Consider the following 72089-nt stretch of genomic DNA (forward strand, 5'->3'; position numbering starts at 1 on the left):
TCCTCTTCTGAGATCTACAGCTAAAAAGTGGTGGTGACTGTGTTTTGCTCTTAGTATAATTCTCATTTATATGACGTATTCATCTGGTGAACATTCTTATAATCCAGTGGTATATTCTAACCCAAAGCTTAGTTTTCAGACAAGGATACTTATTAAAGAATTTAGAATTTAACCCCTCTACACTGACACTAGGAGTGATATATTTCTAACCCAACCTACCCTGAATTACTTATGGTGAGAACACTTTCCAGGTTGTAAGGTATTACTGGCATCTTTCCCCTCCTATTTTGTTTTCTCTCTGAATGGACAAAGATGGGAAAAAGCTGTTTTAGATGTATTTTAAGTAAGATAACCAGAAATAATATCCCAGTTAAAAACGTCTAAAAATCATCGAGTACAGGGGTGTTAAATGAAGGAAGATATATTTTTCTTATTTTTTTTTTATGCTTGACTGGATTTTCAGGAAATTAACAGAAATATCCAGAGGAGAGATATATATATATTATGAGGTAGAGGAAATTCATACAGTTCAGTGAGCAGGAAGGTCTGCTTTTACCCTTGGGTCAGGTAGTTTTGGTTACACGGGAGATAGGAAATGCTATTGGGAGCTCTGTAGGCAAGAAAAGAGATTATAGATTTCTCAGAAAAATTCAGCTTCCTGGGCAGGTGAATTAGAAAAAAAATTCAAAAACAAAACATCATTTAGAGACTGGGTGGTAGTGGGGATCCCTGCCTACCTCAGCCTTAGCTGGAAGGGAGACGTAAAAGAAAAAGCTATTGGGAAGAACTCTAATTTCACACCCTTAATTCATACCACCCCCTTGGCTCGAAAAACCTGCTGAAAATGTGTTGTGAGGTAGTCACATATTGGCACTGCGTAATACCTCTAAGAGAGGAGAAAGAACATCCTTTCTGGAGAAATGCATGTTACAATTGGGACTCAAAGAGTTAACTACGGTACAGGGCAAAGCATCATGCAGTTAAAATCACCAAACACAAAGATGATTATTTACAGCCTTGGAAACACTCAAAGGCACAGGATATAGTTGTCATTATGGAATATATATTGTAAGAATATATGAGATGGGGAACTAGAATAAATGATACATTTAGGTTTCATAATTCTATAAATACACAGTTTTTAGGGCAAATTGTGTGCAAACATAATATTCAATCATTTTCATTCATTTTTTCCTCACTTAACATTTAGCTCACTGCCAAAAATATATCTGGAGAGCTCCCACCAACAGTCTAACTTGAGCTGTGCTAAATTTGGATGATATCCATCCCTTTATGATACATGATTTTTTTTATTAATATCTACCAAATGTTGTACATCTGCCAGTAAAAACAGAAGGCCTTGAGAAACAGGAGATACATGATCTCTAGCACCTGTTGCAGCCTTAGACTATAAAATAAATTATGGAAACATGTTTGAAACCATAAAAATATCAGTATAATTTTGTGGTAAGCTTTAATCCTCCATACTTGTACAAAATGAATTGCTCATGGACATCATTTTTAAGGAGAGATTGGGGGTAGATATATTACTCTAGAAATTTTGTCAGTTGAAACACAATAGACAAAATATTAACAAATGCTAATTATCCATCAGGACTTCAGAAGAAAGAGGCAACGATACCAAATTTAACTTTCATGATAAAACTCACTGGAAATTTTTTTAAAATGCATGTTATATGTTGGCTTTCTCAAACATACGTTATCACCCACATCTAAAAATAACCTAAATTGGGAGAAGCTAAGATGGTGGAGTGGGAGGACCCTAGGCTTGCCTGGTCCCTCAAACTCAGCTAGATAAATATCAAATCTTTCTGAATACCCAGGAAATCCATCCGAAAACTGAAAGAAAAACTGCACAAGTAGAGAGAGAGAGAATAGGCTACATCATAAAATGTAGACGGTACAGAGCTGTGATTTGGGGGAGAAACAGATCATAGGTAATATGGAGCCCTGGTCACAGACAGAGGTGAGAGAGGAGTTCACAGGGGATCATACAAGGAAAACATTTCCCCAAAGCTACTGACTGGGACAGCGAGGGAGGCTGATTTTCATGAGTTTTTACAACGAGAAGGGGCAAAGACTAGAGTTTGAGAGGTCTGCAGTGTGGTCCAGTGGAGGCCTAAGGGACTGCAAGTGCTCCTGCAGAGAAGGAGGGCAGAAGGCCAGGGGCAAACAGCTTCTGAGGATCCCCTGGGACACTCGGGGAGAGACAGTTCTCCCTTTATGGGGCACATCCAGGGGGTGGCTTTGCCTTTCCTGCAACACAAGAGCTGGAAGGCCTCCTGACTCTCCTTTGCCCCTTAGCCTCGGCACAGAGACACCTGCTGAGGATGCCTAACCTGAGCTCTGTTCTCATTCTAATATGGGAACATCATCTAATATAGATGCTTCCTGCATCTGGCTTGGGCTCTGTTCTCCTTCTAATAGGGGCTTCCTGCCCTTGGCTTGGGCTCTGTTTTTATTCTAATATGGGGCTTTCTAGGGTGTTAAGCTGTAAGCTGTTTTTTTCCTGTAACTGAAGTAAGGTAAAGTTCAGCTCTTATTCCCAGGGGCCTGGGATGGCTGGACTTGTGCTAATGCTGAACCTAAAGTGGAATGGCCTTGATTTTCTCGGCCTCCACACTGGACACCAACTTTTTGCTGCTCTTTATTCCACACTCCACGCCCCTGTGTTTGGGCATGAACCGCCCTTCTGGGACAAACCTGCATCAGTCTCAGCAGGGCAAGACCCTCCCCCAGAAGACCAGCACAGGTCCACGCCAAGCTACGTCCCCAATGATTAGAGTTTTAAAACTCAGCCAGCCTGCCTGGGATAGAACAAATAAATGTGCACTGTGCGGCCCCGGTGGGCAGATGGCTTGGACACAGACTGGGTGAAGGCAGGAATTGGAGGGACACCTGGGACACATAAGGGGAGATCATTCACTCTTCTGGGACAGCTTCCTGGACATGATGGGCACAAACTCCTCTCTCTGGGGATGAGGGGGTGGTTAGCACCATGTCTCTTACCCTCCTCTCAGCATAAACAAACTTCAGGAAGCAGCATGGTGCCAACAGTGGCTTCTAACCAGCTTACACCAAGCCCCAGCCCCCTGAGCTGTGCAGGTGCTGCTTTTCTAGGGCAAGTGTTTTCTAGGGCTCTGAGAACCAGAGCAACAGCACCCTCCCACCCCCTCAGAAGATCAGCACAATCCCCAACCCCGAACACCACATCTACTGACCACAGAGTCCTGCAAAGCTTCAGCTCTGTTGGAAATAGCATAAAGTCTCTTTTAACAAGAAGACCAGAGCACACCTAGTTAAAACTCACCACACTCTGACCAAGGTCCAAAAACTCTCCACTCCACTGCAGGCAAGGAAAAACTCTGCAGAGGACAGGGCTGAGGGAAAGAGCAGCCAAAACACAGCTGTAGAGTGAACACACCATACACCAGAGACTCTTCCTGAAGTGCCAGGCCCTGGACAGCATATGACTTCTCTATAAAGCCATTACTGTCAGGAGCAGGAAATGCAACAGGCCTTCTTAACACAGAGAAGAAGACGGAGACCTAGACAAAATGCCAAAATGGAGGAATTCATCCAAAAGAAAGAATAAGAAAAGGTCAACAACCAGGGATCTAATAGAAACAGATATAAATAATAAGCTTGATCCAGAATGTAAAGCAGCAATCATGAGGATACTAGCTAGGCTTGAGAAAAACATAGAAGACTCCAGGGAGTCCCTGAAAATGAGTCAGGCCAAAAAAAAAAAAAGCTATAATCCAGATGTGAAACCAACTGGATGTCATGAACACATTACAGAGGAATGAATAAGTGATAGAGAAGATAAAATTATAGAAAATAATGAAACTGAAAAAAAAAGGAGGAAAGAAAAAATATTAGGTCATAAATGTGGACTTAGAGAACTCAGTGACTCCATAAAGTGTAATAACATTTATGTTTCACAGAAGTCCCAGAGGAAGAAAAGAGGGAAAAGGGGGCAGGTTTATTTGAGGAAATTATAGCTGAAAAGTTCCCTAATCTGAAGGAGGAAATATATCCAAATCCAGGAGGCGCAGAGGACTCTCATCAAAATCAACAAAAGCAGGCAAACACTAAGACATATAGTTAAATTTGCAAAATATAAAGAAAAAAATCCTAAAAGCAGCAAGAGAAAAGAAGTCCCTAACTTACAAGGGAAAACAAATAAGGTTAGAATTAGATCTTTCTGCAGAAACTTGACAGGTTAGAAAAAAAGTGACAGGATGTATTCAAAGTCCTGAATGGGAAAAATCTGCAGCCAAGAATACTCTATCCAGCAAGGCTGTCCTTCAGAATAGAAGGAGAAATAAAGTTTTTGATTGGGTACCTGGGTGACTCAATCTGTTAAACATCTGACTTCAGCTCAGGTCCCGTGGGGTCCTGGATTGGGCCCTGTGCTCAGCGGGGAGTCTGATTGTCCCTCTGCCCCTCCTCCGGCTCATGTACGCTCTCTCTCTCAAATAAATAAATAAAATCTTTTTAAAAAAGAGTCTCCCAAACAAACAGAAGCTAAAGGAGTTCGTGCCCACTACACAAGACCTATAAGGAATATTAAAGGAGAATCTCTGAGCAGGAGAGAAACCAAAACTGACAAAGACTAGAAAGGAACAGAAAAAGAATCTCCAGAAACAATGACAAAAACAGGTAATAAAATGGCACTAAATTCACATCTATCAATAATTACTCAAAATGTAAATGGACTAAATGCTCCAAGCCAAAGACGTAGGGTATCAGAATGGATAAAAAAAAAAAAACAAGGCCCATCTATATGATGCCTATAAGAGACTTATTTTAGACCTAAAGATACCTCCAGATTGGAAGTGAGGGACTGGAGAACCATTCATTGTGCTAACAGACATCAAAAGAAAGCCGAACTAATCACACTTGTAAGGACCAAACTAGAGTTTAAACTAAAGGCTATAAAAAAAAAAAATGAAGCAGAGCCCTGTATCATAATAAAAGGGACTATCTGACAAGAAGATCTAACAATTGTGAATATTTATGCCCCCAATTTGGGAGCATCTAAATATATAAATCAATTAACAGCAAACATGAAGGAACTCAGTGATAATAATAATACAATAATTGTAGTTGCATTTAATATCCCACTTACAGCGATGGAGAGATCATCTAAGAAAATCAACCAGGATATAATGACTTTGGATGACACACTGGACCAGATGGACTTCACAGATCTATTCAGAACATTTCATCCTAAACAGCAGAACACACATTCTTTTCAAGTGCACGTGGGACTTTCTCCAGAACAGATCACATACTGGGTCACAAATCAGGCCTCAAGAAGGACAAAAAACTGAGATCATACCATGCATATTTTCTGATCACAACACTAGAAAACTTAAAGTCAACTGCAAGAAAACATTTAGAAAGACCACAAATACATGGGGGCTAAACAACATGCTACTAAACAATGAATGGGTCAACCAGGAAACTAAAGAAAAAAATTAAAAAAAAATACATGGAAGCAAATGATAATGAAAACATGATGGTCCAAAACTTTGGGATGCAGCAAAAGTAGTGATAAGAGGGAAATATATAGCAACACAGTCCTACCAAGAAGCAAGAAAAATCTCAAATATGCAACTGAGCCTCACACTGAAAGGAGCTAGAAAAAGAACAACAAATGAAGCTTAAAGCCAGCAGAAGAGATGAATAATAAAGATTAGAACAGAAATAAATGATATAGAAACAAAAAAAACAGTAGAATAGATCAATAACACTGGGAGCTAGTTCTTTGAAAGAATAATTTGATAAACCAACAGCCAGATCTATCAAAAAGGAAAGAGAAAGGATCCAAATAAACACAATCACAAATGAGAGAGGAGAGATCACAACCAACACCACAGAAATACAGTCACAAGAGAATACTATGAAAAATTACATGCCAGCAAATTGGGCAATTCGGAAAAAATGGACAAATTCCTAGAAACATATAAACTAACAAAACTGAAACAGGAAGAAATAGAAACACACCGATAACCAGCAAGGAAACTGAATCAGTAATAAAAAAAAAAAAATCTCCCAATAAATAAAAGTCCAGGGCCAGATGGCTTCCCAGGGGAATTCTATCAAACACTGAAAGAAGAGTTAATACCTATTTTTCTCAAACTGTTCCAAGAAATAGAAATGGAAAGAAAATGTCCAAATACATTCTATGAGGCCAGCATTACCTTGATCCCAAAACCAAAGACCCCAGTATAAAAAGAGAACTACAGACCAATATCCCTGATGAACATGGACGCAAAAAGTCTCACCAAAATTCTAGCAAACCAAATCCAAAGGGACATTAAAATAATCATTCACCGTGATCAGGTGTGATTTATTTCTGGGCTGTAGGGCAATTCAATATCTGCAAATCAGTGAACATGATACATCATATTAATAAAAGAAAGGATAAGAGCCACATGATCCTCTCAATAGATGCAGAAAAAGCATTTGACAAAGTACAGCAACCATGCTTGATAAAGACTCTCAACAAAATAGGGATAGAGGCACTGTATCTCAATAGCATAAAGGCCACATAGGAAAGACCCACAGGTAATGAAATCCTCAATAAGGAAAAACTGAGAGCTTTTCCTCTCGGGTGAGGAACAAGGCAGGATGTCCACTCTCACCACCGTTCCTTAACATAGAACTGGAAGTCCTCGCCTCAGCAATCAGACAACCAAAAGTTTTCCAATTCAACAAGGAGGAAGTCACTCTCCCTCTTTGCAGACAGCATGATACTCTATACAGAAAACCCAAAAGACCACCAAAAAGTTGCTGGAATTGATACACAAATTCTGTAAAGTCGCAGGATACAAAATCAATGAACAGAAATCTGTTATATTTCTATACACCAATATCAAAACAGGAGAAAGAGAAATCAAGGGATCCATCCTATTTACAATTACACCAAAATCATAAGCTACCTAGGAATAAACCTAACCAAAGACATTAATATCTTTACTCTGCAAACTATCATTATATGGAACACTGATGAAAGAGATTGGAAGGAAGGAAATGGAAAAACATCCCATATGCTCATGGGTTGGGAGAACAAATATTAGTAAAATATGTATACGACTACCCAAAGCAATCTACACACTTAATGCAATCCCTATCAAAATATCACCAACATTTTTCACAGAATTAGAACAAATAATCATAATGTTTGTCTGGAACAACAAAAGACACCAAATAGCTGAAGCAACCATGGAAAAAGAAAAGCAAAGATGGTGACATCACAATTCCTGACTTCAAGCTCTATTACAAAGCTGTGGTCATCAAGACAGTGTGGTCCTGGCACAAAAACAGACACATAGATCAATGGAACAGAATAGACAACCCAGAAGTGGACCCTCAACTCTATGGTCAACTAATATTCGACAAAGTAGGAAAGACTATCCCCTGGAAAAAAGACAGTCTCTTCAATAAATGGTGCTGGGAAAATTGGACAGCCACGTGCAGAAGAATGAAACTAGACCACTCTCATACACCAGACACAAAGATAAACTCAAAATGGATGAAAGATCTAAATGTTAGAGAAGAATCCAACAAAACTCTAGAGAAGAACACAGGCAACACCCTTTTTGAACTTGGCCACAGCAACTTCTTGCAAGAGACATCTATGAAGGCAAAGGAAATGAAAGCAAAAATGAATTATTGGGTCTTCATCAAGATAAGAAGCTTCTGCACAGCAAAAGAAACAGTCCTACAGAATAGGAGAAGATAATTGAAAATGATGTATCAGATCAAGGGCTAGTTTCCAAAATCTATAAAGAACTTATCAAACTCTGAGTGCTTGGGTGGCTCATTTGGGTAAGCGACCTGGGATCGAGCCCCAAGTGGGGCTCCCAGCTCAGCAGAGAGTCTACTTCTCCCTCTCTGTCTGCTGCTCCCCCTGCTTGTGCTCTCTCTCTCCCTATCAAATAATTAATAATAATAATAATTAATAATAATAATAATAAATTTACCAAACTCAACACCCATAAAGCAAATAATCCAGAAGACATGGGCAGAAGACATGAATAAACATTTTTCCAAAGAAGACCTCCAGGAGGCTAACAGACACATGAAAAGATGCTCAACATCACTGATCCTCAGGGAAATACAAATCAAAACTACAATGAACTATCAGTTCACACCTGTCAGAATGCCTAAAATCAACAACACAGGAAATTATAGGTGTCGGCAAGGATGCAGAGAGAGGGAACTCATGTACTGTCGATGGGAATGCACAGGGGTGCAACCACTCTGGAAAACAGTGTGGAGGGTCCTCAGAGAGTGGAGAATAGAGCTGCCCTCCTATGACCCAGGAATTGCAACAGCAATACTAGCTATTTACGCAAAGGATACAAAACTACTGACTTGAAGGGACATGTGCACCCGATGTTTGTAGGACCATCATCAGCAATGGCCAAACTATAGAAAGACCCCAAGACGCATTCACTGATAAACAGATAAAGAGACGTGGTCTATACACACAATGGAGTATTACCCAGCCATACAAAAGGATGAAATCTTGCCATTTGCCATGACATGGACAGAGCTTGAGAGTACTGTGCTAAGCAAAATACGTCAACCAGAGAAAGACAGATACCATATGATTTCACTCAAATGTGGAATTTAAGTAATGAAACAGATGAACATGGGGGAGTAAAAAGACTGAGGCAGACCATGAAGACACTCTTAACAATAGAAAAAGACTGAAGGTTGCTGGAGGGGAGGTGGGGGGCGGGAGGATGGGTTAAATGGTGATGGGTCTTAAGGAAGGCACGTGTGATGAGCACTGGGCGTTGTATGCAAGTGGTGAATCACAAAATACTACAGCTGAAACCAACATTGCTCTATGTTCTAACCAACTGGAATTTAAACAAAATCTTGAATAAAAAATGAATAGAAAATAAATTAAAAATAAAATAACACATTTCGCCACTTAAAATAAAATTGAGATAAAAATAACCTAAAATTTTGGGCATTTACAAAGGGAAATGCATTATGAAACATTTTATTGTCCATCTCAGTTTCCTCATAGAAATAAATTTAAGAAACATTTGTATTTCTCTCTCACACACCCTGGACTACATTTAACATTTCTCTGTGCATGTCTATTAGAATTTACATACATGCATTTTTTCCCAAATCTGTACTAAAAATTCATTGATTAAGATGAACTTTTATCAAAGAATAAAGACCTATGTTGATGTGACTTTCTCTAATGTTAGATATTTACACTTCTCTGTTCTTTTCCATTCTGCTTAATTCTTAGCAGAAGACATTCATTATATTCACATAGTTTTCATAGTTTTCCTCCTTACTACACAAGCCAAAAATTGATCATTTGGATTCGGAGGTTAAATGAAGCTCATTGGATGTCTTTTGAGCAGAAACATTTTTGGTTTGAGAAGTTAGCTACCCCATGAGTTACTCGTTCAGTGAGATAATTGCTAAATTTAGCTAGAAATATTGAAATCATTTTTTATTTAATTGTAATGTTTCACTTAGAATTTGAAAAAAAAATTCAAAAAGTTTGGAGATGGCTCTTATCACAAAGTCAACCACCAGTTTTTTTTTAAAAAAAGGTTATACAGCGGTTAGTTTTGTGTCAATGTGACTTGATCAAGGGGAGCCCAGGTAGTTGGTTAAAGATTTATTAATATACCTGTGAGTGTGTTTCTGGAAGAAATGAACATTTGAATCAGCCGGCTGAGTAAAACCGATGGCCCCCTCCAACCGTGGTGGGCACCATCCAGTCTGTTGAGCGGATGAACAGAAATGATGGCAAAGGGAGCATTACCTCTCTCTCCCTGTTTGACTCTTGAGCCCAACATCTATCTTCTCTTGTCCTTGGACTAGAACCTACACCACCAGAGTTCCTAGTTCTCAGTCTTTTGGACTAGAACCTACACCACCAGCTGCCCCAGGTTTCAAGCCTTTGGACTTAGGCTAGGACACATAGCCAGCTTTCCTAGGTCTCGTAGGTTTGTAAGAAAGCAGATGGGACTTCCCATCCTCCGGAATCCCGTGAGCCAATTCTTACAATGAATTTTAAAATAACTCATACTTATATGTAGATGGAGAGCTAGAAATAGAGATAGAGATATAGAAATATCTATATAAATACATATCCTTTTGATTGATCCTCTGGAGGCCTCCAATACAGAATTCAATGGACTTAACATTATTCATAGCTGAAGGTGAAATGTTGTTCGAAATTATTTAAAATAATGGTCTGACTGTGTTGAAATAATTTTTGGCTTGCTATGCTAGCAATATTTTTGAAGTTTCTATCACCGTCCTTGCTGATATAACAAATATTATTTGAATGAATGGATATGAGAAATACTGTATTTTTTTCTGAAATTCTGGAAACTAGCATTTGTATTAAAAATTAATGAAGGCAAAAATTGAAGATTCCCTCTTTGTCTTTATAGAATGGTCTTCTCACATGTTCTTGGATTACAGGGTCTTTAAGGCCCAGATCGTTTCTTTAATATGGAAACCTCGAATCCTTTTTCGCCAATTAATAGTTCCTTTTCTTTGTTCTCGTTAACATTTAAAACAAACTTCATTATAGGATTCATCATGATTTCATTGTAATTGTTTCTGCTTGACTGTTTTTTATGCTACGTTGTGAGGTACCAGACATCAAAGATGGTGTTATTCAGCTTTATATACTAATTATATAATTATGGGATGATGACTAATTGGCAGAATGAATGAATGATTAGACAGTGAATACATAAATTAAGTAAAAATCGTCGTGGAGTCCCCTTTCCACCTCGTTTTTCTGCTTCTCGCTCTACGCCGGGCATAAGCCAGATATCCTCTGCAAGTCGTGCCAGACACAGAAGTGACAGAGAAAGGGTCTCATGGCTTAGCACCCTTTAAGGGCCTTTTCCCCCCAGTCTTCTTCACTGAATTTTTATTCACGAGAACACATGGTATGATCAGCAGGAAATCAAGAAATGGGAAATGAGTGGACAAACAGAAATGAGTGGACAACCTTCATGCATTTAAAAGACCTCACTATGTTTTGAAGAGGAGGAAATTTGATAATGATGTCATGTGAATTCCTGAATCAGATCAAATCTGCTTCTTAGTTGAATTCACGTATAAACTTCATGTTTTAAAGAAGACACTGGCCTCCGGGCACCTGGTGGCTCAGTGGTTGAGCATCTGCCTTGGGCCCAGAGCGTGACCCCGGGGTCCCGGAATCGAGTCTCACATTATCTCCCTGCATGGAGCCTGCTTCTCCCTCTGCCTGTGTCTCTGCCTCTCTTGCTGTGTGTCTCTCATGAATAAATAAATAAAATAAATAAGTAAGTAAATAAATAAATAAATAATCTTAGAGAAAAAAGAAAAAGAAAAGAAGACGACATTGGCTTCATATTGATATCTATTTTGTGTTGTTTTTTTTTTTTTTTTATATTTTCTGGGCAGCTCTTTCTGTTCATGGGTCCTGTCCTGTGCTTTAATTAAACCATCTTTTTTGCACTAAATAAATAAAATAAAAATATATTCTGCACTATACTTAATGCATTGCAGGGAAATCAATATGTAAACTATTAATTGGTTAATTGTACTCTCAATTATAAATCAGTTAATTAAAACAAACTACACTTCTAACATTTGATGACATCATTGAGAAATTGGTGAGAAATGAGTGAGTAGTGAGGGTGTCTTCTAAATCACTTATGTAACTATCTTATAAACTCTTAAAAACTCTTTGTATATAATTTAGTAGATCCTTGTTTATAAGTTATAAGTTTTGAAAAATTAATTTACAAAATTTAAATAGAGATGCACATTTAAAAAAAAATGAGCTATTTGCACTTAGATCAGTTAAAAATGCTTTGGCAGTATGGCCTTCATTAATTTGAAAATAGGAGCTGAAGCCTCGCAGACAAAGTAAAACAGCTATTTAGAAGTATAATTATGATTGAATAACTTACAAGTTTTGTTCATGCTTCTGGATAATCTGTAAGACAGAAATGCATTTGACCTTATGCTTTCACACATAAATGCACTTTTAATTAAGATAATATCATCCTTTTAAAACAGATTCTCTCCAGAACCATTCAGTTGAATAAAATTATTATTTAAAAAATTTTAATAGTACTAACTGAAGGTCAATGATTTCTCATAGATATAAATGTTAAGGCAAGGTTTGTGATTGTGTTTTTTCTTTGGTAATGGCACCAGTGCAAATAAGTCCCAAATTTGTAAATAAGCAATTTGTATTTTGAAATAATTCAATGATACTGTTTCCATTATAAAGTTTATCATTATTAAAGTTTATGAATTTCCTTCCAATTCTGCTTAGATCTATTAAGAGTAAAATAAAATAAAAAGAGAATACGCAAGCTATGTCATACAGAAAATAGAAAATAAAAATCAGATATTTGTCCTCCTTATAACAGTTAAATAACAATTAAAAGAATAACTATAGTTAAATATGTTACTGAAGCAATTCTCACTGGAGTTTCCTTTTGTTGCAATACCACAAATTACCTAGGTATTTATTTGGGGGAATAGTATTAACAAATGAAGAAATTTCTTATTTTTAAAAGACATTAGTGAGAAAGATGACACCGTAGGTAATAGTGTAAAGTTGAGTAAGTGATAGAATTGAAGAGTCTTAGAGCAATCAGTAGAGTCATTAAAAGAGAAATAATGTGCGTATTTTTGGTCTATTTCATTCCATTTTTTCCCTTATTTTTTACTTTTTTTCCTCTAACTTTATTTTAAATACATTTGTTTCTCAAGATGCTCCTAGAGAAAAATACTTCTATTAAAGATAGCTATTAAAGTGTCAATTATATCTCTTCTAGAGACACACAATTGAGATTAATATGACACTGAGAAATTACAAATTAAAAAGGTATTAAATATTTTTCATGTTAGCACATAGAACCAATTTAACATCTTTAAGAAGAGCTCATCGCAATTCAATTAAATACACTGAGAAAAAAAAATTTAACTAAAACTCATTTTTAAAAGATTTTATTTATTTATTTGAGAGGGGCACGAGGTTGGTGGGTAGGGGCAGAGAGAAGCAGACTCCCCACCGTGCAGGGAGCCTGACCCAAACTTGATCACAGAACCTCGAGGTCATGACCTGAGCTGAAGCAGACAATTAGCCAACTGAGCCACCCAGGTGCCCCTTTACCGAAACTTCTTAAATTAACTCTACAAGATTTGTGAAAGTTATCATTTCACATTCAGGTTTGGTGTTTAACAAAATATCGGTATTCTTTTCAATGTGACAATTACCTATATGTTTAATCTTTAAGGAGTAGTTTTCTACAGGGTGGCTAGGCCCTCACGTAAGGTGTATTCTTTTTATTAACGAATATATTACTTTGAAGTTTTAATTACATATAACATATTGATAGAGCTGTCAATAATTAAGCGTTTTCTTACCACTTGGAGTTACTTCATAGGAAATTCAAAGCTGGGGCACCTGGGGGCTCAGTCGGTTAAGCACCTGCCTCTGGCTCAGGTCATGACTCCAGGGTCCTGGGATCCATCCCCGTGTTGGGCTCTCTGCTCAGCAAGAAGGCTGCTTCTCCCTCCCCCTGCTCTTGCTCTTGCTTTCTCTCTCTCCCAAGTAAATAAATAAAATCTTTAAAAAAAAAAAAAAAGGGGGGGATATCCAAAGCTGATTTAGTGAAAATATATGAATTTTGACATTAAATATACTAATTTTTCAAGTGCTTTCCAAAATAATGCATTTATTTATTCTGTCGCAAAGAATAAGAATGCTTATCCTGCAATATTCTTAGTCATAAAAAACTTTGTTATTTCATTTTAATAATAATTTTTTCAAACAAAAAAGTATATACATGTGTATGTAATCAACTCATTTTTACATATTCTAAATATTTACCTTTAATATTTGTTCCAAGTTGATGAATATTAAAGAATCTATTTATACCACAGCATTGAGGATTCTTTGCAAAATCATTTAGGTCTCCCACTGCCTATTCACATCCTTTACCAATTTTACTAAATATTATTTTCTTTCTTGGGTATTTTATTTTTTTATTTTTTTTCCTTGGGTCTTTTAATATGCTGTATGCTAATGCCAAGCCTATATTGTTATGTTTTAACACATATTTTCAAGTCTTAGGTTCACATTCTCACTTTTTTATCTGCATAGAACATGTAATCATATCACAATCACTATATTAAACTTTCATTATTTATACATTGTGCTTTCCACATCTTATTTTGGATATCTCATATTTCCTTCATAAAAGTTTAAATTTTGTAAGCTTTACTTACCTAATCGGATGTTAATTTATGTTTATACATATTTTTTTTTTTCAGATGGATATTTTCTGGGAAAGGGAGTCACGTGAACACAGACTCTGTACCCCTGCCTAGTGACATGGGATGAATGCATTTTGGAATGTAAATGTTTCCTTTCAAAGAGATAAAAACACCTCCCAGCCTGTGAGAGCACATCTCCTTGGGAATGTCTTTATCTCCTCTAGTCTTGACATCTTCTTCGTTCTCCTTAAGTGTGCGCACCATGTGGCACCTGCGACCCCAGTGCTCTAGGCGTCCCCATCAGGGAAGGGCGCATGAGGACATCGCATGGCTGTGGGAGGCGCCCCATGGCCTCGGTGGACTGAGCTGCCCTTGGAGCTGATTCTCCTCTGGCTCTTCTTTATGTGAATAAAGTGTTGTTCCATCCAGTAGCCATTTGAGGTCCAACTTCCTTGGAGACTTGACACCTGCAAACCACAGAGTCGGTTGACATCGGTGGAGGGGGCTACTGCTCCTTTATTAGTAATTATTATGCTATTTGCTATGCTTGGGGCCCTGAAACTCCTCCCCTGGAGCTAATAACAGGGGCCCCTTGCTAAACCGTATTCACGGATTCAAATTCTGTTTAGTGACTCTTCCTTTGTACTCTTTCCAATACCGTCTGCTAAGTCTCTTTAGAGTTCTTAGTCTATATGAGAGCTTTCCACTCTGTTCCACTGCCAAATAAATATTTATTTTTATAATAATAATAGCCTTAATTGCTATAATTTTTAACAGTAATGCTATGTCACGAGAAGGGTTCTTCATCTTAATGAGACTCACATCTATACTAAGGTGGATTAGACGTAGAGACGTGGGAAAAGAGAGGATGTTGATTAACATTTCTAATATTAAAAAGCTTAATTTAATAGTGAATTTACTATTTCTGCCTCTTGCTGGGGCTGGGGCTATCATAAATGGAGGTTATATACAAATTACAGAAAGATGCCTTCCATGATTATATTAATTACAAAAATGCACACACACACCCATTCCCCTTTCTGAGAGACAAATTCCAAAGATATGCTCCTTTCCTCTGACATGAGGCAGCTCTGCCCATATTGCAAAGGCCGGTGCACCATTGTACTTGGAGGTTTTATATTTAGCTCTTGCATATCAGCTCTCCCAACTCAGCATGCAACCTCTGGCTATGTAGGGTTTGGTGCAGAGGCGACAGGAAAGGAAGGGACGTCTGGGACTGGAAAATTCTTTCTTGACCCGTGCCCATGTAATCCAGAACCCGCTTCCTTTAGATAAGACCGCATGGTCAGACACTAAACCCTTCTCTTGTTGGAGTTCTTTTGGCTGGTTTTTCAAGCTCGTGGTGCAGGGACATTGGACTCCCGACAGTTTCCGCATCTTTCTAAAAGTCACATTCATGTAGCTGGGAAATCTTAGATAAAATACTTTGCAGATATCTATGTACAGTTATTGTCCATGGGTTCAACTGACCATCGGACTGAACTGAGACTTGTTTTCCACGAGGTGTTTGAGAGCGATGTGCTTCCAGAACCCTGAAATATCCTTCTGAGTGGCTGACACCAGAAGTATGAGGGTAGTCTTTTCTCCTGAAAACCATCTGTCAGTGTTTTATTGTAAGGACTCACTTCTTGGCTTGTGATGATGACAAAAAGCACCAACATCCCAAGTTATATAAATATGGGAGAGTGGGAGAAGGGTTGCCCATCACTCCAGCACATCTCTTCAAAGAAATTCTCTTTATCGAGTATGTCTGCTTCTCTTCACACTCTAGAGTAATGTTTTTTATTAGAGCTTTCTGATAGAGTGGAAATGTTCTTTGTGCTGTCCAGTGTGCCTGCCACTAGCGACAGGTCATACCAGGCACTTGAAATTGAAGTGCACCTGGTAGGACTGAAACACAGAACTTCACATTTTATTTTGATTTGATTTGATTTGATTTGATTTGATTTATTATTTATTTATTTATTATTTATTTATTTATTTATTATTTAATTTTGTTTTTAAATGGCTAAAATTTAAGTTAAATTTGCCATGCTTATGACAGCTACCGTAAGAGAAAGGAAAGCCCTGGGACTCTCATTTGGGCTAGGAGGACTCAGCTCCACGTGTATGACGTGACTAAATCATCTCACATCTTGTCTTGCTCTAAACGGTGAGACTGCTTAGAGAATATTGTCCCCAGCTTTGGGGCTGCGGACAAAAGTTTAAATAGTAAGAGTTCCTACTAATATCATTTCCCAAATATTATTAAATAACTTTCCGGATCTTTTAAGGGAATCATATAAGTTTCTCTCTGTTTTTACTTTAATGTGTTGGTATACATGGATAGATTTCCTGAAGTGAATCAACCTTGGATTCTAGGGACATTGTATTAACGATTCAATGTTTTAATACGCTCTAAATGTGATTTGTTTGGTGATTTTTGCACATGTTCATGAGCAAGAATAATTTATCATTTTATTTTCCTGTTCTCTCTTTGAATTTAGAATTAAGATTATACCAACCTCATTAAATTTGTTAGGAAAAACTGTACATTTTCTCTTCTTTGAAGATATGCTAAACATCATGTGGTCCTGATTATTTATCAGGAGGAGGTTTAAATAGTATTCTATGAATTTATTTAGTGATTACTATTTATTTAGATTTTTGTATTTCTTAACCAATTCTATTAAATTCTAATTTTTAAGAAAACCATTCATTAAGTCATGCCTTTTTTTTTTTTTTTTTTGTTCTTCCACTTGTATTTACAGGTCATGCTGTTTAAATCACATCGTTGTTGATGATGATAATGATTAGTAATCATTGTAACTGATTCCAGAACTTCTGGGATGTCTAAGGTTTATTCAGTAAAAAAAAAAAAAAAAAAAAAGTCATTCTTACTTTTTATATTCCTCTCCTTTTGATAATGATTGAACCACATTTATATTAAATCTTAGACTGAACAATAAATAAGTGAACATAGGAGGCCCCTTGAATGACAGTCTAGGAGATCTTGCAAAACCCTAACCTATAAGTTTTAGTTTGAAGAACGGACACTAACAAACAGGCCAGAAAGCAGAACCTGTGAAGTTTAAGTACAAGTTATAGACAGTCGCATATCTTTCTTGATCCCAATTCTACTATGTCATCTTTTACATTTAGATCACATCGGTTTTCTCTAAAACTGTATTTGAATCCACGAGGATTCAAACCTCATAATGTATCCTGCTCGAAATTGTATGTCCTTATGGGTGGATGTAGCTTAGTTTTCTAATATTATTGTTTCCGCCAATTTTTTTTTCTTTTTGCTGATGTTTAACAAAGCTAGAGTTTATCTCTGAGACTAGCATTTAAAATGTTAAGTTTTACACTCAGTCCTGAAAAGAAAAGTAACCTATGGATTCTTTCCTCATTAATCTGACAGCCACTGTTTTAATAGTACTTTCTACCAGGTGAAACTGTTTTAATCAATATTCTCACACTGTCCAGAAATTTTTCATTTTGAATTTTGGAGATACATTACTTAGTACAATTTCCTCAGTTGTCATGTTCAAAGTCTATATTTTCATGTTTAGATAGCCATATGTGTATATTTGTACACACATATACATTTACATATCTTTGCAAGTTCTTTGTGATTTAGTGATGCTTGTTAGTGTTAATGAGATTAAAACTTGGTTATCTGCAATTAGTAAATAGTTGATATGTTAAGATCTTTTTTGAAATTTTTTATGCTGTGAATGTAAGGTAGCCAGTGCACACTAGCGAAAAAATGGTTTAAAGGATGGTAAATAATGACCTTGTATTAAATTTTAAGATCCTTATGTTCATGGAAACTGTGCATCAGAGAAAGCCTTTCAACCCGAAGCAGCATGAAGACATGTGCAGAAGAAAATGAAGATTGTATTCCCAATTTCCTGTTCATAGTTTCAGTAATTCCTGAGATTAGTACGTTTCCATGTAAGATCTGTGAGATGTCTCTATAGTCTCATTATAACGGCCCTTTTGATGGAACTAATTACAATTGGTTTCTTTCCCTTGCACCCCCAATTTTCCCAACTAAAACAGTTCACCACGAAAAGACGAAAGTAGAATCAAGATTAATAGTTCCGCTGGTTTAAAATATTGGTTATAGAAATTGAATGACAGTGCTGCTGCATTTCTAATTTCCCATTTCTGTATGACGACATATGGGAGGATAGCTTATGAGGCAAGATCCTAAACTATGAAACGTATACTATCACTGATATATCATCTAGTTAAAGTAATTTTAGCAGCTTTTAAGTAATACATGTGGGAGGATAATGTGAAACATACATCTAAAAGGCACCATTCCACAAATGGGGCTCTTTTTCTTATGAATTTGATGCGGGACAGGGATTTCCAGAAAGTAGTTTCTCATGATTCACACTGAATAAGATCTAGCCCCAGAAAATGCCATGTCTGTGAATAAGGTTTTGTGGTTTCTCAGCAAAAGGCCTTTGAAGAATTAGAAATACACATATTTCAACATTGGGGACTCATAAAACACTTTCACTGCAGACTCACTGCCATAAAAAAATGCTCTCCTCAGGAATCTATAACTTCCCCACCACACGGGGTGGATGATGAAACAGCGCTCAGGATGATGAAACATCCTGGTAGCCAAGGCTCTGAACATCAAGGGAGAAATTTTTGATTGACAGTAGTTCAGATAATCATGGCTAATATTTATCGAATGCTTGCTTTGTATGTACAGTTAGAAGGTTATTTATATATAATCATTTTTTTTCAATCATGTAGCAACTATATAGCCTTAGGAATTGTTATCACCTCTGAAAAACAGGTTGTAATAAGTGACCAGCCCCAGATCCCTAATCTGACTGTGGAAGAGCCAGGATTTGAATCCGGGATGTCTGATTCCACAGAGTGGTCACTAGATGTCCATCTGCTCTCTGTCTGCTAGGCCAAGAATATATGGGTGAGTAACACAGATATGCATTAAAAATAATCTCCAGAGAATGTAGACGTTTGCTTGCAGCCATGCAGCTTTGTCCCTTACCTTCATGAGACGTGCTGCAACCACAGACAAGGCAGTCAAACCTGCAGTTACATATGCACTGTAATTTGATATATTCCTTTCATAAATATTTGTTGAGCACCTCATCAGAAGTTAATCACTATGCAGGGCAAAATACCATTCCTGAAGCTTCAAATGAAAGTAGGATAAGACAGTAAATAGTGAGCTGTAAAATCAAACACTCATGAAAAGCAAGCACAATAGTTATTAGCCCCACGTGGATGAGGGGACAATCATTGAACTAGACGGGTCAGGCGGGGCTTCTGAAAGGAGCGGGGATTTTCCCTGACATGTGAAATACCCAAACGTATGAATCAGCAAATGTTAAAGTTCTAGATTTAAGTATTTAGCTCTGTTTAGTGGACCGTCCGATCTGTTCTCTTCTACTAGATGTTACCCACTTCGTTAGGTCATAGGTGAACTTAATAGAATTTACAAAGCATCTCCCTAGTTAGGCACTGCTGACTTCTCTGATTATTTGTCCTTTTTATCTTATCAATTGATATCTTTTTAAAAAAAGATTTCTTTATTTTAAAGAGAGAGAGAAAGAGAGTGCAAGTGGAGGAAGGGGCCAAAGTAGAGACTTTTTAAGCAGACTCCCTGCTGAGCATGGAGCCTCAAGCGGACCTTGATCTCAAGACCCCTGAGGTCACTGAGCCAAAACCAAGAGTGAGATACTGAACAGAAGGAGCCACCCAGGTGCCCCTTAGCAATCATTATCTTAAATACTTTTCCTAAACTTGTTTTAAACTCACACAATCAACAGAAGAAGAAACCAAGTTACTATCCAGCTAATGTGTGGCTCATTATCTATTCCTTCCCATAACAATTTGTGGTTGTGTTTTTTTGTTTGTTTTTTCCATTGATCCTAAGGTGCTGGGCCATCTCACATTTACATCTATAATACTTGAGTACTATTTTTATTTTGAAAAATTTCTGCTCTGTGTACCTGCTTTCCACTGCTAACAACTTATTCCAAAAGGATGTGTAACTCTACATCATTTAAGCTTTCTAATTCAGTTTGACTGGATAATCTCCTCTTTGGCATTTTAGGTGTTATTTTCCAATGTAAGAGCAGTGTTAAAGTTAGCTTCCATTAAAGTTTCAGTTGTGATCTTTTTCAGGAATATAACTTCATAGATTATTGGCAAAGAAAGATCAATTATCGAAGTGACTAGAAAAGTTGGGTATGAACTCCTGAAATCATTGGAATGTTCACAGAAATTTCCAGCCCAGGACCTGAAATTGACTGGCAACATTTATATTCCATTGGGTAATCAAAGAGGATATAATCTAAGAGGTATGCCTTTAGGCTTTCGTAATTTTTTTTTTTCTTTGAGATGGTATAGCCATTTTACACACTGTTGATGAGACTCCAGAATAAATCAAAATGCAATCAGACAAATGATGACTAGTCTCCTAAATCATGGAGAATTTAAACATTTACAATATATGGGGAGATTACTTGCACGGCAAAAGTCATCGCCGGGCACCGATCCCCGAGTCAGTGACCTAGTCTCTCTTCCACCTGTGCCTGCGTTAGAGCAGAACGATGTTGAATGCCCCCAAATGGTGATGTTCACCTAGGTGATTACTTGAGTTCCCTAGATGAGAAAATGTTGGCAGCTCTACACTTGACATTTTGACTCGGTCATCTTTGCTTATCTGAAATCCTCATTTCTGTGTCTGACTAGTAATAACGCAATCCATGTCACCTGGTGGCCCCTGACTCTTGAAAATTTAGATGAAATGAACAAAAGCTTCTCATTCCAAGACCTAAGCCATCTCTAGTATACTTGCCTTCCGAATCCTTCTTTGTTCTCTCATTATCTAGATTGCCCTGTATAGCTCCAGATCCTTTATCCTCTATTCGATGGAAAAAGAGAGAGAGATCCTGCTCAGCTCCTATCTCCAAAATAACATTTGAAACCTAGAAAGAATCAGTTGAACAGAACAAATATATGCCTGTAATAACATAGCATTTTTTCCTTGTTTTATCAATTTAGATGTCTACTTTTGTTTATAATATATTAGTACAGTTGTATGAACATAATATTGAGAAGTAAAGAGTATGCATGTATTAGGAAAATGCGCTTAATTTTGTCATTATCATTATTATTAGTATTAAGTAGGAGATGAGAGAAAAAAATAGTTACTGGTTGAAAGGCATTATGTGGTGCTAAGCATTAATGGAGTCCTTAACCACCTTTAAGAGTCCTACATTGTTCCTAATGTGTCTGTCAACCTGACATGCACAATAGATTATCTATTTTATAAGAGGAAAAGCAAGAAGCCTGAGTGACTGGCTATTCCCAACGAAAGTCCAAATGTATTTCTACAGATGCTTCCATTTAACATGCCCTGTGTTTTAAAATATGATTCTTGCTTACTTCCGGCAAAATTGGTGTTAATATGTGCGCGCGCGCACACACACACGAGACTGTTCACCAAAAGCAATGGCTGTGGTACAAATACTCAATAAGTGTCTATATTGGAAACGAGCAAGTCCATTTTTACGTAGAGTACATTTTATGAGCTAAACTTTTATGGAAAATTAGAGAAAATTCCGCTGTATACTATAGTGAAAATTGTACTGTAGCATCATATTTAATATAGTTTGCTTTTGAAAACATCCTTTGACTTTTCTGAGGCACTTAATTAATAATTCTTTAGAATTTTATAAGACAAATATCATGCTACATTTGTTTGTGATTCTACATTTACACTTTTCAATAGCATCCTACGTTGCCTGTCACTGTTTTGAAGATTTTAACTGCAGCCAAAAAAGTCACATTCCTTGAATTCTTAATATTTTACAATGAAACTTCCAAAATGCTATTTTTGAGCAATTCATGGTTATAGGCATTATATACAAATTATCTTCAGATCTCAGGAGAATCTAGGTGAATATATTTGGGTAATTATGTTTTGTTTACTATGTATTTAAATAAGCTCTGTTTTTTTAAACTTCTGTAATAAAATTGAAAATTTCCCAATATTATAATATTTTCTAGATTCAATTATATTTTCACACAGTACAAAAAGGTGAACTATGATAAATAACTTAGCTAATATTCAAATTTAAGAATCATAGACTTAATATCAAAATCATGCAACTGTGTTTACCCAATGTCCTTAAAAATATATTGCAGATGCAGATTTCCTTACCAGTTTTACTAACTGCAGTGTGTTGCTAATCAAGATTCTCCTTTTTAAAAAACTATTCTCTAGGAATATTTTAGGGTTTTTAGAAAATTAAACTTCACTTCCATGTTATTAAGGTACAGATGTAGCCTCACTTTTAAGAATTAAAAATATATAAAAATCTTCTGAATAAATTCAGAGTATTTAATACTATTAGATATAACATATGAGTGTCAATTATCCTTAAAAGAATTATTCAGCTAGTAACATCTTCCTAGTCTTTATTTTTTAACAAAAAAATTAATTCTTAGAAACTTTTCAAAAACAGAACCACTGAGAAACAGGAAGTACACCTGAATCGATAATAAATTAAATTACTGTTCTAATGTGCTTAATCATATCCTAGAGGCCTAAAACTACTGACTCTGTTTTCACAAAAATCTAATATATTCTAAAGAGAGTAGTTTCTCCACTATGAATCTCAAATTCATTTTGTTTAATTATCCCACTGATATTTGACAGTGTGTTTTGGGGCATATTTATATTTAAATGTCTTTTTCTTTTGTTCATTATGAGCCTTTTGAAGATAAAAGAAATATGCTTCCTTTATATTGTAAAAGATAAGATTGATCTCCATGGTATTATTTAATTGTTGATAATAATGCTTAAAACACCCTCCTCCCTCCCTCCAAGAATGCCTTGGTGATTAATGAGGTATATTTAAATCATTTGAGATTCCAAAATGAAAGATACTATATAAACATAGCACTCCACACTATTATTATTAAAATCCAGTTGTTTCTGATACAATCTCATAACCATTTCACAGAATTTATTGGCCAAGAAAATTACCTGGGTATAATGTAAAGTGCATCTCAGTATTTTTAATATTGAGTTTACTGAAAAGCTTTCTGTGAATCTATGTGCACAAAAGAAATAGACACTACAGGATGAGTGTGTTGTAGGACACCCGCATTTTAGACATAAAGAAACTATGGTCAAAACCATACAAACAGGGGCACCTGGGTGGCTCAGTGGTTGAGTGTCTGCCTTTGGCTCATGTCGTGACCCTGGGGTCCCAGGATTGAGTCCCACATCAGGCTCCCTTCATGGAGCCTGCTTCTCCCTCTGCCTGTGTCTCTGCCTCTCTCTTTGCATCTCTCATGAATAAATAAATAAAATAAAATAATAAAATAAAATGAACACACAAACAAAACAGGAAACTGGAATGTAATATTCAAAGTCACCCGAGGTTGATCAACTCTCTCTTCCCCTCCCTAAGATGAAGCCAAGTCTCCTTGGTTTTCTACATTTTCTTCATTTGGAAAGGACTACTCACTACTGAAAAGCTCTTGCATTAATACAATCTTTGCTATTCTTTTTTTTTTTTTTAATTTGCCAGTAGATTGATTGCATTTAATTAACTCACTGTTTTATCAGAAAGGTGTGAAAATTTTTCTTTGCTCTTCTCATCTCCTGGCAGGTTACTGAGCTTTCTTCTGTTTGTTCTGTATAGCAATGCCTATCACCAAAACTTCTCTCACTTTCTGACTAAACACCCTAAACAGTTGACAACATTTCCCCTTCACGAGATCACCTATTTTTCTTTTCAACTTAACTCTAATTTTGCTTGGTTCTAGCCTGTTTTTCCTCCAAATTAAACAGGAGTTTTTAAAGAAGGAGTTCATGTCAATGGGGAACATCAGATTCACTTGGCTGTTGAAGAAAATGTTATAACATAAATTAATATTTGTTAAAGTTTAGAAAATAACTTATTAATATTTTATAAATGGATTGGCCCTGACATCCACACTTTACCTACAGATGAAATAGATTTTATTCATAATTTGGAAAATATACAGAGACAGGAAAATGATGTGTGCAAAGAGAAAGGATGGATAATGACACTGTCATTCAGGTGTTGTTTTCAGCATATTGTGAGCTATTGCCATTTAGATGATATAAGTGATCTTACTGAAATCCTTAAAATATTTAATAACAAAATAGAGAGTGACCAAGAAAATCGTTGAGAGTTTTTTTTTTCCTTGCTTGATCTTTTGCCATTCAGAGATTTATCTCACGTGAAAGTACTTGAACAATACAGTTGGCGACCTTGAACAATACAGTCTAAATTAAATATAAATTTTATTCAACTTCTGTTTGCAAGGAGATGGAGTATACACAAGTTTTTCTATTCCTCCCATCCACTAATATAACTAAAAACCGTGGACGTCATACGTAAAACAAACATAGGAAGACTGGAAGGTTTATTTATTTATTTATTTATTTATTTATTTATTTATTTTATTTATTTATTTTTTTCAGACTGGAAGGTTTAGAGAGGGCAGAGGACCCAGGGATCTCAGGGCCCAATGAAAAACATATGGTGGGCTGTATGGGTTTTCTTTCTGCCTATTATATGTCAGATTTAAAGCTAAAGAAGCCAGCAAACCAGAAATACCAGCAGGTGTGTTGCGGGGGGGGAGTCTGAAGACAAAGGAAAGAGCTGTCTAACAAGACAGAAGCCTTTCAGACAGTGACTATTCCACTCCAGGAAAATACGACAGAAAAAAATGGTGGTCCCTCTCCACTCAGGCCAGCAAAAACCAAGTAGTGAGCCTAGATGTTCCCATTTGTTCGACTGTGATAGGGCAACTCAACCTGCCCATTGGGATGGTATCAGAGGAGGCCCAATGGAGAGTGAGAACCTTCCCCCTACCCAGCAGTAACGAGGCTTCCCTGAAGCTGGTGTCAGTGGAGGTCAAAGATGGATCAATAATCCAATAAGGAGGTACTCCTGCTGCTCCCAAGCAGATTGGTAGCCAAAGAGGGGCTCCTGGCAGGCTCAGGTGTGAAGCGTTAGCCCTCGACTCAGGTCATGATCCCAGGGTCTTGGGTTGGAGCCCCATACCGGGCTCCCTGTTCAGTGGGGAGCCTGCTTCTCCTCCTTCCTCAGCCCCTCCCCTCCCTCATTTGTGTGCTCTGTCTCTCTTAAATGAATAAATGAATAACTAATCTTCAAAGAAGACCTGAAACTCTCACCCCTGCCAAGTAGTAACAAGGAGCCCTTTCCCCATCTAGTTTCAATGGAGATCAGGTGGGGAATCTAGACTTCTACCCATGCCTAGTATTCATGAGTCATCACTCCTCTTCCTGGCAGGAGTGATGTCAGAGAAAGTGATTTAAAAGCAAATAAAAGTTTAAATAAACATAGACTCATATAATACCGAATATGTCTAGGTTTCAAACAAAAGTCACTCATCATATCAAGAACCAGGAAAACCACAATTTGAATGAAAAAAAAAAAAAAGACAGTCATAGGACTCCAACAGAAAGAGAGAGAGAGACAAAGAGAGGGGATGGAGAGATAGACAAATAGAAATGATAGGTATAGAAAAATACCAAATATGCTGTTGACTCAATAACAAAACAAGGACGCCCAGCTTTGTCACTTTTATCCAACATAGTACTGGAAGCCCCAAACAGAGCACTTTGGCAAAAAAAAAATAAAAAATAAAAAAAAAATAATAATAATAATAATAAATAATAATAAATAAATAATAAAATAAAAATAAAAGGTATCCAGTTCAAAAGAGAAGGTATAGAAAATGTCTCTACTTGCAGATGGCATGATCTCACATATATAAAGCCCTACAGACTCTACCAAAAGAACTTTAGAAATAATAAATAGATTAAATAAATTTGAAGGATACAAGAATCAATGTGCAAAGATCAGTTGTTATTTTATACACTCAGAACAAACTATCAGAAAGAAATTTAGAAAACAATACCACTGCAATAGTATCACGATGAATAATACTTAGAAATAAATTTACCCAAGGAAATGAAAGATCTGTACACTGAAAATTCCAAGAGAATAATGAAAGAAATGGAAGAAAACAAATATATGGAAAACTATTCCATGCTCATGCACTGGAAGAATTAATATTGTTAAAATGACTGTAATACTCGAAGTGGTCTACAGATTCAATGTAATACCTATCAAAACGCCAGTGGCATTTTTTTACAGGGAAAAAATTACTAAAATCTGAAGCAACCACAGAAGATCCCCAAATAACTAATACAATCCTTGCAAAGAACAAAACTGGAGGCATCACATGTCCTGATTTTATATTAGAAAGTTACAGCATTCAAAAACAGTATTGGCATGGGCTTAAAACAGATACATATATTAATGGAACAGAATTGAGAGCCCATAAATAAACCACAAATAAACCCACACATATGTGGGCAACTGGTTTTCAGCAAAGGACCCCAGAATATACAATGGGAAAAGGATTGTCTCTTTAATAAATGGCGATGGGAAAACTGAAGAGCCACCTGCGAAGAGTGAAACTGGACCCCTTTCTTACACCATTATAGAAAATCAATCAACTAGATTAAAGGTTTGAACATAAAATCTGAAACTATAAAACTCCTAGAAGAAAACACAGTGGTTAAGCTCCTAGACATTGGTCTTGGAAATTTTATATATATATATATATATATATATATATATATATATATATATATATTTGGATATGACACCAGAAGTGAAGGTAACAAAAGCAAAAATAAACATATGGGACCACAGCAGACAAAAAAATTTCTGCCTACAAAAGAAAATCATCCACAAAATAAAATGCGAGCTATAGAAAGAAAGAAAATATTTGCAAACCACATTATTTGATAAGGCATTACTCTCCAAAATGCACAGAGACTCTCACAACTCAAAACAAGCGAACAAACAAAACAATCTCCAAAATACAAAGAGCCCATGTAGAAAAATGGGCAACGGGCCTTTTGAATATTCAGCTCAGTTTATTCCAGTTACTTCACTATCCCTGACGTCTGACGTCTCTGTGTCTTTCCCTCCAGCTAAGTGAGGTTTGTAGGCCCTGGGTTTTCCCTGCACTGAGGCTCTAGAATTGCTCCACGCGTGACTGGGGTTTCCTTCAATTGGTTTCCTCGTCTGAAGGCTAATCTTGTGCAGCCTGTTATCCAAGGTAGGAAAACAATTATTTCCTATTTTTCTCTTTACCTTTCTACATATTTGCAGCAAGAATGTAATTTTTTTTTATATTTAATCTTGTAATTTGCCAATTCATGACAGAAGGAGCTGACCTCGGATCCTTTTCTATTTTAACTATATTATCAAACTTACTGTAATAAATTTTCATTAAATTTTAAAAAAGGAAAGTGGATGCAGACTTGAATTTTTTCTAAAAAAGATATTTTCCATGGCCAATGGCTAATGGGTATATAAAAAGGTGCTCTGTTAGAATGTCTATTATCAAGAAGGTAAAACAGGGCTCCTGGGTGGCACAGCCAGGTAAGCGACTGACTCGGTTTTTGGCTGAGGTTGTGACCTCAGGGTCATGGACTGAGGCCCGAGGTGAGCTTAGCTCAGAGTCTGCTTGAGATTCTCTCTCCCTCTTCCTCTGCTTCTCCTGCTCCTGCTCTCTCTCTCTCTTTGTCTCTAATAAATAAATCTTAAAAAAAAAAAAAAAAAAAAAAGAAGATATAACAAATACTGGGGAGGATGATGAAAAGAAAGTCCTTACACAAGATTTCTGGGAATATAAACTGGTGCAACCACTATAGAAACCAGTATGGAGTTCGCTCAAGAAATTAAAAATAGGACTTCCATATGATCTCAAAGGGAAATTTGTTCTTTCATGTTTATTGTAGTAATATTCACAATAATCAAGGTGTAGAAACAACCTATGTATCTATCAAGGAATAAATGTATAAAGAAAATGTGATATATATTTAACATATATATACATATATACACACATATCATATTATATACATTTCTATCTACTCATCTATATGTACATACATAATGCAATACCGTTCAACCTTAAAAAGGAAGGAAATCCTGGCATTTATGACCCCACGGGTAAAACTGGAAGATATTGGCAAAATGAAATAATGAAATAAGCCAGGCAGAGAAAGACAGATACTTCATGGTATCACTCACATGTGAAATCTTAAAAAAAAAAAAAAAAAAAAGAAAAGAAAGAAAGAAAAGACAAAGAAAAAACAAAATAAAAAAAAAGGTTGAACACAAAAACAGAGAGTGTAACAATGGTTGTCAGGTAATGAAGAGTGTGGGAGATGGGGGTCTGATAACAGTACAAATTTTCAGGTATATGATGATTAAAATTGGAGGATAAGGCATAGCATGGTGGCTTTAGCTGATAAGACGATATTGTATAACTAAAATTTGATAAGAATGTCGAACTTAAATATTCTCACCAAAAATAAAATAAAAGGAAAAATAGATGAGGTGATGAATGCATTAATTAACTCCTCAATGGGAGGAATACTTTCATAACGTACACATACACCAACTCATAACATTGTGCACTTTGAACAGAAATTTTGAGCACCTTAAGTATCTTATACATTTATTTAACCGTTACACCTCAATAAAACTCAATAAAACAATGCTTTAATACTCTTATTACAAATTACTTTCATATCTAATGTTGCTATCCAATTTGTTTATTCATTTATTAAGTCAAAATGACCACAGTCAGCTTGGAATCAAATACAGTTATTTGTCTCTGAATGCTTTTTATTTTTGTGTCAAACATTTCTAGTGTACTTTCATGCATTATTTTTCAACACTAAAATACTATTATACTTCTTGGTTTTTCTTTAAAGAAAAAAAAGCTTCTTAAATTGCTTTGTGTTACTATCAGTTCATGTTAATATATGTAACCTATGAAGGACAAGCAAAATGATAAATGATAATTTTGCAGCTGCTAAAAGGATACGTGTAGCAAGAAGAAATTTTTATGACTTAAAATTATCCTCAGCAAAATCACAAATGCATGCTATTTATATTTTAAGCTAATGCTTGAGGTTTTATTCCGTTAAGAGAAACACTATCATCTTATGTTAATTATATTGAGCATTAATGGACTCATAAAAATTTCTACCTGCTAGGAAAAATTCGGAACTGGTTAAACAGATAGAATGAGAGTTATGATATAGTTTTACAAAGGCAATACAATCATAAAATTATTTACTTTATGTAACTTCATGGTTAAGAAGGGAAGTAAGTAGCCTCGTAAGAGAACAAAAAAATGAAAAAGGAGAAGAAAACTAATTTGTGTCCAAACTAATGAAGTCTGTGCTTAAGTATAGTAAAATATGTCATTTGAGAATGCTATTTGTCAGTGTGTCTATTGGGCTTTGAACTGAAATCTGTTCATTTAAACTGCAATGCAGACTATCACGAAATTTCTCCAATTATGGATTTCACCTCCCAGTGCAATTCCGAAACACATCTGAATTGTTGCCGTAAGCAATCTGCCTGCCTGTTTGTATTTTTCCTTGTACTTTTCCTTCCCAGCCAAGACTTTTAAGTTGCAGAACATCCTGGTGCGTTTTCCTTCACAATCGACATGATCGGTTTTGAAGTATGACTTCAAGAATGATAGTTTCGTGTGGTTGTTCCTGGGAATTTTCTTGCACGAGAGATGTGGATTTTTTTTTCCTGGCTTGTATTTCCACAAAGCAGTTGAAAAATATATTTGAAGCCCTTACTTCCCTCCCTTGTTTTATGGTGAGTGACACTGCTGCTGGCAGGTGCACTAGTGACAGGTGGGCGATGTTACCTACTGCTCACCATCAGGTGAGTCGCGGGGTTATCAATATTGCCTCAGCCACAGTCTCCACATTCTCATGGGGTGCCAAGGCCAACGCTCCTGTACCTTTCACTAATTTCCATCTATCATCTCAGCCTTCATATATTTTAACAAGCTATGTTCCTCATTAATGGGCTCACTGACATCACAAAAACTTGATATGAGGCACTGAGGACATGCCATCGATTTTGTAGTATTCTTGCCCAACATGCATAACCTCATTCCAACTAGCAGGACGTATGGGACAACTCCTAGCTGAGAGACATTTTACAAAATAACTGATTGGTAGTCTTCAAAAGCATCAGCCAAGGTAAGGAGACACAAGGAAAGGCTAAGGAAATGTTCCGTGCTGGAGGAAACTAAGGATAAATAATTAAAGGAAATGTGAGCTTCTGGATAGAATCCTAGGAGAGAAAAAGGACATTAATGGAAAACTTGTGAAATTTGAAGAGGTCCACAGTTTAGCTCATAATGTTTTAGCAATGCTAATTTTCTTTTCTTGATAATTGTACTATGGTCATGTATGTCATTAATATGAAGGGAAATCATGATGAGGAATATAACAAAATGCGTCATATTATTGCTGCAATTTTTCTGTAAGTTTATAATTAGCCCTGAGGTTTTTTGTTGTTGTTGTTGTTGTTTTTTAATATTCTATTTATTTTTTCATGAGAGACACACAGAGAGAGAGAGAGGTAGAGACACAGGCAGAGGGAGAAGTAGGCTCCATGCAGGGAGCCTGACATGGGACTCGATCCCAGGTCTCCAGGATCACGCCCTGGGCTGAAGGCAGGCGCTAAACCGCTGGGCCACCCAGGCGTCCCAAGTTTTTTTTTTTTTTTTTAATTAAAGATGATATAATGCATTGTATTTTAATGTGATAATGTATGAATGTATTAGTGTAATATATTTTAAAGTGTTAAGCAATGAATGACATAAAACCACACAAGCCAGAATTTTCATTAAATTCTCACGGGGTACTTAATACCGTGAGATAAGTAAAGCACACGTCCAGTTTCTAAAATGACAAATAGAAAAGAAATAAACAAATTACACAAGAAGCTACACTTCTCCCTGGGTGTCGATGTGTGTGAGTGGCCTGGTGTCCACATGTAGCCTCTTTTGCTCTTTGTTCTAACAGCCAGTCTTGTTCATGCTAACGTCAGGTGTCTGGTATTTCAACTTGCCAAAGGCAAAGGATATGAACTCCTTTAAAACTGACAATGGATAAAATTTATTAAACATCATCCTTATACTGAGAAAATCATACAGCAATGGTCTCAGTGTGAATGGAGTTCCCATAACATCCCCAAACCCAAGACAGTGGCCTGTGGCCCTGGACACTCACCCGGAGGGTGGGAACGGGGAGCATAGTGAGGACCACCCCGTAGGTCCTTCAAGAAGATCCTTTTTCAAAAAAAAAAAAAAAAAAAATAGAAGATCCTTTTTCAATTTCCTGTGCATTTGTGTTCCTCCCCAGAACTTTTCTGGAGACTCAGGCTTTGGGCATGTCTGCCCAGTAGGGCCAGTTTACGTTTACTCTCTCAGCCAAATCAGGTGAAGAAACGTACCATTTCTCAAAAGTACTTTCTCCATAGAAGGTCCAAATTTTAGAATAAAGTCTATTTATGTAGTTATCCAACCCTAATATTCAATATTCTTACAATAACAGTTGGCCAGTGCATCTCTCTCGCCTTCCCTAAATATTTCTCTATGATAGGGAAAACAATGTAAATGTCTCTTGGTATTATTGGGTAAATCTTCTATCTATCCAAAGGTGACAGGATATTTTATCAAATAAATCAGAGTATTCCAACTTCATTTGCCAATTGAATGATTTGTTTCTTCGTCTTCTACTCAATCCCTAACAGTTAAGGTAAAAAATATGACACCAACGGATTCATTTTTCTGAAACATTAGCAATCTAGGAGCAACTTAATCCAAAGGTTCTCAAATGCTGCTGTACTTAAAAAGACCTGAGGAGTTTATAAAAACCCTAGTGGGCAGGTTGCATAACAACTAAATTAGAATCTCCGAGGGGAAGAACAGGCATTAGTATCTCAAAGCAGTGTCTCAAACAAAATACTCAAAAAATTTTCTGTGGCAAAACCCTACAAAATTCTGAATTAAATAAAACAAATATTCATTAGCGTACCTGGCTGAGCTCACAATAAATTAAGGCAAATCCCGTAAGAGGAGACTCACAAGGCCAATAATCATGCAAAAATGCTCAAACTCATTAGTAATTGGGAAAATGCAAATTAAAACAATAATTACCTATAATTTCACACTCATTAAATTGGCAAAAGTGAGGGGAAAAAATTGCAATAACTGATTGTAAGGTGTGGGGCAAAGGGAACCCCCATTCAGTGCTAGCAGATTTGTAAGTTGGCCTGGTTCCTCTGGAGAGCAATTTCACACTCTCCAGTGGAGTGGAAGATGCACATATAATGTAGCTTGGCAATTCTATTTCCCCAGAAATGGCCACAGGTGCCCAGAGAGATGTGTACAAGAATGTTCATCGTAGCATTGTTTGTAATATTGACAGATTGAAAAGCGTCTGAATTTCCAGTCAGGAGAATACATCAAGAAACTGTATTATTCACATGGCATCAGTATAGAGTCATTAGAACAAAGGAACAAGAGCCTTGTATAACATGGATAATTTATTTTTTAGATGTTTTAAAAGTCCTAGATGATCATCAAGTATAATGTCTTTAACACAATTTTAATTCATGCAAATTAACATGCTGTGCTATCTTCGGAGATAGCTTCGTATCAGATCAAATACAGCCACTTGCGTGAGAACTCCAATGCAGAGTAAAGGTCACCTGGAAGTAGGGACCCTGAAGGTGATCTGGAAGGAGTAAACTGGAGGCTTCAGTTGTGCCCTATTTCTTAGAACGCACAAATGCGTATTATGTTGTCAGGTGCACAGTAGCACAACCCACTTGTGCTTCCTATGGTTTCATCCTGGAAGTCCACGACCTGCATGAGCAGATGGACCTCCTCTGACGAATGATAAGGTCAATGGTAGCCAAATGCTAGGTCACAGGGCCTGGGTCGCTCCCCTTACCTCATCTCATGTCATCGTGAAGGCCTTTTACCCTCTTGTATCATCATGAGAAGGGTGAATGCTGTACAATAAAATTATTTTTATGGAGAGAAAGAGGGCCTCATTCAAATAACTTGTATCATAGTATATTGTTATAATTGCTGTTTTATTATTACTGCCTAATTTATAAATTAAACGTTGGTCATAGGTGTGTATGTAAAGGGAAAACAATAGTATATACACGTTCAATACTGATCCACAGCGCCAGACATCCCCTGGGGATCCCAGAGTGTATCTCCTGCAGAAACAGGGGTCCTACTGCATTTTCTCAAGCCAGAAATAATTCACAAAGCGATAAATTGTGCATTGTACATTCTAACTACTGAAAGTTTCATGCTTCAGTGCTGTGCTTTTTATTTTTATTTTTTTAATTTATTTTTTATTGGTGTTCAATTTGCCAACATATAGAATAACACCCAGTGCTCATCCCATCAAGTGCCCCCCTCAGTGCCCGTCACCCAGCCACTCCATCCCCCTGCCCTCCTCCCTTTCCACCACCCCTTGTTCGTTTCCCAGAGTTAGGAGTCTCTCATGTTTTGTTTCCCTTTCTAATATTTCCCACTAATTTTTTCTCCAGTGTCCATCAGAAGATGAATGGATAAAGAAGACATGGTCTATGTATACAATGGAATATTCCTCAGCCATTAGAAATGACAAATACCCACCATTTGCTTCAACGTGGATGGAACTGGAGGGTATTGTGCTGAGTGAAGTAAGTCAATTGAAGAAGGACAAAGATTATATGGTCTCATTCATTTGGGGAATATAAAAAATAGTGAAAGGGAACAAAGAGGAAAGGCTTTTTATTTTTCAACTTGGACTCTCCCAGCCTAAGTCAATGGTTTCTGAACTCCCTTTAAAGTTATTTTCATCCTGTGGTTATAACTGCCTAGGAGAAAGTTTAGACGCATGCATTTTGGAGCAGAATCACTGGCAGTTAAATGCTCTAACCTATAGTTATTTTTCTAAACTAGTAAGTAGATTATTTGTTTAGACTGTTGGTGTTTGCATTGCTCCACACACATCTAAAAGTGCACACTTCTAAAGCCAGAGATGCCCGCCTGAGAATTCAAGAATCTCTCAGTTCCACTCAGTCATGTGGACTTCACACAGTCTCTGTCCCACCGTGACAGTGTTGTTGGCCAGCCCTCCAGGCTGCAGGTTCCTCTGCATTCTCAGCTAGCACCCCGGGCGCCTCCCCCGCCAATGCTGTGATCCTGGGCTCCATCTCCAGGTTACCTCATCTGTCCGACATCCCTTCTGATTATTCTCTGCTTTGTTTCTGTTGATTGATGAATCCCTATGGTCTTAGCAGAAGTTGGTAGAATTAACCACAGGACTCTACATGGGCCCTTTTTCTACACCGATCCCTTTGTTGTAGAGGCACCACCTGGCACAGCCCACCTGGGGAAAAGAAAATCCTGCTCCAATTTCCACCTCCCAATACATTTAGAGGAATGTACCAAGGATCGTCTGCGAAAGAAAAACTCTGATCCTGTAACATCATCTTGCTTCTCTCATTTCACATTCTAGTGTCACCATAAAAATCAGCTACGCTGTTGGGTAGACCAGTGTCACATCTGCCGTTTAATGCGGGCCATTCCAACTATAATGGTGTTTGAGAAATGATACTAAGCATCACAGCAAAAAGCATCCAGTGCCCTTTAATATTGCTACACAGAAAAGGTCACAAAGAACAAGACACGTAAAAGCAATCCTAATCAGGGACTCATATTTTCCTATCATTGAGACTCTTGCAACCTGCTACTAATGATGATATTATGTCACAGAGTAAGGATTTCATCTGGTCTTTCTAGAAACCGACTTTGTGATACTTTTAACATCTCTGACCTATTAAGTCCAAATTGCTCTATAAAGTCTTCTAATGTACCTACTTGACGACCGAGTGAAAGTGAGAATTCCAGCTTATTCATTAATCTTTACTAACAGAAATGGTAAAATTGATCTTATTTTTCGTTTTGCAGGTTGAATTTCCTAGCTGAATTATTTTCTCACAGGACCCGTATCTTAGACTTGCCTTTAATTACCATAATTTTCAAGATACTAATTTTACACAAAATTATTCTCTGGGATTTAGAAAAAAAATTAAATAAAACTTGGGACCCCTGGGTGGATCAGTCTGTTAAGTGTATGACTCTTGATTTCAGCTTGGGTCATGGTCTCAGGATTATGAGCTCAGCCCCTTGTCAGGCTCTGCACTGGGCATGGGACCTGCTTGAGATTCCCTCTCCCTCTGCCCCTCCTTACTCCACTTGCCCTCGCTTTCTCTCTCAAATAAACAAATAAACAAACAAAACAAAGCAAAACTTGAAATTGCCGTATATGGCCACTGTTCCTCAGAATCCTCGTTACCAAGAAAAAAACACTCCAGCAGAAAGGAGTTGTGAAAATTAGAGATATTTCACCGAACTTTTCATTCTGAGCAAACGAATTCTAGACTTAGATTCTAGAAATGACTTTTCACACCTCACTTTAGAACGGGCTAATTGACAGAACTATTAACTCTGCCACGAACAGAAAACTACAAATCAGAAAGCTGTTCCACGCCTACCATTTCAGATCTTTGTAAAAATTGGCAAATCTGTACAAGGTATACACTGTTCCTTACTTCTTTCGCCATGAAACTAATCAAAATGTCACTTGGATGCATACAAACGGTGGAATCTAAATTTCATATATGACCTTATTACAGGAAAAGGAATTTTTTTTTCCCGAATGTAGAGAAGTGTTTTGGGTGAGATTCTTGTATTGCAAAAGCAAGTAAAATGTGAAAAGTAAAACATAGGGGCCCCTGGATGGCTCAGTGGTGGAGCGTCTGCCTTTGGCTCAGAGCATGACCCCAGGATCCCAGGATCGAGTCCCACATCGGGGTCCCCGCAGGGAGCCTGCTTCTCCCTCTGCCTGGGTCTCTTCCTCTCTCTCTGTCTTGCGTGAATAAATAAAAAAATCTTAAAAAAAAAAAAGTAAAATGTAGAGTGACCAAGATATGTTGGTAATTACAGTCTTCCCAGATTATACACTCATCAAGATAGTCTCAACCCTTGACTAATAATATCAAAACAACAATACCCCTAAATATAACATATTACAACTGCCTACATATAAGTAAAACAGATGTCCATCTGTCCCCAAAAGGCAAAATTCGCAGCTTAATCATTACTGAATATAGCTCCAAGTTTAAAATTTCTAATTAATGGCTTTTCCTAATTAATTCATAGATCTATCTCAAGAATGCATAAATTGTATATTTGCTTATAAAATTAATTTCAACCCATACATCCTGTATAAATAAAGGAGGAAGAGCATGTTGGCAAAAATAACTTATTATAACCAACCCAGGGGTTATTTCAATGACTTTCATTCTTTCATTTCTTCAACTGTTCACTAGGCCAAAATTGCTATTTATACTAACTTTTCCTGATTTCTGGTTTTATATGCTCTTCTTTCATCTGCTTTTCATCTGCTAGCTAATAGGTTTGGCATCTATACTTTCCTGAAGATTGGAAACCCCTGTTAATACCTCTATGTTGTAAAGCTGTTACCATGTGTTGACTTCAGCCACTGGGAATGAAATTTCTCAGGAGATGGCTCATGTATCTTTCATAGTTACATCTTGTAATAGTATTGCTGTTTATTAATCAGGAGCGATCATTCTAGACAACGTGATGAACCTCTCTTTTCTTTTTCCTCAATGACACAAGAAACCCAAGAGGGCTATTTTAATGGTTAATTTTATGTATCAGTTTGACTAGGCTACAGGATTCCCAGATATCTGGTAGAGCATTGTTTCTGGGTGTGCCTGTCAAGGGTATTTCTGGAAGAGATTACCATCTGATTCAGTAGACACAGGAAAAGAAGACCCACGTCCACCAATGTGTGAGCAACATAATCCTTTTAGGGCCTGGATAGAACAAAGAGGTGAAGGAGGGTAAATTCTCTCTTTTCTTGACTTCTATTTTTTTCTTGGCCTTGGACATCAAAGCTCCTGATTCTCAGGATTTTGGCATCAGACTGACGGATTTATACCATCGGCTCCCCTGGTTCTCAAGCCTTTGTATTTGAACTGAATTGTAATACTGGCTTTCCTGATTCTCCAGTAGGCAGCTGGCAGATTGTAGGGTTTCTTGACCTGAAATTGCATGAGTCAATTCTTAGAATAAATCTATCTATCTATCCATCTATCATCTATCCTATTGATTATGTTTATCTATAAAATTCTTATTAAATAGCTATTTAGCAGTCCCAGTTATAAATTCAACAGAAATATGTTTGGGGTTCTCTGATGGAGGTTTTATTTTTTTCTCCTACTATTTTAAAATCTCTAGAATATTGGAACTCTGAATGTTATGTGTTAGGAAATCAATATTTTGAAAGTTGGGCAGGAATTCCGATTGGAAGCTGCAAGTCCAGCTTCTAATCCCTGGTCTCTCTTGGTGGGTCCATATTTCCAACTCTGGGAAATATAGCACTGCATATAGATCTTTTGTTCAGAGCCTATACCATATCCCAAGCCCAAAGGTATTGTCCCTCTTATAGCATCTTAACTGACTATTCTAAAGAGTATTCCACTATTCTTTAAGATCAGCTGTTTTTAAGTGATGAGAAATATGACACACTGATATAAGCATAAGCTCATTTTCTTCTTTTCTTGCTTTAAGAACAGTTTACTGACCAAAGATACATTGTGATATACATAAATGAATGAGAATTCAATAAAGATGAAAATGATCACAGAATGGTGTAGAGACCAAAGGAAACTCTACCTTTATGACAAATCCATATTCCAATACAGACTAATTGGGCTCCTTCCATGGAGGAAGATATTAAAAATATAATCACCCTCCCATTGGTAGGTAGGCTGACTCCCCTAAGGCATCAGACCAGGTGAAAAGCTCTGGGTTACTGATAACTATCTCCTTGTGAACCTCAAGTTGTAATGATAGTCAATTCAGCCCTGATGAAGAAAAAATCATCATAAACCTAGGTATTGCTTCCATTCTTACTATGTCTGATTTGTTCATTAGTCCATTTAGCAAGAAGTGAGGTAGCTGGAGAAAAGTCTCATTCATGTATTTTCTCATTAATCATTTGTCAAATGATTATTGAAGAGGTTTTTTTTTTTTTTTCTGCCCCCCCCCCCCGGCTATCATTTGATGAGCATTTGTTTGGAGAAATATATATATATGAATCTATAATGAACAGTTCTTTAACCATATACCTTTTTTTTTTTTTCCCAAAAACTTCCTTGTCATCAATACTATAGTTTCAATTACTTCAATCTATTAGCCACTATCCATTAGTGTAGACCTTTGACTCTGGAAGATATCTCCAACCAAGCAAAGTAGGTCATGAGATAGCCTTCTTGATCTGTACCAATGACAAGAGGATTTTTCTTCTCCGGTATCATTCAGGGTGGGGCTGTAATGCTCTATGAGTCCAGTTCACACAGACACAGAGAGAGAGAGACCATATAAAAAGAAAAGCTATTTACAAATTAGTGGATCATGGAGATCTTTCTATGAAATAGGGTGAAAAAGAAATGGAATATGACAAGAGTAGACTCACTGAGATGTAAGTCATAAATTACATTACTCACTTGTGGTTTCAGCAGCTGCCTGAGCCTAATTCTGTATGTTGAACTTCTGGGCACACCCATTCAATGATTTAATCCTAAATCAAACATGAATCAGTTTATACCAAGTTGCTCAGATTCCACAATTATCTTTTTTCTCTGTGGAATCACAGGCTGGCATCCTCCAAAAGAGCTGATACTTCAGTGTAAGTCTAACGGCTGGGAAGAAGCTGAGAGCCTACTCGGGCCATCAGGCAGGAAAAATTCTCTCTTACTTGGGGAAGGATCAGCCTTTTTTGTTCTATCTACTCAGGCCTTTTACTTACAGGTTAAGTAATTACCCAACAAATGCTGAATGAGTGATGGAAGGACCAATGAATGAATGAACAAACAAAGGGAGCAACAAATTCACTCAAATTATACACCAGATAGGAAGCATACAATTTTTTAAAATAATTAATTCAGAAAACAGTAGTGTGGGAGATGAAGATCATTTGAGGAAATATTTATAATTAATAATGGTACATACTATTACCCAATTAAAAGAATCCCTTATAAACCATCCGTTAATTATGACTCATAGTTTCCTTCTCATAAATAGTTTCAGTGGATCTTTATATTTCTAGAATATGATTTATGTTGCAATATATAAAATTCGTTGAATCAAAAACTAATTAAAGCAAATGACTTGATATTATTTTCAAAAATGACTGCTTCACCCTAATTTTACTGAACATGATTGTCTTCATATTCAATACCACCCTTGTTCACTTCTTTTATCATAGGTTCAAGGTTCACAGGTCATTTTAGATGTTGTTTTTTGTTTTATTGCTTTTTTGTTGTAAGAATGCATTAGCTATGTCATTAAAACTGTATAAGACTGATGAGAAGAAGCGATATTTACATGATTTTTCTGCTAATGTGTGATATGTTGGTGATTGAGCATAAAAAAGCCAACATATTAAGAAAATATATCATAGACATCAATACTGAAACACCGACCATGGTTTGATAGGATTTTGACTGCCATCTAGGATAATTTATCTGCATTAGTGAAGTAAGTAAAATTTGCAGTAAACAATTTTCTCTCATAAATGGAAAGATTAATTGCAACGTTTACCAAATCTCTTTCATATACAGGATGACTCATTTTATTCTTTTGCTAAGAGTGCATTAATCATCGCAGATAAGGCTTGTGCTGGAATCTAATTACTAACTAGCTAATGCTTACAATGTGTTTTCTTCAGAGTCATACTGCTTAATTTTCTACCTTGATCCTACCATGTGTGTATCTCATTGTAAAAAAGTAAACAAGGCAAATTAGGTAAAAAAAAAAAAAAAAGGAAGCTGGCAGCAAAAGTTAGCTATTAATATCAATGTTCAGCTAATAAAATATCACAAACCTATACTCTTTATGTGTGTAATGTAAGTCTATCACACTAAATGGAAATAATTCACTTTTCAACAGAAAGAAGAAGATTAATACTTTGATTCCTACAAGGACCATTATTAGTAGTATAACTCTGACCTATTGATCACAGATGTAAAGACACTGTTATCTGTGCCAGTTCATATGAATCCCTCAGGAATTCAACATTTGAGAATGGGAAAGAATCAATTCTGCACTCTTTTCACCATAGAATTTCGTTGCATTAATCATTTTCATGATCCAGTTTTCTGTTTTGTACTAGTTATATGCTTTGTGAGTAGAATCCTTACTTATTTCTGCATTATTTGGCTAACAGCAAACATCAAAAAATAAAACTAACAAGTGCAAATCACGCATGCCATGACTTCTTCAGAGAATTGAAACATGATAATCACCGTAATTTAGGAGTCTTAGTTGGTTCCTCACCCTGAGGTGAGTTATATACTTATTAGAAACTTTCTTTAAAAGATTTTATTTATTTATTCACGAGAGACACACAGAGAGAGAGGCAGAGACACAGGCAGAGGGAGAAGCAGGCTCCCTGCAGGGAGCCCAATGTGGGACTCGATCCCAGGACCTCGGGACCATGCCTGGGGCTGAAGGCAGATGCTCAACCACTGAGCCACCCAGGTGTCCCTATTTATTAGAAACTTAACTAGTGGGATCCCTGGGTGGCACAGCGGTTTGGCGCCTGCCTTTGGCCCAGGGCACGATCCTGGAGACCGGGGATCGAATCCCACGTCGGGCTCCCGGTGCATGGAGCCTGCTTCTCCCTCTGCCTGTGTCTCTGACTCTCTCTCTCTCTCTGTGACTATCATAAATAAAAAAAAAAAAAAAAAAAAAAAAAAAAAAAAAAAAAAAAAAAAGAAACTTAACTAGTAAAAAATAGCAGAAGGCAAAAGTTCCATTTTATACCCTTTCATTCTACTTTGAGATTGGCAGGGCACTGCATTTCAAAACACACGGATTCATCATCAGGTCTCAGAGTAGCATTACTTGTAATTCTGGGTAGTCAAAAATGTACTGTTTCTTATTCCCAACACTCCTAGTCTCTTTCTTCCTATTTTTTGCACTTTCTGAGTAAAAGTATCAGCACTACAGTTGATCTCTTCTCTCTCTTATATGCATGAAAGGCTCAGAAAAAAAAGAAAAACAGAATATCATGAAATAATTATATCTTGTTTTAAATTTATGATCATTTTAATATCCATGTTTGTAATACCTTCTCTATTATAAAATACAGTTTTACAGACACTATTTAATTTGTTCTCACAACTCTCATTAAATGACAACAGGTACGGCTAATTCAATTTTAATAGAACATGAAGCTCACAGGGCAAAACTAATGAATTTGTCCTAAGTTCACTAGCTTATAAGTATAAAAGTCAAAATTTCAACCCAATTCTCTAAGCTTTCTTTTATTTAAAAAAATATTTACTTATTCTTTTTTTTTTTTTTTTTAATTATCTATTCATGAGAGACACACAGAGAGAGAGGCAGAGACACAGGCAGAGGGAGAAGCAGGCTCCATGCAGGGAGCTCAATGCAGGATCAGATCCTGGGTCTCCAGGATCAGGCCCTGGGCCCAAGGCAGGTGCTAAACCACTGAGCCACCCAGGGATCCCCGAATTCTCCAAGCTTTCAATCTAGTTCTCTTCCTTTTATAAAATACAGACTTCCACTTTACCTATTTATTTTTCAACTTTTATTTTTGTATTTTTTTTAGGTGGTAGTCAACGAAATAATTTTCTCAAACAATCACAGACTTCAAGGTAGCACTCCATTGTTTCATCATTTTTAAATATAGTGATGTTTAAAATTTGGCTAAGTGGCCAATTGGTATTTTATTCATTTCAGTAAAAGCTTTTTATGCGTATGCTCATAGAGTCAACATATGTGTCCTCATCCGGTTAAGCCTACTGCTCCTGGGTGTCCTGAATATTGACCAAAAACAAAACAAAAACAAGTGAGCAAACGTCAGTCCTTGTTATATTCAATTTCCTGACTAGAGGGGTATCTAAGAAAACAGAGGTAAATATGCATACATACTACATATATACATGTGATGGAGTTTGGGAATCTAGGTGAGGCTTGGTGGGGTGAGGTCTGGAGCTGATGATTAAGAAAGAATTCTTGAGACATCTTTGGTGCAAAATGGTGGTTTTATTAAAACCCAGGGACAGGACCCGTGGGCAGGAAGAGCTGCTCCCCCAGGCCTGTGAGGCGTGGCTGGTTATGTAGCTGGCAGTGGGAAGGGTTTGGGGATAGCGTCCTCTCTAAGGAATTTTGGAAGTTTCCAGGACCTCAAGGGGGCCAGCTATTGTTGGGAAAAGGTCATTTATTACCATCTAATAAAACCTGAGTCATGAGGCCCTTCAGATGTGTAAGGGTAGGCCACATGCTTGGGGGATGATTGCCAACATGTATCCTGGGGGTTTAGAGATAAAGGAAAATTTCTAAAGGAATTTTTATGTGTTAAAGTAGACTTACAGGATCCTGGGGGTCAGGCTAGGATTGCCTCCTGCCCTTAGCAAAGTGTGAACATTGAGGCCGTTGAGTCTGTGGAGGAAGGTCCTTCTTTCTGTTTCAAGGGCTTGTCAATGTGCTGCCCAGGGCTCGTGATTTGTCCTCAGCTAGGTCTGCGTTCCCCCAGCACATACATACCTTATAGCTACCTGACTACATAACCTTTATGTGAATTTCATTAAATATTATCTTACATAAATCAAACTGAACTTTTAAAAAATAATGCATATAAATATATTTTGTTACTTTATATTTTCTTAAAAGTTGTTTAGTAAAATGAGAGCTGTGACTCGGCACGCTAGTGTGTTTAATTGAAGCTATTTTAGCATTTGTCTAGTAAATGAATATCATTGTCTAATTTAATATCTCACCCATATTGGCTTCTACACATATGGTTTATGGGAAATCTAGGTCCCTGTCCTTTCACAATCCTTTGTATTAACTTTGCTTTTGATAGATATTTCATTTCTGTCTAATATCAGATTTTCAAGATCTGGGCGCCCTTTAGGTGTAGGCACGTTGCATACAAAGGCATTTCCTGTTTTTCAGATGTAGAAATTGAGGCTTACAGAAACAAAGCAACTAAAAAAAAAAAAAAAAAAAAGGCAACTGACCAAAGGTTATATAACTAGGAAGTTAAGGCACACAGATCTCTCTGAGGGTACAATTCTTGAATTTTCACCATGTCTTACAATGCTGTATGTAAAGCTATTTGCTCACTGTCCAGGTCCATGCTGTCTGAACGGCCCCGCACAAGTTTCTACAGTTGCAAAAGTAAAAATGGTACAGAAGTACCTCTATTTTCTGATTTTTCTTTTCTTTATATTCTCTTTGCACTCTGATCCCTAAAGAAGCTACAATTTAAAAGGAAGATTAATTATAAGATGCTTTGCAAGCACAGAGCTGAAATTATGAGACGTTAATGCGAGATTTAAGCAACAGTCTACCCTCTGCCCCAACTACAAGTCTTTATCTCAAGGAAATTCTGCATTATCAATACATTTCTTTAAATCTTCTAGAACATTTATGGAAAATCTTTCATGCTATGGAATGTTCTAGAATACTAAAATGTAGCTACTGTGATATTTCATATATAACTTGGGAGCTCTTTAGGAAATCCTTAAATTTGTCCACAACCCAGAGAAAAAGTATTAATCACTTCACCTAGGCCCAGGAAAGGGCCCAAAGAAATTAATGAACTGCTCAAAATCAGAGTTATCTTGACAAAACCAGAATCTATTACTGGTGGTTTTGATTTAAATTAAGCAAAATTCTTAAGCACTGTGTTTCATTGCCAACAATCTTCATTGTAGAATGTCAAGTTTGTTGAGGTATTATTTGCATAGAGATTTTCATTTTCATTAAAATAACTTGCTTGCACAAATGTACTTTCTAAATCTCTCTGTAGAGATGCTATAAAGACTTACAGCGTTGATGACAAAAGTTTGTTCACTTCTTAAAGTTAATTTAGGTTTATAAACAAGTAAGCCATTTCAGGATTGCTCTTGGGAAATGATCAATCCTAACAGACCATTTAAAAATTGCAATAAAAAAAGTATGTGGGTAAAAAAGAACAATAAACAAGAACAATAAATTATTTAAATTCTTAGCAAAAACAAGTTAGAGAATTAAAAACAAGTTTTAAGAGTGCTTCCCATTTGTCAAGTTGATGACGGCATCCCCAATTCCATGCAGAAACTAGAGATTTGAGAAAACAGACTTATCTTTTACAGCACATCAAAGGAATTTTAGGTGAATTTAGCCACAAAGAATTATAATGTCAAAGCAGGTAGAAGGAAAGTAAATCTTTTAGATATGAAATGTCACTTAAATACTATACTCAGTGTTAGAATCACCTTGTTTAGAAACTGTGATGGGACCATCACTCATTATTTACAAAGCTGGGATCCTGGTGTCCTCACGCTTCTGTCAATCCCTTCCTCAAAGGTTTGCTCACCCCTTGTCATTGAACCAAAATGCCTTCTTTCCTCTACTTACCAACCAACCACGTTCTTTGAAAACCACTTTTATTTTTTTCTTTTTTATATCTTGGTTCAGAACTTGCCTCCCTCAAGCATGTATGCATGCCTTCCTTTGATCCAAAAGCTCAATTTGTGCAGTATCTTTGCATTTGTTTTGGTTTTAATATATTTTAATAATGTAGCATATTATACTTTCTTTTCCAATCTTCACATAAATTACAAGTTGTTTTTCATCATTCACGAATTACACAGAAAAATAAAACTTCTAGATATAGCCATATTCCTCTAAATTAAATTGTAAAGATATATGAAGATCTCTTTAATATACTTGCCTTATAAATGTGTGTCTAAGAAACTTACATGTTAGAGTCTGTTCAGCAGGTAACAAGTGATAAATTTAAAATTACTTTTCGAAATGCATACTTTTAATATGGTGTATCAAATGCTACAGCTGTGCATACCAATGGGCATGCAGTTTATTTGAAGCTGCAAATTAATTGCTCAGATCACTTTACTCATCTGCAAAATGGAAAATGACTTAATTCTCATGGATGTTGTTAAGTTTAAATAATGTCAGTAAAGTACTTTTAAATTTGCTCTGAAACTGTTATAGATGAAAAAATTTAAAAAAAACAGAAAACGCAAAAACTGAGGATCTCTATAAGTAGGAAGAAAAAGGAAAAACATTGGTGTTGAAGAAAATCAGGAAATGGGCTTTCATTTTATGCCGAGTGTCATCCGTTACCTTTGTGTCAACCTGATGTTGTTTCAAGTCACACGGGCTCCATTTCCCTCATTATTTAAGATCTGAGATACTTGGGCTTCTTACCTGAGAAGAAACAGTTTAAAAAAAATGGTCAGGAGATTAAAGATTCAGAAAATAACAATGATTTTCAAAATTAGAAAGAATTTTCAGGCTCAGAATACTGATATACATATATAGACAATGAGGGAAACTTGAAATTCTCAAATATTTCTATTTTGTTCATTTAGTTTGTCCATTTTCTCTCTCCTGGTTTCTTTCCTCTCCAGCGTAAAAAAACTGAAAACAAACAACAAAAAGAAACTGAAAAAGCGCACGGGTTTGCATGTGTGTACATATGTACAATGCACGTTATTTTCTTAACGGATTACACAGTGTTCCTGATATGATTAAATCCCGAAGGCATTAGATGACCTGTATGGAAAGCAGGGACTGGCTATATAAATGTGTTCTCACGCAGTTAGCAAAAACATGCTCATTGTTTAAAGATGCACTTTTAATGGAATGAACTATGAACTTTATTTTTAAAATAGTGCTAAATCTTGTAAGACCATTTGAATTGTTAATCAAATATTTCTAAGGAACACAACAAAAATACAAATGTTGGTCTGTTCTCCCCTCATCTATCTATCTATTTATCTATTTATTTATTTTTGTTCTCCCCTCCTTACCAGCAATATAGTTAACACAGGTGATGAAGATACTTTTACCTCTTGGTATTTAAAATAAATGTGTACTATTATAAACTACCTAGGAACATTCTTAATATTGGCTCAATCATATAATTAATAGACTTAAAAGCCTTTTGGCGAATATTAAGATTAATCACCACTTTCTTTCTTTCTTTCTTTCTTTCTTTCTTTCTTTCTTTCTTTCTTTTTTTTTTAGAGAAAATGGCTGTAGGTAACATTTTTTAAAAGACAAAAGAAAATCCTGCAGCCTGAGAAATAAAGGTAAAAGGAGTTTTTGAGAGGCAGAAAAAATTGTCTTTACCTACTTTGAACATCTTGTTTTGCTCCAACATCGGGGTCTTCACTGAAAAATTTTTATAACGTTTACTTGCCATCAATGAATTCATTAGAACATGATTTATACTGATACTATTTCTGGAAAATAACTAGTTGACCCAATCTGATATTAAAAATTGCATACGGGTGGCTCAGTGGTTGAGGTCTGCCTTCGGCTCAGGGGGTGATCCCAGGGTCCCAGGATCGAGTCTCGCATCAGGTTCCTTGCATGAAGGCTGCTTCTCCCTCTGCCTGTGTCTCTGCCTCTCTCTCTATGTGTGTCTCTCAGGAATAAATAAATAAAATATTTTAAAAAATTGCAAGAGAGCCCTGTTATTTAGTAGCTTGGTGCTATGCAAATTTTTAAGAACATTGATGATTGATTTTTCTAATGAATATATATCATCAAAAATCAAGGCAAATGATTTTCCTGGCTCTTGATGAGTCAATAATCATTATAGATCCTTCATAATTGTTGTTTATTCGAGGAATTGATGCTGAATTTGATGTGACTGAAAAATTATCCTCTATCAATAGTCTGCCCGAACAATCACAGCAGAGATTAGTTTTAAAGAAGTTGAGAGAAAGCAGATCAGCACAATCTGAGGGTGAATGTGCTAAGATGCATCACAATGGACGAAGATAAAAATATATGTGAGGTAGAAAAAAGTCATTTAAACAAAATTACAAAGTTTTTGAAAATATATGGTTATTTATTGTATTATTCACCAGCAGGATCTTTAATGATAATATTTAAATCTATCATATGTTATTGAACCAGTACCATAAAAGTGAATTCCATTTGTTCTTAGAATTAATAATTATCAGTTTTGTGTCATGCTAACATGCCTTACCATATAGAAATTCTATGGACTAGCAAAAATATCCCTAAACTCAAAAAATCATAAATGTTAGAAACAATCTGGGGGAAAAAATAGCTTCGCAAAATTATTTTTATTGCATACGTCACAATGGCCCTTAATTAGTCAACCTAAAACTACAAGGCCAAAAATGCCTACATCCAAAACTTATACTGGGACAAGTCATTTCGATGACAACCGATTTCATTTGTATCCCCAAGTAATGTCAAATTATTTTATATATTATTCCCCATGCTGTCAAATATTAAAATAAGAAACCAGATTTCTATTGCCACATTAATTTGGGAGAGAGAGTTTTTTTGAGTTCAAGCTATAATATAGTTTTTTTTTTATCTTGATACCATTACAAAGGAAATTTTCATATTTTAAAATCCAGTTAGCTATGCAGTTGAAGAGCGTCCACCTATTTCTCATTTAGAGGGGATTCATCTGCAGTGTATGACATGATAAAAGGAAAATGTAAGAGAAGTATCTAATGTAGTTTACAGGTGCTTTGGGCGTGATGAATACTGCTCAATTAAAATCTATGTTAATGCACCGATATCAGCATAGGGCAGGGCTAATCTCTGTGAAGACACTGTCAAAGGTAAAATACATAAAATTCTATTAGCATCTGGTATTGATACATAAATATTTACAACCATTTTTGATGAGTGAGGACAATAATTCTAAAAGCCAATTAGGTGAAAAGCTTTTCCTCAGAATGATTTCCATTCTTCTTATTAAAAGACCCATAGTACAAAAATATTACACTCCATCATAATCATAATTTGAATTTTACTCAAAGTTTTTTTTTTTGAAAATTGTTTTATATCTCATTTATATAAATACCTACAGAATTTCCCTGTTTTGCCTCATGGCCTCCAGAGCTTATTGCGTACATATTAACTTACCTTTTACAAAACAGTTTTCAGAATCCTTTTCTGTGTCATAATTGTAATGATTAATATTAAATATTAAATATTACCATTATAACTATTTTTCAAACTTACTGATTTTTACACATGAAGTTCATGGAATTTGTTATATGTAAATTATATTTCAATAAAGTTCATTCCAATTTTTGGTTGCTTTACAAGTCTAGATGGATGTTTTCTTTGTAGAAAGGTTTTTAGTTACAGATCAACTTAATTGACAGGCATACTTTTAGCATCAGAATTTTGTGTCATCTTGCATCAAAACAGATAAAACTGTTTAACACGAAGCATGAACCTTGATGTAAATTATGAACTTCAGGTAACAATATGGTATCGGGACACCTGGGTGGCTCAGGGGTTGTGTGTCTGCCTTGGGCTCAGGGCATGACCCCAGGGTCCTGGGATCGAGTCCCGCATCGGGCTCCCCGCAGGGAGCCTGCTTCTCCTTCTGCCTGTGTCTCTGCCTCTCTCTGTGTCTCTCATGAATAAATAAATAAAATCTTTAAAAAAATACTGTATCAATATTATTTTATTAACCATAATAAATGTAGGAAAGGAAAAAATGTTAAGAATAGAAGAAACTATGGGGATGTGAAGAAAGGTTAGGAGGTTTATAGGAATCCTCCGTAATATGTACTCAGTTTTTTATAATTCTAAAATTTTTCCAAAATAGATCATATTAATTTAAAATTATATATATATATATATATATTAATTAACTCATTTGTTAATCATGTTAAAAATATCTAATGATTTGTCCTACCAGTAGTAGGGAACATGCATTATAATTATAAATACCACCCAATTATTTTGGACTTATGTAATCCTCCTTAAATGGAAATTTCTGGTATAGTATGAGGCTGTTTGGCAAATAAAAATTTAGAATTGTTATGTCTTTCTCATGAGTGGTATTTTTATCATTATTTCCTTAAATATGTTTTCTATTTTTTGAAAGATTTTATTTACTCATGAGAGACACAGAGAGAGAGGCAGAGACACAGGCAGAGGGAGAAGCAGGCTCCATGCAGGGAGCCCAATGTGGGACTCGAACCCAGGACTCTAGGATCACGCCCTGGGCTGAAGGCAGATGCTGAACCACTGACTCCCCCGTCTAGGTCCCCATTTTTTCCTATTTCTATCTCTCCTCTCTCTATGCCCTTTTGGGAACTACAAATACACATGCATTGGCCCCCATGAAGCTCTCACACAGTTAACAGGTGCCCATTTCCTTTTTTTTTAAGATCAATTTCTTTCCTGATTTTTAATTTTGAAGGTTTTTATTGCTGCATTTTCAAGTTTACTAACACTTTCTCTCTCTCTCTTTTTTTTTTTTTACTAACACTTTCTCTTATGATATCTTATCCATCTTTAATTGGTTCCATTGTATTTTTCACTTCAGATATTCAATTTCTCTATAGGTTCAATTTAGGTCATTTGTATATCCTTGTTAGCATCTTGGAAAGTATTGTTAGAATAGTTATTTTAACATCATCTGCTAATTTGTGTTTGTTCTGTGCTGGTTTTTGCTCATTAATGTGTCTCCTCATTATAGCCTCACATTCTTGCTTCTTTTGCGTATTTAGTAATCTCTACTTGGATGCCAGCCATTGTGAACTTTAATATTTTAGATGGCATATACTTTTGTTTTTCTACAAATATTTTTGATATTTGTTTTATGATGCAATTAAGGTAGATAGAATCTATTCGATCTTTTTGAGTCTTAAGATTTGTTAGGTGTGACTGAGCAGCACGGAGTCTAAGGATGAATATCTAATACTGAGAACTTTACTCAACACCCCATGAATTATCTGATTTTCCAATCCCAGTAGATATAACCTGCTCTATTCCTAGACCTGTGGGAGTCCTGGGTCCCGTTCCCTCTAATCTTCCTGCATGTCACTTCCTTGGCTTCAGGGATTTTCCCATTACATATCTATGAATCGGTTCTCTTTGACTACTCAGAGATCTCCGACAGGTCTCCTGGATTCTACGTACAGGTGTCTGGTCTCCATCATCTTGTCCTGTGAACTCTAGCTGATTCAGTCTCACTGGTCTCTCATCTCGTCTCCGTCTCCTCACTCTAAGGTGCGTACCAGGCTCCACCTGAACTCTCTTCCCTCTTTCCTGTGACCTGAACACTTTCTCAGAGTCATAAATTGGTGCCATCCTAAGGCTTGTCTCAATGGTTTTCCATCTCTCAGTAATCACTACCTTTCACTGCTGATTCCAATATCTTGAAAACCATTTCTTATTTTGTCCCGCATACTTTAGGTAAGAGGTTAAATCTAGTCTCTGTTCACCATCTTGGCCAGATAAAGAGGTATACCTAGTGATTATTGATTAACTGTCTGAAATTGAGTATAAAAATTGTGGCAGCTCAGGATGATGGCTTTTACTGTTCTTGAGGAGTCAATACTTTTCTTTTGGAAGATACTTCTCATAGAGGAGTTCAAGTTGAAAATCAGATCAAATCAGAAAAAGAGGAATTTCAAAGTTAGACCTTTCCAGTCTATTTTTTATTAGCTCTTACTCCTAGATAACATCCTGTCATAATTTTTAACTGAAATTGATGAATGTTTACCAGGGCTCTCCTATTTCAAGTCACAAATCTCCAATTTTCCTCACTCCTATCCTGTAAGCACGTTCAAAGTTCAGCTTAGTTTGATCTGTTTTTTGCCTCTTTTTCTTCTCTTCTTGGCATTTAGCTCTTACAGTATAAGGATTGCCCAATACCTTAAAGAGAAAAGACATGAGGAATATGGATCTCATATCTACCCCCTTCTCCTTCTTTTTATGACCATGGACTTTCTAGTTCTTGTTGCTGGTTCTCTTCAGTTTCTAATTTTATCAAGATTTCAAAACTGTTCTCAGAGGGAAGATCTGCCTGACATAAGCTACTCAATCATAACCATAAGTCTCTTTCTTAAAATGTATTGCTTTTGTCTTCTGATTTTAATACTCAATGCTATGCTTTTGGCCAAGTCTTTATCACCAATCGTGTGAACAACTAACACAGTCTGGTGACTCATCTCTTTGTCTTTAGATTTTTTTGTTTTTTGTGCTTTTTTTATTTTTGTCCTATCATTGATACTCCTCAGCTTTAAATCTTTCAAATTCTTTCCTTCAACTAAGATAACATTGTTAAAAAATATCCTGTGAATGATTCCTTATTTCTAACTCTACTTACTCCATTCAGAGCATCCTTTTGTGTTATAACAAAACTGAACAATTTTCATTTTCATAGAGAAGCCACAATCCTTTATTTTTTACTGATTTTGAAATTCCAGAAATTCTAGAAATTCTTTTGCCTTCAAATTCCTACCCTTCATTATTTAATTTTACTCTACCATCCAAAATTTATTCATTTTCCAAACTCAACCTTTCACCTTTGATATATATTCCCATCACTGGCTGGATTCTCCAAGCCAGCAAAGTTTTCAAATGACAACAGCCTCACCTGACATCTTGATTATAACCTCAGGAAGGACCCTAAGCCTGGGCTGCCCAGTTAGGATATTCCCAGGTTCCTGACCCTAGGAAACTGTGAGATAATACATGACATTTTGGGAGTGCCTGGCTGGCTCAGTCAATGAACTGTGTGCCTTCCAGCTCAGATCTTCCTGTGCCTTCAGTCTTAGGGTCCCGGGATCTGGCTCCCTGCTCAGCTGGGAATCTGCTTCTCCATCTCCCTCTCCCTCTTCTGTCTGTTTGTGTTCTCTCACTTGTTCTCTCTCCTTGTCTCTCAAATAAATAAATAAAACCTTTTAAAATATGACTGTTTGTTTCAAACAGCTAAGTTTGGGGATAATTTATTATATAGAAATAGAGAGCAAATAAATTACTAATATAAAGTATGACACATTCCCAATATATTAACTCATTTAATACTTTCAATAACCTGTGGAAAATTATCATGTCAATTTTCTTTTTGAGCAAGAATATGAATCTTACAGTAGAGTTTAAGTGATGCCCATTCCAGGATGCTTTCACTTTATTATAGTTGTGTCCCCAAGTAAGAGTTAAAATAATTACTTTAGGATACCTCGGGGAATTGAAAGAAGGTAAAGTAGAGAGACATGTCACAGAATATGGAAGATCACTACCCTTTTAAAGTAATGGATTACAATCTTACACATTGGTAACTCTCCGCAGAAAATCCTAGAAGCTGCTTTTAAAATTCCAGAGAAATACATAGAGAAACATAGTTTTATGGAATACATATATTTAAAAAATGAGATTGTAGTAGAACAATATGATTGACTATAGAATTAAAGGTATATAGAATAAGAGTAGTGTTTGCATATGAAATAGGCCTTATTTTCATAAACATATAAAAATAAGAAATCACATTTATCAATCTCTAAACTTTACAAATTTTAAACATTCATGTAAATACGAGCTAGCTCAAATCAATCAAATTCTTTTTTAAATGGCCATTCACTTATAAATTGAAAGACTGTCATGTAAATATATATAAAAGAGTCATAAATCAGAGTGAAGCAGGACTTGTATGAATATGCAAATTGCATAGAAAACTGAAACTCATAGTGTTCTACTAATCCAATTACCAGGAAGCTGATTACCAATCCGATTCAAGTATGTGAGGATGGCTGCCTCATTACAACTAATGGCTCCCTCTGGTTAGAAATAAGTGGGGTTACCAACTGTTAAATTCTGGTAGCCCAATCAAAAATGTGCTAGCGGCCATCAAAGCAGAACAACTATTAGAACTACAAGTATGAAGAATAATTCTTTCCTATAACTAAGATTCTGAGAATGAAATGGGGAAGGGGAGAATATAAGACTCTCCTTATGGGGCAATGTATAGCATCAAATGGTTTTTTGGCAAAACAGGACAACAGGTATGATGTGAGAAAAGCGTCATTTCATCATATTATGCAAAACTGAGAAAATAAAAACTGAACAAAAGAGCAGAGATCCTTTTCTCTATTATTCTAACAGTTGACCTCCAATTTTCATGTTTCTGGACTGATAAGTCGAAAGATTTTAAAAGTACAATAAAGAATAATTACATATCAAATGAAACTTGACATTTCACAAACTCCCCAATTATTGTCTTAAAACTCAAAGCATCCACTTAACCACTTTAGAAAATAATAATAAAATATGTATGTCTTGTGAAATGTCATTTGATAAAATAATTGTGCTTAAAGAGAAGTACCTAAATTTGGTGAATTCACAAAATCTGTATCCATTGAGCTTATTGCAGAAATTGATTAGTTCTACATACAGGTCTTCTTTCTCTTAGTGAACAACAATGTCATCTGAAGTACAGCCACTAAGTTATAATTAATGTGATGGGAAACTGCATAGTAAAAAAAAAACCAAAAACCAAAAACCAAAAAAAAACAGATAAAATTGCTCTTACTCATTCTCAGGTACCACTTTAGTTCCTCCATTAGGTGCATAAAAATTGCAGAGAAATGCACAATCTTCCAGGACAACTCAGAATTTTGTGTCTCTTCTGGGAGCTGCAAAGCCAACACCAATACTTACAGCAGCCCTTGGATGTTTCTTTCCCTATAACTTCTTTAGAGTCTTAGCTTCAAAAATTATGAAAGAACTATCACTGCAGAAGAGGAATTAGTCTCAACTGTATGGAATGTAATGTATTTGTTTGAAACAGTTAAAAAAATATATTTTTAATTAGCATTTGTTGATTTGAGCAAGAAAACAATAATTTTATACGCCAGCAATTTAGAGGGTCCACTTGTTTCAGTGACAGGAAAATTGCTATGCCACTGACAAACGTGTTGTTAGTAAAAGAGTTAAACTAAATTTTACATCAAGGCTCAAGTCAACAAACAAGTTTTTATGTTAGGCTTTGATTGAGAAATGAAACCATGAAAAATCAATAACCCGTTTGAAAGAGTAAAAGATATGATATTAAAGTGATGCCTGGTGTAGAAATGAATCTTTGAAAATCTCATACCAAAAAGTAAAGTTGCACTATGATTTTTTTTTTCCACTGAGGTGCTTCCCAAATTTGTGTATAATCATTTAAAAAGGGATATCTGTGAACTAGACTGAAGTTTAAAACTTTCTAAGTTAAAAGAATTACTTTGAATCTGATGGTGAATAGAATTTCCAGTGGGGCTTTGCATGCCTATTTATATTCCTTTTCTCTAAATCAGGAACACAGAAGTATTTATATCTTTAAGACACAATAAGTACCTTGATAAAGTCTGCTGTATAGTTTTCTCCTAAGTGGAAAGGTTAGGGGCAAAACAAAACGTATAATCATTCCATAAACAAAGGCTATAAGATAAATAACATCAGTGATCATAGAATCGTTGGTGAAAAGAAACAAATGTGGCATAAAACGTTTTAGTGCATTTCTGTTCTGACCGGGTAAAGATTGTTTTCCAATCACTTGTTTAAAATGAAAGCTTATGACCTGAACACTGGTGCCAGATTGGTATTTGAGATCACTAATTGGCTGTGCATGACATCTCTTGGAACAGATGCAGGGGGACAGAAGTGACTACATTTGCTCTGTGCTCATGGCTGATCAGAGGCTGTTGTCGCCAAGAAACAGAGGAACAGTGCGTAGCTGAGAATTACTTACTCTATCAAAAGCTGATCATGGAATCAGGCTCAGCAAATACATGGATATTATCAGTACTTCAGAGAAGTAGATGTCTCTGGGTTTAAGTATGAAAAATACCTTCTCATGTGTTATTGAGTCGTTATCATGAGGCAGCATAAATTAGACACTACTAAATAATATCAATAGGGGCACGAGGGTGGCTCAGGGGTTGAGTGTCTGCCTTCGGCTCAGGTTGTGACCCCAGGGTCCAGGGATCGAGTCCCCCATCAGGCTCCCTGCATGGAGCCTTCTTCTCCCTCTGCATGTGTCAGAGGTTTTTTAAAACCTTTTTAAAAAAAATAATAATACAAACATGGATCGCTTTATGAGATGCCATTTGCTGGTGATTTCAACCTATACGGTATCAGTGTTAATAACTTGCTGCAAGTATCTTGGAATTTATTTCAGCTACCATTTTGATATCCCCAGATAAAGATGCAGCTAAGTCACGTTAACTATCAGAGTGAGAGAGCTAGATAGAATGCACATCTATCCCTTAGAAGTCAGGGACTTGGTATAACTATCTCACCTATGTGGAGACTCTTTTTTTTAAGATTTTATTTATTTATTCATGAAAGACATAGAGAGAGAGAGAGAGAGAGAGGCAGAGATACAGGCAGAGGGAGAAGCAGGCTCCATGCAAGGAGCCCAATGCGGGACTCGATCCCAGGACCCAGGGGTCACACCCTGAGCCCAAGGTGGATGCTCCATGCTGAGCCCCCCAGATGCCCCTCTATCTGGAGACTCTTAAAACCTAAAATATTCAGACAATTTCATACAAATCTAAATGCTTAACAGACAACATATCTAACTTAGATCATTGGTTTCCAAAGAAGTTGGTATGTAACCCATGGAAAGATAAGCAAAAATATTAGCACTGCTATTCATATTCATTTTTAAAACTAGAGACTGTAAGATAATAAGAAAAATACCAGGGAGTAATAACATTTATCACACAAATTACAAGGCCCCCTCACTTATGTGAAAGGCCGTTTACTTATTTAGGCAATTGACTTATCCTGAGAAAAGTGGGAATTTCATGATAGGTAAGATTGACAGTGGTGCCCTCAAAGTTTTATTCATGTCTGATTAACTTGACTTCATTTTCATTTTAAATTATATTAACTCCCATGATTGACAGATAAAAATAATACTAGTAATGCAAGCAGAGAGAACATGGCTGTGTAATTTGAACATACCAAATAATTCTGATATTTCTTAAATGAATTAATTTCCAGTCATATCACATGGTTTTAAGAAAGGAAAAGGAGAAAGAGGAATTTTAATCAGAGCTTACAACTAATAACCCCAAACACTTTTGAAATTTTCCATGAATGATAACCTTCACCCCTTAAATACTAGAGATGAAGAAAGGTCCAGATCATGTTTCTTGCCCAGCAAGAGAGAAGTGCACTAACACACATGAAACTTCCATCAAAGCAAATCCTTGACCACAATGAGGAATTTTTAAGAAAGCTGAGAGTTCTGGGATTTGTTGAATATTTAAAGAACAGAACGAGGAAAAGTGGGACTTTTTGAGGGATTGCTTACATTAAGGTAGGGACTAGTGACTGGGAAGGTGAGGAAAGTGCCCTACACTTGTGGATTCCTCCCCCTGCCCTCATTGGATTTGCGGTGATAGGCATCTGGAACAGTCAACGCTCAGCTCCAGTTTACCTTGCCTCTCACTGAGGAGAAATTCTGTGTTTTCATCATTAACAAGAACATTATATAAAACAGAGATTCCATATGTGACTATATGAAGCTAATGTTAAGGTTGAACTTTACCCGTAAATAAAACTACAGCTTGAACTATAACTTCTTATATTATGACTTTCATATTGTCAGTAAGATTTTTTTTAAAACTGAATGTCCAGCATAAGATGTTTATAACTGGAGGGCAAAAAATTTTATTTTTTAACAGCCATAGAAAGTGAATATTTAAAGTACTGCTTAGGGCCACGTAGGTGGCTCAGTTGGTTAGGTGTCTGCTTTTGGCTCAGGTCATGATCCAGGGTCCTGGGGTCAAGTCTCCCCATCAGCTCCCTGCTCAGTGGGGAGTCTGCTTCTCCCTCCCCCACCCCCTTCTTTGTGATCTTTCTTTCTCTGGCTCTTTCTCAAATAAATAAATAAAATCTTAAAATAAGCTACTGCTTATATTTTCCTTGTCTCTTTAATTTCTATTTAGTATATGCCATATAAAACACACAATGCATCAGTAGAGTAATACATGTGCTCTAAATACACGGATTTGGGTTACATGATCAATAAATTTTTATTGACAAGTATATGCCATAAAACGTTTTGGAGATTTTCTCGTTTCCCAACTACATGATGGTGGTTGAAGATACATAATGATGTTCACAGTCACCATTAGGCTTTTTAGCCTCATCTCCTATCCCCCCTCATATTTGCCTTAGGGTTTCATCTTTGTGAAGTTCTTCAGCAGATGAGTTTACTTTCACACCCCTGTGCCTTTGTGGTGATGGATAACACTAGGGTGCATCAAAGCAAACTCTACTGTTTTTACTGAGATGAGTCTATGGTTCAAAAGTCTATTATATATAAGGATTGAAAATTTATAAGAAATATTAGCATATTTGAAAAAAAATAGCTTATTACCCTGTTGTCAAAATCTGTGAACAAATGCAAAATTCCCCAGGAACTAAAAAAGCTTAGAAATTTCAAAGAAAAAGAAATATATATTAATAGACAAGGACAACAATGAAAAATAATACCCCCATGTTTCATATGAATGGAAAATAGCAAAGAAAAAGGAAAGGTAAGATTATGTTTAGCATCATTAAAATGTTCACACGTGACATGAATTGTTAATTGTCTGCAAATTTTATTGTCACCATTTTAGTAATAGAATCCCTTGTGTTTTTAGCTCGTACATGGCACAGAGAGAGCACACATGTCCCAGACTCCTTTGCCACTAATTATAACCTGCTGACAAAGTTCTGCCTTTGGAGAAAAAGGTGCGGGCAATTTCTGAGTCACCTGCTTAAAAGGGACTTGATTGTCCCTCCTGAGTGCTATAACTTGAAGGTGGTTATATTGTTCAAATGTGGGCCAGGGAAGGTGAAGAGAAAATCTACGGAAGAAAACCTGCATCCCTGGGTTACCTGGTGAATGAATCCTCTTATCCCCTGCACCACCTATGAGCTTGGACTGAGAAATAAGGAAACATTCTCTCCGTTTAGGGCCACAGATTTGGTATAACTAGTGTATCTTATACCGAGGTTGACAGATAATGCATTAAATTAAAGAGAATTTCATATTCACTCAAATGAAGAGGAGTTTTTCATTTCTTTACCGACACTTTATTAGACACTCAATGGTTTACTTATCTCCTAGGAAGATGATAACATGATTCTAGCTTGCTATATATTTTTTTCCTTATCTTCCTTTGGAAAATGGAAAAGGATAGACTAATACATACAATGCTATTATAGAATAGGATTACTAAATGACGTCAAATATTTGGAAATCCATATTGCTGCTGAAACAGATTATTCAATATAAAAATAAACCTATTACATTAAAATGTGTAATTTGATTTAATTAAAATGATAGGGATCATAAAATAATGAAATTTTGAGACGTGATAGCCCTTTAAAAGCTATGATCATATATTTATTTGGTAATAAATGAAATTAAAATATTATAGTTTTCCAATCAGTAAATACAGATTTATAATAAAGGTATTTAAAAAAATAAAGAAAAATAAAGGTGTTTTACTATAAATCAGGACATTGTTTCATAGTAAAGATTTTTTAAGGCGATGAAGAATAATTATCCTGACTTTTTAATCTTCTCTCTATTCCAAGAGAGATTTTAACTGTTTTCCAGATACTAAAACAAAAAGGAGATGTTGGAATTCTATTCATCTGTCAGTACTAAAGCACTTTACTTTTTTTTTTTTTTGAGACTGAGAGGACCTATTTCACTTCTACAAATTCATGACTTTTCATCTCTTAATTAAGAGGAGAAGAATAGTTCTATTTTTATCCACTATGTGTGGCGTGTTAATGTTTCCGAAGCACTTGGCTGTAGGCAGGTGGCCCACTGTACATTAGCTCACCACTGTGAACTTGAACGACCATATGTCCAAGCCGAGTTGGGAATGTTCTATATGAATCTTAAGTAATAAACCAGTATTAAAGCCGGTTGAAGTGATTTGGGATAATGAGAGCACATGCTAACCCGTAAACACTTATTTTGCATGTATGCAGACATGTGTTGCTTTATATCGTATCATATTCTTCTGCACTTCTTACCTGTTCCACAATCCCGGAATACACGTAATCATCAGTGTGCACGCAAGTGTGTGAGTGTGTACATTAATATCACATTTTGTAGGTGCTTGTGGCTTGTGTGTGTTTTTTTCCATAGCATCCTTTTCCTGTCTATGTTGATGAATGTTCTATGTGAGGCTCAGAAGAATATACATTCGGCTGGTTTTCAGTGGAGTATTCTTTAAACACCAATTAGATCAAGTTATTTGGTGATGCTATTAGGACCAGCTGTGTCTGTACTGATTTCCTGCCTCCTGTGACTATTAACCAGGGAGGGTGATGCAGTCTCCAACTGTAATAGTGGGTTTGGCCTCTTCCTCATGAAGGTCCATCAGTGTTTGCCTCGTATATTCTGATGCTCTGTTGTTAGATGCCTTTATACTAATTATTTTTACAGATTTGACCACTTTATCACCATGTAATGCCTTCCCTTATCAGTGATGATTTTGTTGTTGTTCTCTATCTGTTTCTTTCTGAAACAAATACTAATACTACAGTTTTCATTTTCTTCTGATTAGAGTTTGCAGGGTATATCTTTTCCCTTGCCCTTTTAATTTATCTGTGTTTTATACAATTATTAGGTTTCTTATAGACAACATGGGGTCAGGTCTTCGTTTCTGTTTCTCATTGTATGTGTGTTGTATCTAAAACACACATACACACACACATACAAACAAAAATAGTCTCCGTCTGGTTTCCTCTGATTTTAAGTAAACTATTTATGTGATTCCATTTTATCTTCTCTTTTAGTATCCTTTTCAAAAAAAGGGTTTTATTGGTTTCCCTAGGTTTGCACTTTTACAACTAATTTGAAGCCACTTTCAAAAGACACTCTATCATAGCGTACGTAGTGGTGCTGCCTCTTAACAGGTAAGTCACCACTCCTTCCCATCACTTATGACTTTGCTGTAATTCGTTCCACTGATTCAAATACTATAATCATCCAATACCTTGTTACTAGTATTACCTCAATAGGTCATTGTCTTTTGGATCTATTACTTTTTTTTAAATAAAAGATTTTACTTTATCTTGATCTCTTTTTTCTCCCATGTCCTTTATATAAGTTTCTGAACTCTTATCATTTCCTTCTTACTGAAGGAGGAACATTTTTTGCATATCAGCTGTTCATAAATTCCCTCAGATTTTATTTTTCTGAGAAAGACTTTATTTTTCCTCCACTTCAGAAGGATATTTTTACAGAATGTAGAATTTTAGTTGGATGATTTTTTTAGCTTTCAATGCTTGAAATATTTCACTCTACTCTCTTCTAATGTGCATGGTTTAAAATGAAAAGTCCACAGTAATTCTTACCTTTGTTCCTCTATGACTTTATGTTCCTTCTGGCTTCTTCCAATATGTTTTCTTGGTCCTTGGTTGTCTGCAGTTTGACCGTGAGATGCCCGGTATAGATTTTGATATTTACTGTTTGGTGTTCGTTGAGCTTCCTGGATGTTGTTTGGTGTCTGTCATTAATTTTGGAAAATTCTTGGCTAATATTATTTCAAATATTTCTTCGGCTCCATTATCTCTTTCTTCTTCTGCTATTTCAATTGTGCAAATATAGCTTCTCAAATTATCTCATTGTTTGTTGATGTTCTGTCCTCTTTTTTTCTCATGATTTTTTTTGTTGTTGTTGTTGTTTTCTCTTGGAATTTCAACTTGAGAAATGTGTAGTGACACCTCTTTTACCCAGATTCCATAAAATTATTTTCCTGCCTTTTTAAATAACCACATTACTTTCTTTTTTACATTTAGTTCACAATCCACCTGGAGGTGCTATTTGCATATGATATGAAGTAAAAATAAGCTTTTATTTTATTTCTGTATAAATAATTTTCACACCAAAGTACAGTATTAATTACTATAATTTATAAACAATTAGTAACTACTGGGATGGTACAAGGATTAGAGAATAGATCATTTAACCTTAGTAAAAGTCTAAACCCAAAATTCCACATATATAGTTGCTTGATTTATGTCAATTATGCCACTACAAAAAAAAAGATGATCTTTTCAACAAATATTAATGTACATGAGGCAGACAAGACTTCTATCTGCTTTTATCTACTTTCCCCAAACAGGTGTGTTTAAAGTCACCCTTCTGATAAAAGATTTGTCAAACACTCCTTGTAATTCTGTCATACTAGATTTTGTATATTTTTGCGCATGTCATCAGGTTCTTTTGTCTTTAAAATTCCTCTATATAAAGTCCACAGTAATTCTTTTAATGAAAATCTTTTATTAGTATATATGGAGAATTACATATTCAGAATGCTCTGGATTTTGAAATGTATTTTGTTTACTATTACCATAGACACATATGTTTTATTATTTACTGTTTATGCATAGAACTTTTTTATTGTTCAATTTCTGTACTACATTTTAAATTTCTTGCCATTTAATACAACCCATACAACATTTTTCTGTCATTTAAATAGATTTTGTGATATATGTTAATATATTAAATGTTTTTACTTTATTGTGCTTTATTTGTGCTTTTTTTATTTTATGTGTTCTTTTGCATTTTTAAAAATTTTTTACCATTTCATTCTTCCTCCCCTAACCATAATAGATATGTTGGAATTCCAGTGTTAGTCAAACTCTCTATGTCTTATCACATTTTAACTCCAAACATTCACCTCTTCTTATATATTGCTATTTGATAATTATCCCACACATTTAATACCAAAGTTACATATTATTGTTGTTTTATGTCAATATTTGTTTGGTTTAAACAAAAAAATCTATTTTCCTTCCTTGCTACTATCTCTTAGCTTACTTCATCTCCCTAGAGTTCAACTTTTAGAAGGTTACCAAATGAAATTGTTTGAGTAATGAACTATGTGGATTTTAATTTATCTAAAAATGTTATTTGATTCTTATTCTTGAAAGATGTTCTCCTGGATTTAGAATTCCAGATTGGCACCTTTATTTTCACCATATCAATGAACCCATTGTCTCATGGATTACATTATTTGCTGCGTAGTAATTTGTATTAGTTCAACTCCCTGGCTTCCCGTGCTAGGAAAGGCAATTGTCCAGGGGCCCTGAGCATCCTGCATATCCTTGCAGAGTGTTCCAAACTGCAAGGCTTTCTGTCTCCTGATGCTGAGCTATTTCTGTTAACTAACTACACAGGCAATTAAGTATATCAAGGTGATCATAGAACGTCTGCTATGTAACTTCTTGTTCTTCGGGGAAGGGGGACTGGCTCTTCATTGTCAACTACCAAAAGTTTTGAGCCTTTCACCTTGTTATTCCTCAACTGTGGTTCAGCTCATTGACTTCACAGTCCCCAACTGGTATTTAGGAGCCAGAGAGTAAATCACACTGAAGGTCCTATTGTCTTTTTGTAATAAACTGTCTTGCTCTAATCTCTTCTGTTTCACTCTCTTCTTTCACCAATAATGAAGATGTGGGGACGCCTGGGTGGCCAGTGTTTGAGCATCTGCCTTTGGCTCAGGGCATGTTCCCAGAGTCCCAGGATTGAGTCCCACATCAGGTTTCCTGCATGGATCCTGCTTCTGCCTATGTCTCTGTCTCTCTGTCTCTCTCTCTCCCCCTCTGTGTCTCTCATGAATAAATAAATAAAATCTTAAAAAAGATATTGAAGATATGGCAACCCAAAATTTTAGTTCACTCTTGGGAGTCTTACACTGTTTGCTACATGGGATTTCATCAATTTTATGAAATTCTAAGCTGTTATCTCCTATTATATTGCCTCTTCTCTAGTTACTTTGTTTTATCCTTTTGTGCTTAATTAAATCATTTAATTACTTTATGTTATACCTGATCTTAACCACAAGGCCAGGAAGCGATAATTATCTTTATGTTAGACTCCTTTCTATTCTCCTGTCTCTATCTTTATTACCTTTATTCCAAAAATTTGTCTTATTTTACTACATTATAAGTAATTTCCCCAAATTCCAAACATGAATTCTACTTTAGCTCAGTGAAATATGTAATTTAATTAATTTTAAAATTTTTGTATTTTACTTATCTAGATTTTAAAATTTATGCTATTATAAAGTCTACTTGGTCATTTTTATAATTGTGTGTGTTATCAATTAATTCTTTTATCACTTAAAGCATTTGAAATAGACTGTGCTCATATTATACATCTGACATTTCTGTAACTGAATACCAGGGCCTAATTTTTCTGATTAATGTCTGCTGACACCTGGTGATTATTTTATCTTCTTGTGATTTTCAATTTTAGATGATTAATTCTATTTAGCAGATGTTAAATTCTGTAAATTACTAATGAATGAGTTGAGGCTGATTTTCCTTACATTTATTCTTGCCATGTATACTACTAATATGGAAACTATGTGTTGTCCATAAGAAATCCATGTTAAATATAAAGACAAATGAGCTTAAAAGTAAAGGGATGGAGAAAGATATACCATGCTTGTATTAATTTTAAAAAAGTAAGAATAGATATACTAATTTCAGACAGAGCCTCATTCAGAGCAAGGAAAGTTATCATGGATATTAGGGGCATTAAATGGTGTTAAAGGGGTAATTCTCTAAGGAAACAACATTTTTCAATGTGTATATGCCTAATACCAGAGCATAAAATATGTGAGGTGAAAACTCAAACAATTACAAGAAAAAATAGATGAATACACCATACTTGGAGACTTCAATAGCCCTCTACCAGAAATGAACATATCCACTAGGTAGAAAATCAGTAAGAGCATAGTTCAACTCAGCAGCAACACAAATCACCTGGATATAATGACATTTATCAACTACTTTATCCAACAAAAGCAGAGTATACATTTTCACATGCAACAGTCACTAAGAAAGACCACATTCTGGGCCATAAAACACACCTTAACCATATAAAGGAATAAAAACCATGTAATGTCTGCTCTCACTCCACAATGAAATTAAATTAGAAATCAATAACAGAAAGATACTTGGAAAACCACAAAATACTTGTAGATTAAACAACACACTTCTAAACAAAATATGAGTCATAGAACATATCTTAAGAAAAATTTTAAAGTATTTTGAATGAAAAGAAAATAAAGCACACCTTATGAAAATGTGTAGGATCCAGCAAAACCATTGCTTGGAGAAAATTTATAACATTAAATATGAATATTAGAAAAGAATAAAAAGATCTAAAATCAATCACCTGAGCTTTCACCTTGGAAAATTAGAAAAAGAAGAGCAAATCAAAATCAAAGCAAGCAAAAGAGGAAACTAAATTCTAGGCAAGAAATAATAAAAATTAGATGAAAAAAATCAATGAAATTAAAACCAGTAGTTCAATTTAAAAATTTAAGAAAACTAAAAATGTTTTTTGAGAAGATTAGCAAAATCAGTAAGCCTTTAGCCAGGATAATTAAGAAAAAAAAACAGAAAGTACAGAGATTACTAATATCATAAGTTAAAGAGGATAAATAAATAAATAATAAAATAAAATAATAGTAAAGGGATACTATGGGCAACTCTATACCCCCAAATTTGATAATTAAGATGAAATGGAGCACTTCCTTGAAAGACAAAAATCTTCCAAAACTCATATAAAAATTAATAGAAAATCTGAATTGCCATGTATGTATTAAAACAAATTGAATCAATAAATAATAATTATGTTCTGAAAAAACTGAAAGCAATAGGCCAAGATAGGTTCCAGAGTAAAGTTTACCAAAGATTTAAGAAAGAAATTAAACTAATTCCCTACAGCCTCTTTCAAAAGATAAAAACAATGGGAATACTTTGAAAGTCATTCTCTAAGGCCAGAATTACTCGAAAACCAAGATCAAAGAACTTACAAGAAAATTAGGGACTAATATCTCTCATGATCATAGATTACAAAATTCTCAGCAAAATATTATCAAATCTAATCCAACGATGCATAAAAATAATTACATACTACAATCAAGTGAGATTTATGGAAGGCTGTTTCAACATTTGAAAATCGATTAACGTCATCCATCACAGCAACAGGCTAAAAAAACCCCAAACAACAAAAAAACCCACAATCATATCAATAGTTGCAGAAAAAGATATTTGACAGAATACAACATCTATTCATGATTTAAAATTCTCTGTAAACTAGATATAAAGGGAACTTCTCTACTCATGAACAGTACCTACAAGAAACTTACAGCCCACATCATAGTTAATAGTGGGAAATTTGAAACTTTCTCACTAACAGAAGATAAAAGGCAAGGATGCTCCCTCTCACCACTCACTCCTTTTGAAAACTGTACTGTATGTTCTAGATGATGCAATAAGACAAGAAAACACATCAAAGGAAGTGGCAAGGAAGAAGTAACACTGTCTCTACTCACAGATGACATGCTTGATCCTGTGGAGATCTGGAGAAATGAAGGAACACATTCCTCGACCTACACAATTATAGTTTGTGAGGATGTATGGTATCTCCTCTGATGCGTCTGAAATACATTTCTAGTTGTGATGCTGTGTTCTGGAATTTAAGCATGATTTGCAGAATGGGTTAGAGCTTCGAAAGTTCCTTTCTACCTGCTGGGGAAAATCAAAAACCTATATTCATCTGGTTGGGAACTACCTCAGAAATAGGGTGACCTTCCGTGTGTGCCCAAAAAAAGATGAAGGAATAGCCCTGCTTTGTTGTCCACTGCTCCACTATGACCAGAGTGGCCTTATTGGACATTGGTCTCCAGAGAAAATACTCCTATTTGACAAGTCCATGACATAGATGTTAGTGTTGGAAGTCAAGGGCTACTTTTTACATCTCAGTCTCTTAGTCAAATCCAAACTTAATATTAAAAATTATCTATTTTCCTTGTGATATTTTGTCAATATAGCAACTATCAGAAACCTCATATCATGCAGATTAAATATTATGTTTTATATTCTTAATTATTTCTTTTTTCTGTCTAAAAAATATAGATTTGAGTATTTCTGTACCACTTTATTTGGACTTTTTTTTTTAATGAATCATTGAAGGACATATGTGATCATTAGAGTTTACATATTGAAACTTGAAAGAATACTAGAATTCTTAAGCAAGTTAGCATAACTTTCTGTTTCCTCAACCACACCCTAAGGAGAATCACATCTATATCGTAAATGTAGGCAACTTCCATTGAACTCATTCTCTTATTAGGCAGTTTATATCTTTCTTTAATTCTCATTTAAACCCTCAAAAATTTAATAGTATTATATTTTTCCCACTCATCTTTATTTAAAAATAGAAATTATCCCTGTTAAGCACACTGATAATGTTCTTGATGACTTGTAATTGTTACTTTCTTTGCATCGAAAATAACAAATAATTGTCCTTTGAAGTCCAACTTGTCATTCCTGAAATTAGAAATCCTAAACAGTAGGCATCTAAAGTCTCCCATTCTTATTATGCTTCCTACCAAATTTTTCAGACATCATTAAATTAGAAAATGCTATAAATTTGGAGTAATGGCAGATACATCCTTTAGTATTATTTTAGTCATCAATGATTAAGGTCAGGCATTTTTAATCCAAACTTAACCAGTTCTGCTGAACTTGACTTCAGTTTCTAGATCTGTATCTAGTATCAACCTTATTTGTGATATTTGAGGCAGAAAGAATAATTGAGACCACTTACAATTTGTATATCTCATTCACATATTTTTAAAACTATATTATACTTTCAGAAGAGTTTTATATTTCCCAAAAACTAAAAAGATATCACGGAGAGTTTCCATCCATCCCACAGAGATTTTTCCTCCTAACATATTAAATTGGTATTTTTGTTACAATTCATGTATGATTAATGTAATGTAACACTGATATCTTACTAGCAACTAAAGCTCAAACTATAGTTCTCTCTATAGCTGGAGCGATTTCTTTAGTTTTGTCTACTATCCATCTTATGTTCCAGGATCTCATCCAGCATACTGCATTAACTTAGTTGCCATTTGTCCTTAGTTTCCTATAATCAGTTGAATTTGGCCTCCCCCCGCCAAATTGTTATTAACTTAGTTGTCATTTATCCTTAGTTTCCTGTAGTCAGTTGAATTGTCACCTCCTCCCCAAAACTATTGAAGTTCTAACACCCTGTACCTCAGAATGTGACTTTACTCAGTTAGGATCTTTACAGAGCTAATCAAATTAAAATGAAGTCATTAGAGTGGACCCTACTAATGTGACTGGTGTCCTTATAAGAAAGGGAAAACTCAGGATGATGTTTGTACACACCAAGGAAGGCCAAAGATTGTCAGAAAACCTAGAGAAACTAGGGGAGAACCATGGAACTGACTTTTCCTCGTAGTCCTCAGAAGGAACCAACTCTGCTGACATCTTGTTCTTGACTTCCAGTCGCCGGGGCTGACACCATAGATTTCTGTTGTTTACATCATTCTTTGGTAGTACTTTGTTATGACACCTGTAGCAAACTAATACAGCTCCTGTTGTCTATAATAGTTTCTAAGATTTTCTCATTTTTGATGACTGTGACAGCTTTGAGGAATACCGACTAGGTATTTTGTAGGGTGCTTGAAACGTGTCTGTTTTCTCATAAATGTTATAGCTCTTTGAGAGGAAGAGCAAAAAAATGACATTGTATTCCTGTCACATTCATACTAAAGTTGCACACTATCAACATCAGTGTTTTTCATCTTTTTATACTTTATGATGAAGTAATTCACTATGCACAGATTAAACTTAAATTATGCTTCCCTCTTCAAAAGCAGTATCTCTATATAAATTATTTGGAATTCTTCTTCATATAAGATTTATGCTATTTTTTTTTCCTTCCGTTCTTTTAACTGTTCTGGATTTGGCCATTGGGAACACTCACGGTTGACTCACACACTCCTTTTGCATAACGCAATCAGTATGTTACTTGTGTTTCCTCTGAGCACTTTCTTATTTTCTGGTACTATAAGATGCTCCTGGCTTATCCTGTAATTCTTTTTGTCTTAGTTATAGAATCAGTCATTTATTTAAGAGACTCTGATTCATTTTATTAGAAAATGGTATTAGATAATGATGGTACTGTGGTACATCCAGATAATAGAATATTAATTCAGTGCTTAAGTAATAAAAGAGATCTGGGCCATGAAAGACATGGAGGAACCATAGGTTCACATGACCAAGTGAAAGAAACCAATCTGGGGCACCTGCGTAGCTCAGTCCGTTAAGTATCCAACTTTTGATTTAGGCTTGGGTCATGATCTCAGGTCATGATATTAAGCCCTGCATCAGGCTCTGCACTGAAAATGGAGACTGCTTAAGATTCTCTTTCTTTCCTTCTCCCTCTTTTCCTACCCCCATATAAAAAAAAATTTTTTTAAAAGGAAAAGAAACCAATCTTAAAAGGTTAAAAATGCTCTATGATTCACACAATACGGTACTCTGAAAAAGACTGAACTATAGAGACAATAAAAAGATCAGGGTTGTGAGGTGGGATGGGGATTAGTGGGAGGTATGAATACACAGAGCACAGAAGGTTTTAAGGGCAGTAAAAATGCTCCATAAGATACTATAGAGATGATATCTCTTATTATACATTTGTCCACACCATGGAATGTACAACACCAGCAGTGAACTGTAATGTAAACTATGTACTTTTAGTGACAATAATTGTCAATGTAGGTTCATTCCTGATAGAAAAAAAAAAAGTACCATTCTGTTTAGTGATGCTGATAATGTGGGGCTATACATGTGTAAGGGCAGGAGATATGTGCCATCTCTGTACCTCCCTCTCAATTTTCTGGTAAATCAAAAATTGCTCTTAAAAAAAGTAAAGTTCTTTTAAAAACATCTTATGAATAAACCTTGGGGATTTTAAGAATGGTCTAATTTTTATTTATGACCTCAATATAACATGACACTTTACATTAAGTAGGTACTCAATGGAAATTCATTGAATAGACTGTCATGGGCAAAATAAATTTTGACTTAATTTTATTTATTTATTTAAATATTTTAATCATTTATTTTAGAGAGAGAGAGAGAGAGAGCATGCACACCTATGTGCTTGACTGGGGGGGTGGGTAGCAGAGAAAAAGAATCTTCCAGCAGACTTCCTGCTGAGCTCGAAGCCCAATGCTTGGCTTTATCCCAAGACCCTGAGATCAAGACATGAGCCAAAATCAAGAGTCAGACACTCAACTCACTGAGCAATGAATGAATTTTAAATAACACAAGGTATTCTCAGCTCATGACTCACTGCTTACACAAAATAGTTTTCAATAAACATTATTTTAATGAGTATCTAGTAAACTTTCCATTTTATTTTTACTTTTACAGAATCTTGCTCAAAATAGATATTCTATGATTTCTTCTCTCAAAGCTGTTATTCTTCTGACATGTCCCTTAGTAAAAAGTGTGTGTTCCTAGTAATAAAAAAAGATCTCCATGAGGGAAATGCTGCTGAAATCTCTTTAGACTCACGTGAATTATGTTCCTAAGTTCCCTAACATTTCATATTTGAAGTGAGAAGCTCAGAGTTTTCCTAATTCTCTTCAAATAGTCTAATAAAGATTAAAAATTACTATAATTAATGTGGTACATTCCTTTTCACTTAATAGTCTTATTTTTAATTGTAAGGCAAGTAAGATAATTTTCTCCTAAAGATTATTAGTACTACTGTGGAAAGATTAATCAGAATAGAAAATATTTTCATAAAGAATTTATATTCAAAAGTATCCAGTAAGGTCAATATATTTCTTTTGTCTTGTAGTCTTCAGTGTTTTCTGCAGACAAGAAATTTAATTAAGAGAAAAGATATTTGAATGTATACTGGAGTATAATCAATCTCCCTGAAGTAACTTCTTTTTACCAATAATAATTTTTTTCCAATAATAATTTTGATAGAAACAAAGACTAGTGGGTCACTGTGATAGTTCCTTTGGTGAAGCAACCCAAATCGATGTTCTCAAACAAGACACAGCAACTGAAAGTTCTTGCGGTTGAAATACATCTCATTAGAAACAGGGATTTCCAAATTGTATTTGACTAGACCAACAGTCTAGGAAAATAGAGGCCTACTCCTAAAGAAACTATTAAGGTTTCTGGCTTTTATTTTTATTTTATTTTTAATTTTTTTCTGGTTTTTATTTTTAGTCACCATATTTTTTCTGCCTATAATCCACATGTTTTTTCATCACACTCTTTCTAAGTACCAGAGTTTGCTTTTACAGTTATTTAAATATCAGTCTTGATAAATACAAACTACAGTTCTTACTTTCATTTAGATTACTGTATAGAATAATAATATAGAGAAATGTGCTGTAGACAGAGGTGGCTCTGTGTACAGAAGAGCCCATTTAGACAGTATCTCACTCCATGTCTTGGCTCTGCAGACCTTCCAGATACATTACTCTTTACCACATCCACCAGTTGTTTTCCCTGAAGTCAGTGCAAGGTATAGCAAATTCAAGATAAAAATGGGGTGGGACACCTGGGGGGCTCAGCAGTTGAGCATCTGCCTTCAGCTCAGGCCGTGACCCCGGGGTCCTGGGATCGAGTTCTGCGTCTGGCTCCTTGTGTGGAGCCTGCTTCTCCCTCTGCCTGTGTCTCTGCCTCTCTCTGTGTCTCTCATGAATAAATAAATAAAATCTTTAAAAATACAAATAAAATACAAATAAATAAATAAAAATAGTGAAATCATGGCATATTTGCAAAAGCTAACAAAGCAGCAGAAGCATCCTAAGGTGTTGAAGAAGATACCTGGCTTTCTTTTTTGAGAACTTGGGTAAGTATTCTTTCCAGACTTGCCCAAATATGACTGGTCCCTAAAAGAACAGCCCTCACTAGTGAAAAAAAGTACATAAGAATAGACATTTACTCATTTCCAGGATTTAATTATCAATTCTCAGTACCCAAATATACCTATGCAGGGGTGCAAAATCGTAACTGGGAATAATTCATAGTAATTTTTCACAGAGACCAGAAACCTGCAAATAGCGTAGACTCTTCCTGCAGAGACAAATTGAAAGATCATTTGGCAAAGGTAAGAACGTCATGAGATAAGTTAAGGAAGTTACATATTAAATGATGAATTCTCTCACCATATGTACGCAACAGAGAGAGTGATGGTTCAGCTGGTCAGTTATACGGCTGCAGGTGTGGTTGAGACACCTATGAGCCAGAGAGTATTTAAAATAATTTAAATTAATATAATTTAAATTAAAATAATTTAAATTAATATAATTTAAATTAAAATAATTTAAATTAATATAATTTAAATTAAAATAATTTAAATTAATATAATTTAAATTAAAATAAAAAAGTCTTAAAATTCTTGTAAGGTCCAACAAAATCCATCTTTGGAACTATATTCAGCTTCCTCCCCATTCTCAAACAATATTTAAACAAAAGGGGAAAAAAATTAAGACCATTTGCAGGAAGAACTAACTCTGTTCACAAGCCTATATCCTACTGGTAGGTATCTGAGTGTACTTTGCATATGGTCACTTGGATTTGAGATTTTAAGTTTTTATTTAAATTCTACTTACTTAACATACACTGTAATATTTCTTTCAAGAGTAGAATTTAGTGATTCATCACTTACATTTAACACCCAGTCTCCTCACAAGTGCCCTCCTTAATGCCCATCACCCGTTTAGCCCATCCCTCACCACTTCCCCTCCAGCAACCCTCAGTTTGTTCTCTGTAGATAACAGTCTCTTATGATTTGCCTCCCTCTGTTTCCCCTTCCTCTATGTTCATCTGTTTTGTTTCTTAAATTCCACACAATGAGTGAAATCATATGGTATTTTTCTTTCTCTGAGTTATTTCACTTGGAATAATACACCCTAGCTCCGTCCACATCTTTGCAAATGTCA

Source organism: Canis lupus, chromosome 10 (genome assembly GCF_003254725.2).
Source record: "Canis lupus dingo isolate Sandy chromosome 10, ASM325472v2, whole genome shotgun sequence".
In the NCBI taxonomy this organism is placed as follows: domain Eukaryota; kingdom Metazoa; phylum Chordata; class Mammalia; order Carnivora; family Canidae; genus Canis; species Canis lupus.